Source organism: Meriones unguiculatus, chromosome 8 (genome assembly GCF_030254825.1).
Source record: "Meriones unguiculatus strain TT.TT164.6M chromosome 8, Bangor_MerUng_6.1, whole genome shotgun sequence".
NCBI lineage: Eukaryota > Metazoa > Chordata > Mammalia > Rodentia > Muridae > Meriones > Meriones unguiculatus.
Window position 1 is genome coordinate 108,410,365 of NC_083356.1, and position 72,089 is coordinate 108,482,453.

Consider the following 72,089-nt stretch of genomic DNA (forward strand, 5'->3'; position numbering starts at 1 on the left):
AGCGAAAATTACACAAGGTGATGTACTTAGTGTGGGTGGGTGGGAATAGAAGAATTCAATACAAGGTTACCGTTGTGTAGTGTCCTTTGTCCTCAGTATCAGGCTCTTCCTCAGCTGCCACTAGATCATGTAGTCAAATCTAACTGCTTAGCTCTTGACTGGAAAGCTTTGATCTTGGCCTTTTCCCCCAGAAAAAAAATCAACTCCTCAAATTTCAATGTTGTAAAATTAATTCACTAATATTCAAATTATTATTCAAAACTATGTATTTAAAGTTTTGAGAGATAGCTCAGTGTTGAGGTTATTATTATAGTGCAAGCATAACAGCTTGTGTTTGGATTCTCAGCACACACTAAAAGTGAGGTCCTATAGCACATGTGTGTAATCCCAGAGTGGTGGGGTTGACAAAAACATATTCCTGGCTCTTGCTAATCAGCCAGGCATGTTGAAATTTAGAGCCACGAACTCGCTAAGAGATTGACTTAAAAATTAAGATGGAGGCTGATAGAGGCAAACACCCAACTTTGATATCTATTTTCTACACACACTCAAGCACACATTATTACTTTTCTAGTTTTCCTTTCCATGAGACATGAGTTAAAAATATAATGTTGAATATAGTGACAGGTAAAGAAACTAATGAAGACAGTCTATTACAAATCAGTATTTAACAGTGTTTGAGAACCCCATTGTTGCTGTAGGTGACACATTTAGGACCAAAACTCTTATGCTTGGTAACAAATTGTTGTACGTTAGACATATTTCAGCAAGCAACAGTAGAGTCAGTCTTTGTGTATATACTAAATTCATTGTTTTGATTTGGCAGCTTAAAGAATCAATACTGAGGAACATCAAGCCAACTAAATATTGGATAGAATTAGTGTATATAAACAGAGTCAAAGATGACAGAAAAGAAAGAGTTACCAAACTAGAGAGAAGTTCAGCAAGTTTTCAAAGTCTGGTCTCCAAATCTCTAGATACAAGTGTAGCCATCACCCTCCACCAGAGAAGCTCCTTATCACAGCACATGGAGACTATTATAGAAATCCACAACTGATCAAAATGTAGGGAAACATTGACTGTAAGGTGCCCAACCTTCACTGATAAATCTACAACACAACCCTCACACCTAAGGTTCAGGGAGAGTGAAGAAAGAGTGAAAGGGCTGTAAGAGCCAGAGAAATGTCTTCTGTGATAGAGTGTCTTAGAGATTGCACGTAAAATTTCAATAGTAAAGTCCCTGAATAAGACTTGTTCAATAAGAACACCAGTTGATAGGCCAACTTGGATGTAAGAAATCACACAAGGCCCCATCCCTAGATGAAGAGCATTAAGCAATCAATGGATACTGAAACAGATAATCAGTTTCTGCAGAACAGAGGCCCCTGAAAGGTTATTCAATCCCATGAGGTCCTCTAAAACATGTGCATTTTGAGCTACACTAGACAGAATATATATTATAATATATTACATATTGTTATATGACATATATAACATAACATATATTCTACTACACATATATCTGAGTGAGCTGATGTTCTATCTATATAGTAATGTCGATATGGGTGTATGATAATGATTAAGCAAGAAGTCGTGAAGTCGACATGGAGTGAGGGTGCACAAAAGATGTTGAAGCAGGAGAGAAAGAAACAGTGTGAATATAGCGCTCATGTATGAAATTATCAGAAAACAACATTTAAATTAAAAAGTATACATCATAAAAACATCATTTGAAGAGAGGAGAGAGATGGCAAAGTGTAATCAAAAGAAGGAAATGTTGTAAAAGCTATCATTTCACAAGTTTCACAAAATGTTTATGTAGCAATGATAAATTTAAATGCATTCCTTTTTGAGCTTCTGTATATATTTACTCCTTATATTCATAAATGCAGAACACTTGTTTCCATGAGAAAGATTAGCTTGTGTCTTTATCAACTTTCCCATGAGTTTTTAACATTATAATACAGTATGTTTACAGCTCACCATCCCTTTTGACAAGATGTTCAGTGCCTTACGTAGTCAGCTTTGAAGTACTATCTATAAGGAACTGTGAAATTTAGCTGTTCTTTAAACATTTCAAATATTTTAAATGAATAATGATCTTATAAAGCTACATATAGTTTGAAATCATAAATGCACATGTCTTCATTCTGTAATGTGAAGAAAGATTGAGATACGTTAAACAACCATATTTTCCTACTTCAGTAATTCAAGTTTCCATAGTTCTAGGAAAAATTATTTTCTGGTATTAAAAGTATAAAGTTAAAACCTTAACATGGTATTCAACTCTGGGCATGTACCTCTATAACCAAACTAAAATAATATGGTTTTTATAAATTTTAGATAGAAAATAAAGTTAGATGTTAATGAATGAATTTACAGATGACATTCTCCTAACCATGGTTAGAATTTTGAAAATATAATACTTCTCAGAAATATTTTCATTGTAATTTCTGTCCTGAAATCTAAATTAAATGTTCTATAAAAGCAAAATCAAATCTCTCATTCAATTTTTAAAATGATTTTTGTTATTTTAAATAAATTTAATAATATGTCACTTTACATTTTATTTTATTTTACAGAATAGGATTAGTTTTTAATTTGTGTGTTTGTGTGTGTGTGTGTGTGTGTGTGTGTGTGTGTGTAAGCACCTGAGTGGAGGTAAGAATATGACTTGTGAAAGTGAGTTCCTTTTTTCTACCATGTGGGTTCCAAAGACCAAACTCAAGGTGTCAGGTTTGCACAAGTCCTTTTACAAATAAGCCATCTCACTAGCCACACTGTTGAATTAATGATATGTCTTATGGACTCAATCTTAGACACGATAGTTCTTTTTAATTTTTCCGATGAGCCATCCAAATATTAGTTGTTCTTTATTAGTTTGGCACCTCATCTTAGTCTACCAGGTAGGCACACACATGGAGGAGAAATGTAGAAAGCTGGAAGTGGATGGAGAGATAAATAAAAGCTGCTCATTTCTAAATAATATACTGTGCAGTTCATTTCTCTTTAAAGTGGACCTCTACAAGATAAGATACAAAGTCTTTATATTATTATTATTATTATTTATTCACTTTGTATCCCAGTCATAGCACCCCCCCATCTTTTCCCTATCCCACCCTCTCTCCCTCTTTCTCCCCATCCCTCTCCCCTAGTCCACTGATAAGGGAAGTCCTCCTCCCCTACTTTCTGACCCTAGCCTTTCAGGTACCATCAGGACTGCCTGGATCCTCTTCCTCTGTGGGCTGGCTAGGTCGCCCCACCAAGGCACAGTGATCAAGGAGCAGGCAATCTAGTTCATGTCAGAGACCATCTCTTCTCCCCTTACTAGTGCACCCACATGGAGACGGAGCTGTTCATGGCTACAACTGAGCAGGGGGTCTAGGTCCTCTCCATGCACGGTCTTTGGTTGATGCATCAGTCTCTGCAGTATCAGTCAGTAACAAATTAACAAAAAACATATTATTTTCTTTTTAGTTTATGAAATTGGAAGACTTCAGATTAGTGAAGCCTACTGAGGGGTTCCTCTTTATCACCTGTACTGTTTAAATGATTTCAATAATTACAATTTTCTTCTAAAACTTGAAACTCATAAAGAATCTAACGTCAGAGCTCAGACTCCCATGTAGGGAGCACTGCTCTACGCCAACTCTTCTCAGCCTGGCAGGACACTGACATCAGCAGCAGAACTGTAAACTTTTCTAAAAGCTAAATTTTATTTTCTAATGACTAACCAAACTCTCATTTTCTAACGACTAGCCAAGCCTCCGACTAGGCTTCTGGTTGGTTGCCTTGCCTGCATCCTCTCAGCAGATCTCACAATCAGCACTGTTGAGTAAAGAGGCGGCATGTATGAAAGTCCTACTTGATTTCTTCCAGTTGATGATTTTATAGGGACATTACCCATAAAAGAATATCAGGTTTTATAATAAATTCATCTTTATCTCATCTATCTCTATCTCCATTATTTCTATCTCCTTCTATCTCTACCGTGTCTAACTCTTCTCTGTTTCTATCTGTAGCTCTATCTTTCTGTCTCTGTCTCTATCTCTCTACCTTATCTCTATCTCTTTATCTCTATCATCTCTATCTCTCTTTTTATTTCTATCTGTTTCTAGCTCTCTCTTTGAGACACATAGCCCAGGCTGATCTAAACCTCCCAGTGTAGCTAAAGATGGCTTTGAACTTCTGCTCATGTTTCTCTTCTTTCTGAAGGCCAGGGAAATAAGAGTGCATCACCAGGCTGGGTTTGTGGGGTGTTGGGACGGAGCCATATCTTCATGCATTGTAGGAAGTACTTTACAAGTGTGCTACATCTTCATCCAAAATTACACTTCTCAATGAGAAAATGTTACCTAATTAAGTATGAAGTGTTTTCCCAGGAAGTTGTATTAGTCCCTTCCCATTGGCTCTGACAAATGTCTGACAAAAGCAGTTTGAGCAGGGAAGGCTGTGGGTTTGTTTCTGTTCTCTTTTGTTTTGCCTTCATTTTTGTTCTTCCCCTGCTCCTGGTTTTATGGTACAGTCTCTGACATCACTAAACCATCATCGCAGAAACCTGAGGCTTAATCTACAGAAACCAGAAAGAGGTGAATTTGTGTACTCAGTTTGGCTTCTCACCACCTCGTGTGAGTGCCTTTAAATTTCCATTTTGTATTTGGCAGAAATAACAAATATTTATTAACAAAAAGTGAGAAAAAACTACCAAGTGCAAGAATGTCACCAAGGGATAAATGTCTACAACCCCCATAATTACTGTATGAGCATTGTCCCACAAAGAGAAAGGAGGTTTCTCTTAGGCTATCTTAAGGTTTCCTGGATAGTGAAAATAAAATTGAAAAGGTAGAAAAACAAAACAAATATACTAATACTCAAGAATAGAAAAAGCAATTAAAGCAACAATAAACATTTTTATGCACTTTAGAAGTAGCAAAGGACAGAATAGGAAAGATATTTGCAGCTAAGCCAGCAGAACCTTTTTTAAAAATGTTTTTGCTGTGCTGACAGCACGACTGTAAGAATATTTGATGAGTCAGTGCTGAACTATGTGTCTCTAGGACGAGCATAATCAAGCTCTCTTGTCTGCCATAAGAATCTCCTTATCTATAATTAGTTCTATAATCAAAAGGTATGAATGTCAAAATCCATCAGTGAGGATTAAATATTTATGTGCAATGGAAGTTTATAAACCAATGAAAGTGCTGGCCTTTCCTGAGGGAATCAATGCACACAAACACACTCTAATTTTTCCGATGATGCCTCAGCCACCACAAATCCATTGTTAGTTTTTGAAAGGTTTCTCCAAGCTTGTCATCTTTCTAATGACACAACTAATGGAAACATGTCTGGGCCATTTTATTGTGGTTTCTATGCTGACGCTGCCATCTAGTGGCCAGATGCAGCAATATCTCTGGAGGAAACGGCTATTTCACAAGAAACATTGGTTCCACCTTTATTAAACACACCTTATATTTCTTAGCAGGGGATGACCAAATACCTACAGGGAGAAAGAGGGAAGTTCTCCATTGTCTGTGAAATGGATCATATCAGGAATGCCCTATTATCATCAGCGTCTGACCCTCATACCCCAAAACACAACTAGTGTCTAAAACTAAATTAGTTTAAATTTTTTTCAAGAAGTCATTTTGAAAGAATCTTTATTTAACCTAAAGTTCAAAGAACATCACAGATTGGGAAGCAAGAAGTTTGTAAGAGCCAGAATACCAGGTTGTCATGATCCAAAATGACCATGTACTGTCCAGCTGATAGTCTACACACCAGATAATCAAGATATATCATGGCTAGAAATATTAACCTCAAAAACCTGAGATTTCCCAGAAGCACTGGTATAACATTGGTTAGTGTTTGGTCACATGGCAAGAACCAATGAAGACTGGAAAACAGAACCATTCATCTTCCACTAAAAATGTATCACTGTTTAGTGTTGATTACATGGTAGCAGCCTAAACTTATAAGGAGACTGAAAAATGCAATCATGTATCTTGACTACATGTGCTCAGACTTAGAAATAAAACTGAGATTTTTAGTGAGAATTATAATAACAGAAGCAGAATTTGGGATTCTTGTGTAGACACTTATACCACACAGGTAAATCTAATACAAATAGCTTCTTTATTTTTCTTAGTCTTTGTCTGCAAACTTATTATAATGATGGTATTGCTACATCCCATAAGGGCAGTGGTCCCCACACCCAGACATTTAGAAACAAACAAAATCTAAAACTTGTTTCTTCTCTGTGTCTCTTATCTCCACAGACTCCCAAATATGCCAGGATCAAAGCGTCCTGTGACAGGACATCACTGGGCTCAGTCACAGCGAAGACGCAGAGTAACTGACTGGCCTCACTGCTGAAGGCACCAACCCCCAAATGTTCCCACAGGAGCACCATGCCACCCCAGTGACCTCAGTGAGCATCATTCCTAAGCTGAATCCCAATAACCAGGGTGAAATATAATCAGTCAAGTTAGCAAAGATGCTTTTGTTTTATTTCTTTTGTTTTGTTTGAGGATTTTATTTAAATAACATATAGTTACTCTTTTAAATCATATAATATATGCTTTAAATAATATGTAATATATAAAAAATATACCCAACATGTGAATAGAGAGCCCGATCAACCAGGCTGAATCTAAACCATTCTATTCTCAAGCCTAGTAAAGTTCGGTGCTTAGAATAATGAAAACTCATAGCAGGTGCACCTGCTTTCTAAAGAAGAAAGGACAGGAATGCTTTTCCATCGTTTCACCATTGATTTCCCATTACCGCCTCCTGACGAGGCACACAGACTCTCACTGTGAGACTTCAGGGCGGGACTTGAGATAAATCTACAACCTAGTTTTCCCTTGTAGTACTACATCGTGCTTCATCAGATTTTAATCTAATCAGTTAAAGATCTTATTAATCAGCACATACTGACATAAGTATGATTTTACAGCATGTCTAATTGGCATAATTTAAAATAAGCATAGATTCTATGTCAAAGACTCACTTTTGAGCATCATTTTCTTTGCAAAATAACCAATTTTTATTTTTTGAGAATTTCATACGTACATCTATGACATTTTGATAAATCTATCCCCTTTCCTGTTTTTAAACTTGTCAATGTTTTCAAGTTGGCAGAAGGTTGGTAAACTTGTCTAAACATTAATCAACTATTGCTTGTTTTGTTTTGATGTGGGGTCAAAAAAAACTAGTCTGAAAGCAGATTATACAGGAAGGAAAATAAATAAATTAGGAAACTGTTTAATTACAGTTACTTTCTTTTTTCCATATATATAGAATTTGTATATTTTTTCAGTTTTTTCATTTTTTTCTTTATTAATTACACTTTATTCACTTTATATCCCTCCCGTGGTTCCCTCCCTCCTTCCATCCCAATCCCTCCCTTCCTCCACCCTCTGCATGTATGCCCCTCCCCAAGTCCACTGATAGGGGAGGACTTCTTTTCCTTCCTTCTGATCCTAGTCAATTAGGTCTCATCAGGAGTGGCTGCCTGCATTGTCTTCTTCTGTGGCCTGATAACGCTGCTTCCCCCTCAGGGAGAGGTAATTAAAAAGCAGGCCAATCAGTTCATGTCAGAGACAGTCCCTGTTCCTATTACAATGGAACCCACTTGGATACTGAACTGCCATGGGCTACATCTGTGCAGGGGTCTCAGGTTATCTCCATGCATAGTCCTTGGTTGGAATAGCAGTCTCAGGAAAGACCCCTGTGCTCAGATTTTTTGGTTCTGTTGCTCTCCTTGTGGAGTTCCTGTCCTCTCCAGATCTTACTGTTTCCCACTTCTTTCCTAAGATTCCCTGCACTCTGCCCAAAGGTTGCCCATAAGTCTCAGCATCTGCATTAATAGTCTGCAGGGCAGAGCCTTTCAGAGGTCCTCTGTGTCAAGCTCCTGACATGTTCCCTCTTTTCTCCTTCTTCTGATTTCCATCCTCTTTGCCTTTCTGGATAGGAATTGAGCATTTTAGCAGGTGTCCGACTGGTGGATCAATGGAATCGAATAGAAGACCCTGACATAAATTCACAAACTTATGGACACCTGATTTTTGACAAAGACGCCAAATCCATTCAATGGAAAAAAGACAGCATCTTCAACAAATGGTGCTGGTCTAACTGGAAGTCTACATGTAGAAAAATGCAAATAGATCCATACTTATCACCCTGCACAAAACTAAAGTCCAAGTGGATCAAAGACCTCAACATAAAACCAGACACACTAAACCGCTTACAGTTACTTTCAAGCCAAGCAAAATGCTCTGCTTGTTGTTTTCAATTTTACATGCAGGAATAGTGAACATACCTACTACAATGCACCATTCACATCTGTTGGCCCTGTATTTACTGGTTTCTACCTTTCTTCCCATAATAAACATATATAAGGGGAGAATCCTGTGCTTTAAAGTAGGAAGCTGTAGCATCCACAGTTACATGATGAATAAAGCTAACAGCTGTATGTAGTGAAACAAAGCCACATGAAAGAATAAAACAGCGTCAGCTATAAATTCTGCAATCTGTTTATCATGCCAAGATGGCGTCCAAGTGGATACGATCATGTTTAGCAGCTTTGACTTGGGTCTGTTCTGTGTTCTTAATGACAACTTAATTCTTTAGGAAAAATTTGGCCTTGGCAACTGTCCTGCCCATGGCTGCCTTCACTTCTTTATTTCGCAGGCTGTAGATGAGTGGGTTGAGCATGGGAATCACCGCTGTGTAGAACACGGATACCACTTTATTGAGGTCCAGAGAAGAAATCGCACTTGGCCGCACATAGATAAAGAAGAGAGTCCCATACAAAATGGAGACTGCTGTGACGTGGGATGAGCAGGTAGAGAAGGCTTTCCTCCTCCCTTCAGCAGAGCGGATTCTCAAGATGGCAATGAGGATATGACAGTAGGAGATGATGATGGTGGTGCTGCTGACAACCAGAACAGCTCCCGCCACAATGAAAACCAAGAGTTTATTGATCCGTATGTCGGCACATATGAGGGAAAGGATAGGAGACATGTCACAGAAGAAATGATTGATAATGTTGGAGCCACAAAAGGGAAGTCTGAAAGCAGCTGTTGTGTGAGTCATGGTGTTGAAGAAACCCACAGCGTAGGGTCCGACCACCAGCTGTATGCAGAGTCTCTGGGACATAGCCACTGAATACAACAGTGGGTTACAGATGGCTACGTAGCGGTCATAGGCCATGGATGCCAAGAGAAGGCACTCAATGGCCACAAAGAATCCAAAAAACCATTGTTGCAAGGCACAGCCCAGGAAAGAGATGACTTTTCTATCTGCAAAGAAGCATCTTTGGGGCCACGACTGATGAGAAGCAGATGTCCACAAATGACAGGTGGCTGAGGAAAAAGTACATGGGAGTGTGAAGACGGGAATCTACACGGATGAGAAGGATCATACCCAAATTTCCTGTCATAGTAACCAGGTAGAAAAGCAGAAAGAGCAAGAACAGGAAGACCTGCAGCTTAGGCTGGTATCTCAAGCCAACGAAAATGAATTCTGTGATCCTTGTGTAGTTATCATCCATCAGGAAGGTTCATCTCTATGGCAAGAACAATGAAGAACTATATGATGGTTATGTCCTAAAACTCAGTAATAAGTGAGAGAAGAAATTACTAGCTAAAGGCGTGAACACTGGATTTAGAATTTAAAAATATATTAGTAAATTAAATATATATATTAATCTGAAGGGAAACATGAGTTTAAGTGTGATAAAGAGAAAAATAGGGTGTAATTATGAAATGGTTCAACATTACCTGTAAAATCGTCCACTGCCTTTACAGACTAAAGGGAAAAGCATTATTGCTATTTTCATGAAATATTGAAAAGATTTAATAAGAAGTATATTTTAAAAAACCTTTCTAAAGTGGAAAAAAAAGTAATCATTTGCACATGGGAGGTAGCTGAGGGAAAACAAAATAAAACTTCATACTTAGTAAATCCTAGGCTCTTAGATTTGATCATAATTGTAAATATAATTAATTAACCTAATAAAGGGAATCTTCCTAAAAATATGTTGCACAGATACTGACATAATTATGCCATATAAGGTTGCATATAACTTATGGACTGAATATGATCATAGAGATCACAGCATTCTAAAACCTATAAAGAAAACAAAATGTACGAATTACAGAGAAGCCTGGGGCTGCAGAGAAAGCTCAGTGGTTAAGAGTACACATGCACACACACACACACACACACACATTAAAATTAAGATAAATATTTTTTTCCAATGTTAATTTTTTCCTTTTTATTGAAAATGGATTTTTTTTCTCACATAATATAACCTGATTTTTTGGTTTTTCCACCTTGTAAACCTCCCAGTTCCTCACCACCTACCTCCCATCCAGATGCACTCCCTTTCTGTCTCTGATTGGAAAAATAAACTCAGGCTTCTAAGTGATAATAATAAAATAAAATATAATAAGAAAAAACAATAACTAAGACATCAAAATAAATCAAAACAACTGTTAAAAGACAACAACAGCATTGGGAAAGTATCTTCGACAACCCTTTATCTGACAGAGGGTTAATTTCCAGAATATATGAAGAACTTAAGAAGTTAAACAGCAATAAATCAAGCAATCCAATTAAAAAATGGGGTACGGAGCTAAACAGAGAATTCTCTGTAGAGGAATATAGAATGGCAGAGAAACACTTAAAGAGATGCTCAACGTCCTTAGCCATCAGAGAGATGCAAATCAAAATGACCCTGAGATTTCACCTTATACCCATCAAAATGCCTAAAATCAAAAACTCAAATGACATCACGTGCTGGAGAGGTTGTGGAGAAAGGGGAACCCTCCTCCATTGCTGGTGGGAATGTAAACTGGTACAACCACTTAGGAAATCAATCTGGCACTTTCTCAGACAATTAGGAATAGCGTTTCCTATAGGACCCAGCTATACCACTCCTAGATATATACCCAAAAGTTGCTCAAGTACACAACAAGGACATTTGCTCAACCATGTTTATAGCAGCTTTATTTGTAATAGCCAAAACCGGAGATTAGTCCTCTGTCAGATATAGGGTTGGTGAAGATCTTTTCCCAATCTGTAGGCAGTCATTTTGTTCTGACGACAGTGTCTTTTGCTTTACAGAAGCTTTTCAGTTTCATGAGGGAAAAAGTGGGCAGCCTTGCCTTGTTCCTGATTTCAGTGGGATTGATTTAAGTTTCTCTCCATTTAGTTTTCATGTTGGCTATAGGCTTGTTATATATTATTTCAACTGTGTTTAGGATGTGCCTTGTATCCCTGATCTCTCCAAGACTTTGAACATGAATTGATGCTGGATTTTGTCAAATGCCTTTTCAGTATCTAAGGAGATGATCCTGTGGTTTTTCTCCTTCAGTTTGTTTATATGGTCTATTACATTGATGAATTTCCATATATTGTACTACCCCTACATGCCTGGGATAAAACTTACTTTGTCATGTTAGATGATATATTTTATGTTTTTGGATTCAGTCTGTGAGTATTTTATTATTTTTGTGTCAATGTTCAAAAGAAGGGTTGTTTTTTAAAATAAAAAATTACAGAAAATATAAGTAGGCAAGTGTCACTATTTGGCAAAATGCCATATTAAAAACTTTGAAAACTCAAATCAGATAAAGGGGGATGTGATAGAGGGTGTGCTAAGAAAGTGTTGGTGACAGCCATCAAAATATAGTACATACACATATGAAATTATCAGACAACAAAATTAATCAATAAAAAAGAACAGAAAGCAGTAGACTATCAGTGTGAAAAAATGAAAAACAACTGCGTACAAATTTCATTAGGACTAAAAGCTCATATTATAGATATCAGTTGTTAAAACAACCTTCAATAAGTCCAGAAAGTGGCATTTAAGAGCTCTGTGAAGAGAGGCAGGTGGGTGGCTCAGTGGTCGAGAACATGTCAAGAATCCACAGGTTCTGGTCCCGCTCTCAGTGTGGCAAAAGGGTTAAAAGCTTTTAATTAAAAATATAAGCTATGGAGCTCTCAGTGAAGCAAAGAAATCACTAAATAAATGGAAAAGATAAATGTATGCATACAAATTTTAGTTGTAAAGGTACATTTTCTTCCGGGGGGAGTGGGGAAAAACTCACCCATTGGGAAAGCAAACTTTCTTGGGCTTTTCTCAAGCTGGGTGACAAACACAGGTAAACTCTCTGTGGAGTCAAACAGTGCTTTCTTGTCAGTGACTATATACAGGTAGAAAGATATAGATATAGATGCAGATCTAGATATATAGATCTAGTATATAACACATTACAAATTCTATAATATACACACACACACACACACACATAAAATGGAAAGTATGGTATTCTTCCTAGGATAAACAAGAATGTGATGGCAAAATAGAAGAACTGAGATGACCATAGCTGATAGAGGCACACATGACAAAGTAGCATGAATAAATAGAACAAGGGGTAAACGGTACAAAACAGTGTCACTCCAGACGAGCAGAAATGTCAAAGCTCAATAAACATGAATGAAACAGAAACAAAATGGCATATGGGTATTCACACACATGAACTTGCATATACACACAAACACAGACATACCAATACACATACCCAAACATGCACACTTACACAGAGGCATGCACACAAGTATTCCACAAAATTAGGCAGTTTCTTATCTATGAACATTTCTTAAAACATATTTAAAGAAGAAATTTATTAAATGATGGCTATAGTACAATATTAGAAGTATTTTAAACCATCAGAGGTTTTCTTTCATTATAACAACTTAAATTTTGCCTATATAAAATGAAGAGATCAAAAAGATAGACATCAAATCAAGAGGAACTTTCTCTGAGCACAAAGAACCAAGAAAATATATTTTGGTGAATAATCAAAAAAGACTCGCCCTTTAATTCAGCTCTACTTTCAAGTTTAAGATCTTAGTACAAGAAGAAAGTATATACATATGGCCCCTATCATTAAATATCATCTAAGATCAATTGCACCTGAATAATGATTTAAAACTCCATGAAGAATGTGAACAGCCAATCGAAAAAATAGTAACTCTCAGTCTGGGCAGGAGCAAGAACAGGAAAGAAACATGTGAATTGTAGGAGGAAGAAGCTGAGAAACTCTATAGAGTTACAAATTCAAAGCCCAAGATTTTCAAATTTCTGAGAAGCAAACTCTTACTAGTTTACCTTTTAGCAAGCTAGTTCTCTGGGAGCCGTAGTTAAATACTACAGAAATAATGTCGAGGTATAAAGTCACTTACACCCTGGATGGGAATGACTGGGAGGGACTAGTACATCCGAGGCTCCAATGAATGGGGATCAATGGATAAGAACTAAGCAGTGTTAACAGGCCTGACCTTCCCCAGGACTCTTTCGGGATCATGCATTTGATTCCACCCAAGCCTGCTTCATCACTATGATGCAGAGCAAACTCACGAAGCCTCAACTGTGGAAGGGTATCTGTCTAAAGCCCCAGGGCTGATGTTTACTAAAAGCAATAGGAGATTTAAATCTGACTGAACTCATGTATCTAGCCTTTCCATACTAAGACCTGTTCATCAGGGAGCCTGAAATCTCCCAATATTCCAACACAAGCCTACACTTCTTTTTAATACAAAATGCTCAATGCTTAAAAGCACATGTAATAGTGAAGTGGTTGTTAAATTTAAAGAAATCAGGGAGTTCCACAGAAATGGTGTTTGGGACTAAAGATTGGCTGCAAATTATGCTGCCCTTGCTATCTTCAGTATGAGACCATTCCCTAAGTACAAAGCATGTGGCCTAGAGAAACGGTACAAAAGCCACCACATCTACAAAGTCCAGGAACTTTCTTTACCCATTCTGTGTGACCTAAATGGGGTATCAATTTTGTATAATTGAAGATTGATTTAATTTAATCATAACTTCTTTGATTCTCTTCCAGTTCAGAGTAAGTTCTTGTTAAATTTTAACATACCTGGGATCTGATAATTTCTATACCTCTATGTCATATTATAAACTTTCTTGGTTTTGTGTGTGTGTGTTCTACAAATCCATTTCATTCACCTCAAACTTCTATAGAGAGAAACAGAGAAAGAGAGAGAGGGAAATAGATTTTGAAGGTGACCTAAACTTACATTTAAATGAGTTTCTTTCTTCTTTGGAGGTGACAAAAATAATTATAGTTAAAATAAATCATAACCTGGACTCCCTCTCAAAACGCAGTCATGCCCATTCCTGCATATTCCTCTGTACAAACAGAAGGCCAAAGTTTCCAAAGTTAATTCTTACTTATCCTTACTCTTCTTTCCAACAAAAACAAACACAACTTCTCTCTGGAACAAATTGTTCTCCACCTACATGAAATTCCCAGAAGCAGTCACATCATTTTCCAACTTGAGGGACTTTATGTCTCTAAAGTGTGCTACATCTTGGGAATTTTATTGTTGAATGAGGAGTAAATTAAATGTTCTTGCTATCACAAAATTCCATAAAGAAAAAAATCCAGTAAGGTCAATGTATTTGTTAATAATCTTGCTTTGTTGAACTAATTCTCTTTTTAATTTATTTTTATTTTTATTAATTACATTTTATTCATTTTATATCCCAGCTGTAGCCCCATCTCCCATCCCCTCCCAATCCCACCCTCCTCTCTTCTTCACCTATGCCCCTCCCCCAGTCCAATGATAGGATAGGTACTTCTCCCCTTCCATCCGATCTTAGCCTATCAAGTCTCATCAGGACTGGCTTCTTTGTCTTCCTCTGTGGCTTGGCAAGGCTGCTCACCCCTCAGATGGTGGTGATCAAGGAGCCAGCCAATGAGTTCATGTCAGAGACAGTCCCTCCCTGTTCCTATTATTGGGGAAACCTCTTCAACACTGAGCTGCCATGGGCTACTTCTGTGCAGGGGTTCTAAGTTATCTCTATGCATGGTCTCTGTTTGGAGTATCAGTCTCAGAAAAGACCCCTGTACCCATATTTTTTGGTTCTGTTGCTCTCCTTGTAGAGCTCCTGTCCTCTCCAGGTCTTTCTATCCCTCCCCCCTTCTTTCATAAGATTCCCTACACTCTGCAAAAAGTTTGGCTGTGAATCTCAGCATATGTTTTGCTACCTGCTGGGTAGTCTTTCAGAGGCCCTGTTCCCTGTTTTCTCCCTCTTCTGATGTCCATCTTATTTGCCTTTCTGATGAAGACTGAGCATCTTACCAGGGTCCTTCTTCTTGATTAGCTTCCTTAGGTGTACAGATTTTAGTATGATTATCCTATATTATATGTATAATATTCACTTAAGAAGTTAAACAGCAACAAATCAAGTAGCTCAATTAAAAAATGGGGTACAGAGCTAAACAGAGAATTCTCAATAGAGGAGCATTGAATGGCAGAGGAAACACTTAAAGAAATGCTCAACATCCTTAGTCATCAGGGAAATGCAAATCAACATGACCCTGAAATTTCACCTTACACCCATCAGAATGTCTAAAATCAAAAAGTAAAGTGACAACACATGTTGGAGAGGATGTGGAGGAAGGGGAACCCTCCTCCATTGTTGGTGGGAATGTAAACTTGTACAACCACTTTGGAAATCAATCTGGCATTTTCTCAGACAAGATCCAGCTATACCACTCCTAGGCATATATCCAAAAGATGCTCAAGTATACATCAAGGACACTTTCTCAACCATGTTCATAGCAGCTTAATATGTAATAGTCAGAAGCTGGAAACAACCCAGATGTCCCTCAGTTGAGGAATGGATACAGAAATTGAAGAATGGATACAAAAATGGATACACAATGGAATACTACTCAGCAATTAAAAACAAGGAAATCATAAAATTTGCAGGCAAATCGTGGGAACAGAAAAGATCATCCTCAGTGAGGTAGCCCAGAAGCAGAAAGACACATACAGTATATACTCACTTGTAAGTGGATATTAGATATATAATATAGAATAATCATACTAATTTTTTAAACTAGTTCACTTTACCTTCTGGTTGTAGCTCCTCCCTCATCTCCCAGTTTCACCTTCCCTCCATCTCTCTCCCTCACATCCCCTTCCCTTAGACCTCAGAAAAGGGAAGCTCTCTTCCTCTACTATCTAACCCTAGCCTATCAAGTCTCATCAGGACTGCCTGAATCCTCTTCCTCTGTGGCCTGGCAAGGCTGACCCACAGGAAAGGAGGAAGGGGGAGAAGTGATCAAAGAGCTGGCAACAGAGTCCATGTCAGAGATTGTCAATTCTCCCCTTACTAGGAGACCCACATGGAGTCTGAGCTGTCTATGGACTACATCTGAGCAGGGGATCTAGGTCTTCTCCATGAATGGTCCTGGGTTGATTCATCAGTCCCTACAGGACCTCCTGAGACCAAATTGTTTTTGGCTCTGTTGGTCTTCTTGTGGATATCCTGTCCCCTCCAGGTCTATCTCCCCCTTCTTCCATAAGATTCCCTGCACTCTGCCCAAAGTGTGGCTGTGAGTCTCAGCATTTGCTTCGATACCTTGCTGGGTGGAGTCTTTCAGAGGACATCTAGGTAGGCTCCCATCCTGTTCCCTCTCTTCAGCTTCTTCTAGTGTCTATTCTATTTGTCCTTCTGAATGAGACTTAAGCATCCTCCCTGTAGTGTTACTTTTTTTCTATAAGATTTTGAAAGGTTTTCAGGGTTTCTGAAAAAACACTATTTTGTAAAATCTGACACTCTGCTTTCACCTGGCATAAACATAGTATCAGCTACTTTTTTCTGTTTTCTGTTTGTTTTCCTTTATTAAAAATAGATTATTTTATATAATATATTTTGATTACAGTTTTCTTTCCCTGTACTCCTCCCAGTCCCTTCCTATCTCTCTGTCTCTCCAGATCCACTCCCTTTCTGTCTCTCATGTGAAAAAGACAGGCTTCTAAGTGATAAGCACCAAACATGATAAAGTGAAATATAATGAGATAAAGCAAAAACCATCACATCCAAGGCTGGACAAGGCACTCAACAGAAGAAAAAGAGTCCTGAGAACAGGGACAAGAAACAGAGGGCCACTCTTTCACACACTCAGGAGCTCCAAGAAATTAGTAAGCTGAAAGCTATAATATATACGCAGAGGACTTCTTGAAGACCCTTGTAGGCCATGCACTTGAATTTTCTCTTGAAAGTTCATATGATCCATCTCTCCAGTTCTCTAGTCTTGCTTTTTGATACAAGAAGTTGAAAATAGGAGATACAAAATGGTGGTGTTGACCTCACAGGATATCTGGACAACAACTCAGCAGTGAGAGCAGGGTGACTGGCAGGCCATACTGTGGACCCCCAAACCCCAACCTCTGTGTTTCTCAGGAGGCCTGTGGGGTATTGGAGCAGCCCCACAGAGATCTTTCTGCCTCCTTCCCAGCATCCTAGCCCACCTGAGATGGAAACAATGCTGCCAGCACAGCCAGTGAACCCAGAGGGCTACAGGCTCCAAGAATAATTAGTCAAGGCTACAAACAACCAGATGGCTAGAAGCCAGCACAAAAATATAGAGCAAAAACCAGGACATCATGGCTTCACCAAAATCTCCAAAAATCAACAGATATTCTATTGTAGATGAAATGATTGTAAATCTATAATTATGCAGTTATTCAAGGCACATGAAGAGGAAATGAACAAAAATATAGAGGCCATCATGGACAGACAGGAATCCACATTCAAATAAATGAAGGAAATGGTAGAAGATATGAAAGAATTAAAATCAATAAATAAAACACAAGCAGAGAAAACCCTAGAGTTGAAGAATTTAGAGAAGAGATCAGGAACCACAAAGGAAAGTATCACTGACAGAATACAAGAAATGGCAGAAAGAATCTCAGGTGCTGAAAATACAATTGCAGAAATTGATACCTCTCTCAAAGAAAACATAAAATCAGAAAAGTTACAAACATAAAAGATCCAAGAAATCAAGGACAATATGAAAAGATGAAACCTAAGAATAATAGGAATAAACAAAAAAGAAGATTCCAGGCTCCAAGGCCCAGAAAATATTTTCGAGAAGACCATAGGAAAAAAAAAATTCCCCAATCTTAAGAAAGAGAAGCTGGGGAAGGATCCAAGATGGCGGCGCCAGGAGGACACTGAGTCTGAGGAGAAGGACAGCAGTGATGGCACTGTGACCAAGAGACCAAATTCTGGGTCCTAAAACACCAGCAACTGTGTTTCCCAGGTGAAATGAAACCTCACAGTGTGGGAAACAATTGGGTTCAGGTCACCCAGCAAAAACCTAAAAGAGTTCCTTGGCCTAGGCAGTCACTCGGTCGCCAGCCTGTGTGTCCTGATCACCTTCCCAGGCTGAACTGTGGGCACCAAAACACCAGAGAGTCAAAAGAAAACCCCACAGTGAAGGAAGCAAATGGGACCAACCTCAGGTCACCCAGTCAATCCCTGGGAAAATGTCCTGGGAAACAGCAGGTACACAGCCACCAGCCCAGAGACTTGCTGTGAACCTGACTCACCATCCCAGACAGAACTGTGGGCCTCAGGGCACCAGAGACTGGGTTTCCCTGTCAAGAGAAAACCCGCGGTGAAGGAAAAATCAGGTCTGACTTCAGGGCACTCAGCCAACACACACACACACACCACACGGAAAAGTTCTCGGGAAAAGTTCCCGGGTTTCTGCAGGTGCCCAGTCTGTAGTTTGGTGCCACCACTCACCTGCACCTGTGTGCTCTACGCGCCACCCCAGATGGAACTATGGCCCCCAAAACACCACAGACAGGGTCTTCCTGTTAGAAGGAACCCCACAGTGGTGGGAAACATCAGGTCAGACCTCAGGACACCCAGCTCCGGAAAAGATTCTGAGTCCCTACAGGCTCCAGGCTCTAGGCTCCTGCTGCACGCATGAGAGCTGTGCTCACGTGACACTGATTATAGCTTGGGTACTGGGGCACAGAGCTCCAATCCTAGACCTATAGGAGCCTGGGATCCCCGAGATCAGCCCCCAGATACTGCTCCAAAGAGCAACCAGTTATCCCTAACTAAACTGACCAAACCATAGGGCTCCCAGAATCTTCAAGAGGACAGTGCCTAGAAAACAGTGTAAGAACAACAGCAGCAGCTCACTAAATTCAGAGCAAGAAACCCAGCATCAGGGCAGCTGTCTCCAGAACTTCTCTGGGTAAGAGGAGAGTCTCTGTGTCTAACAGAGACCACAATTACCTCTTAGGTCTATATGCCTGAGGTAAACTATGGCAATTCCTGAGAAGCACCAGCCATTCAGTGACCATACCCAAAAAAGCTGAGGAAGCCTCCTTCAGGAAAAATCATCTTCCTGCCAAGGGTATTCTCTTCCCCCAGGATTCCAGAGAATCCTGAAACTAACAGCAAACACCTAAGATAGCCCAAAGGGTAGAGGCCAGTGTAAAAGCTCAACCAACAAAAGACAGAGCAATATGGCATCTACAGAACCCAGTTATCCAAGGGAAGCAGCTCTGGACACCCCAGAATAAATGAAATTCAAGAAGATGACCTTACATCTATGTTTTTGAAGAGGATATTAGAGGAAACAAATAAAATGTGTAAAGAATTAAGGGAAGATAAAGTCAAACAGATTATGGCCATCCATAAAAAAATATTGGAAGATGAAGCCAAAAAGTTTGTGGCCTTGAGAGAGGAAATAATAAAATCACGGAAAGAAATAAAAGAAACAGAGGAATGTCCAAACAAACAGCTGAAGGAACTAAAGGAAAAATGGGAAAATACAGTCAGACAGGTGAAGGAAATAAAAAAAAAAAAAAACTGCTCAAGATCGGAAGATAGAATTGGAAAAAATAAAGAAAACACAAACAGAGGAAATCATGGAGAAGAACTTAAGGAAGAGAACAGGAACTACAGAGGAAGCATAAGCAATAGACTACAAGAGACAGAAGGAAGAATCTCAGGTGTGAAAGATACAATGGAAGAAATGGATCTATCAATCAAAGAAAATGTTCAATCTAAAAAATTCCTGACACAGAATTCTTGGACAAGAATTCCAAGACAACATGAAAAGACAAAAACCTAAGAATAATAGGAATAGAGGAAAAAGAAGGTTCCCTCCTCCAAGGCCCAGAAAATACTTTCAACAAAATGATAGAAGAAAATTTCCCTAACTTAAAGAAGAGGCCTATAAGAACAAGAGACCTATAGAACACCTAATAAATTAGACCAGAAAAGAAAATCTTCCTACCACATAATAATCAAAACAGTAAGTACACAGAACAAAGAAAAAAATACTAAAAGCTGCAAGGGAAAAAGGCCAAGTAACATGTGATGGCAAAGCCATTAGAATCACACCTGACTTCTCAACAGAGACTATGGAAGCCAGAAGGGTCTGGACAGACATCATGCAGACCCTAAGAGAACACAGATGTCAGCCCAGGTTACTATACCCAACAAAACTGTCAATCATCATAGATGGAGAAAACAAGATATTCAAAGACAAAAACAAATTTAAACAATACCTACCCACAAATCCAGCATTACAGAAGATACTAGAAGGAAAAATAAAACTGAAGAAAGATAACTACATTCAGGAAAACACAGGAAATAAATAACCTCACTACAGCAAAAATAAAAGTAGCCAAGCATGCAAACACATTACCACAACCAACAGCAAAATCAAAGCATCTAACATTGGTCATCAAACTCCCTCAACATGAATGGACTCAAATCTCCATTAAAGAGACACAAACAAACAGAATGGATACATAAACAAGATCCAACAACCTGTTGCATACAAGAAACATATGTAAGTCAAAAAGATAGACATTATCTGAGAGTAAAGGGCTGGAAGATGGTTTTCCAAACAAATGGACACAAGAATCAAGCATGAGTAGCCATTCTAATATCTAATAAAATAGATTTTCAACCAAAATTAATCAAAAGAGATGGGGAAGTTCATTTCATACCCAGCAAGGAAAAATTCCACTGAAAAGACATCACAATTCTAAACATCTATGCCCCAAATACAAGAGCACCCACATTTGTAAAATAAATAATAAGACTGAAACTATACATAGATACACACACACACTAATAGTGGGAGACTTCAACACCTCCTCTCAACAAAGGACAGGTCAACAAATCAGAAATTTAACAAAGAAACAATGACTCTGACAGAGATCATGAATCAAATGGACCTAACAGACATCTACAGAACATTTCACCCAAACACAAAAGAATTTACCTTTTTCTCAGCACCTCATGGAACCTTTTCCATAACAGACTATATAGCTGGTCATAAGACAAGCCTCAACAGATACAAGAAAATTGAAATAATCCCTTGTATCCTATCTGATCACCATGGACTAAAGCTGGACCTCAACAACAACAGAAATAACAAAAAGCCTATACACACATGGAAACTGAACAACTCAATACTCAATTACAGTCAGGTCAGGGGAAAAATAAAAGAAAGAAATCAAAGGCTTCCTAGAATTCAATGAAAATGAAGGCACAACATACCCAAACTTATGGGACACAATGAAAGCAGTCCTAAGAGGAAAATTCATAGCAATAAGTGCCTTCAAGAAGAAATTAGAAACATCTCATACGAGCAACTTAAAGGCTCATGTGAAAGTCCTAGAAAAAAAGAAGCAAACATGCCCAAGAGGAGTAGATGGGCTGGAAATAATCAAACTCAGAAATCAATAAATTCAAAACAATTCAAAGAACCAATGAAACCAAGAGCTGGTTCTTTGAGAAAATCAACAAGATAGACAAACCCTTAGCCAAACTAACTAAAAGGCAGAGAAACACCATCCAAATCAACAAAATCAGAAATGAAAAGGGGGACATAACAACAAACACTGAAGAAATCTGTACAATCATTAAATTTGAAAATCTAAATGAAATGAACAATTATTTTTTTTTTATCTATTCCACTTGACAAAGCTGAACCAAGAACAGGTAAATCAATTAAATAGTCCTATATCCCCTAAAGAAATAGAAATTGTCATCAAAATTCTCCCATCCAAAATAGACCAGAGCCAAATGGTTTCAGCACAGAATTCTACCAGACCTCCAAAGAAGAGCTAACACCAATACTCTTCAAACTATTCCACAAAATAGAAATAGAAGGAACATTACCAAACTTATACAGTCACCATGATACCTAAATGTCACAAAGACCCAACAAAGAAAGAGAATTTCAGGCCAATCTCTTTTATGAACACTGGTGCAAAAATACTCAATAAAATACTTGCAAACCGAATCCAAGAACACATCAAAGATATCATCTACTATGACCAAGTAGACTTCATCCCAGGTATGCAGGGGTGGTTCAGTGTGTAGAAATCCATTAATGTAATCCACCATATAAAAAAAACTGAAAGAAGAAGACCACATGATAATCTCCTTAGATGCTGAAAAAGCATTTGATAAAATCCAACATCCATTTATGTTTAAAGTTCTGGAGAGATCAGGGATACAAGGCTCATACCTAAACATAGCAAATGCAATATACAGCAAGCCTATAGCCAACATCAAACTAAATGGACAGAAACTTAAAGCAATTCCACCGTAATCAGGGACAAGGCAAGGCTGCCCACTCTCTCTATACCTCTTTAACATTGAAATCCTTGCTAGAGCAATAAGACAATTAAAAGATATCAAAGTGATTCAATTCTTAAAGGAAGAAGTCAAAGTATCACTATTCGCAGATGATATGATACTATACCTGAGTGACCTCAAAAGTTCTACCAGGGAACTCCTACAACTGATAAATACTTTCAGCCAAGTGGCTAGATACAAAACCAACTTAAAAAAAATCAGTAACCCTCCTGTATACAAAAGACAAATAGGCTGATAAAGAAACTAGGGAAACAACCTTCACAATAGCCACATAGGACATACTTTGCTGTAACTCTAACCAAACAAGTCAAAGACTTATATGAATAAAAAAATTCAGTCTCTGAAGAAATAAATAGGAGAAGATATGGAAGATGGAAAGATCTTCCATGCTCATGGCTTGGCAGAATTAACATAGTAAAAGTGGCCATCTTACCAAAAGTAATCTACAGATTCAATGCAATTCCCATCAAATTACCAACACAATTCTTAACAGTCCTTGAAAGAAAAATTTTCACCTTTATATAGAATAACAAGAAACCCAGAATCACTAAAATAACCCTCTACAATAAAATATCTTCTGTAGGTATCTCCATCCCTGATATCAAGCTGTACTATAAAGCAACAGTAATAAAAACTGCATAGTACTGGCATAGAAACAGAATGGTGGATCAATAGAATCAGATAGAAAACCCAGAAATAAACCCACACACTTATGGACACCTGATTTTGACAAATATGCCAAAACCACACAATGGTAAAAAGATAGCAACTTCAACAAATGGTGCTGGTCTTACTGAATGTCTACATGTAGACAAATGCAAGTAGATCCATACTTATCACCCTGCACAAAACTAAAGTCCAAGTGGATCAAAGACCTCAATATAAACCAGACACATTAAACCTGTTAGAAGAAAAAGTGGGGAAGAGCCTTGAAGTCATTGGCACAGGAGGCAACTTACTGAACAGAACACCAACAGCACAGGCTTTAAGAGCAATAATCATTAAATTTAACCTCATGAAACTGAAAAGCTTCTGTAAATCAAAGGACACTGTCTTCAGAACAAAATGACTGCCTACAGATTGGCAAAGTATCTTCAACAACCCTTTATCTGACAGAGGGTTAATTTCCAGAATATATGAAGAACTTAAGAAGTTAAACAGCAATAAATCAAGCAACCCAATTTAAAAATGGGGTACGGGGCTAAACAGAGAAGTATCAATAGATGAACATTGAATGGCAGAGAAACACTTAAAGAAATGCTCAACGTCCTTAGTCATCAGGGAAATGCAAATCAAAATGACTCTGAGATTTCACCATACTCCCATCAAAATGACTAAGATCAAAAATTCAAGTGACAACACATGCTGGAGAGGTTGTGGAGAAAGGGGAACCCTCCTCCATTGTTGGTGGCAATGTAAACTTGTACAACCACTTTGGAAATCAATCTGGCACTTTCTCAGACAATTAGGAGTACTGCTACCTCAATATCCAGCTACACCACTCCTAGGCATATATCCAAAAGATGCTCAAGTATACAACAAGGTCATTTGCTCAACCATGTTCATAGCAGCTTTATTTGTAATAGCCAGAACTTGTAAACAACCCAGATGACCCTCAATTGAGGAATGGATGCAGAAATTATGGTACCCTGGGTAAGATGATCAATCCTCACTCAGAAAGTCATACAGGACAGAGATTGGATGAGGGAGAAAACAGAGAACAGGACAGGAGCCTACTACAGAGGGCCTCTGAAAGACTCTACCCAGCATTGTACAAAAGCAGATGTTGAGGATCATAACCAAACTTTGGGCAGTGTGCAGGGAATCTTATGAAAGAAGGGGGAAACAGAGAGACTTGGAGCAGACAGGAACTCCACAAGAAGAGCAACAGAACCAAAAAATCTGGGCACAGGATTTTTTTCTGAGACTGATACTCCATCCAAGGACCATACATGGAGATAACCTAGAACCCCTGCTCAGATGTAGCCCATGGCAGCCTAGTATCCAAGTGGATGTCCTAGTTAGGGTAATAGGGACTGTCTCTGACATGAACTCAGTGGCTGACTCTTTGATCACCTCCGCCTGAGGGAGGAGCAGCCTTACCAAGCCACAGAGGAAGATGATGCAGCCAGTCCTGATGAGACCTGATAGGCTAGGATTGGATGGAGGGGGAGAAAGACTTCCCATATCTGTGGACTTGGAGAGGAGCATGGGTGAGATGAGGAAGGGAGGGTGGGGTTGGGAAAGAATGAGGGAGGGGTTACAGCTGGGATACAAAGTGAATAAACTGTAGTTAATATAAAAATTAAAATTAAAAAACAAAAAAATTAATAAATTACTCCAGACCAAAACAGTAAACACTAGGCAGATTAACAAATATTTATTTTCTCAGAGCCCTGAAGGCTAAAAGTCCAAGTTCAAGATCTTGAAAGACCTGTTTCTTCTGAAGTCTTCCTGCCTACCTTGAAGATGATGCCTCTATTCTATGTTCACACGTGACATCTCTTTTTACTCATGTCTCTGGTTCTTTTTGTTTAACAAATCTTTAAATGAGAGTCCACTCACTACCTCCTTTAATATCAACCACAACCCTAACGGCCTTATCTCATAATAAGCTCTATTAGAAGGTGCTGGAAGTCATGACCTCACCATATTAAGTGGAGAAGACATGAGTCAGTTTCTAAGACTACAGAGGAATGGTAGTCTGTTCAAAAAAGGATGGCAATTAAAACATCTAGAACATTGTATTTTATAAATTCTGGGTACCATAATTTGGGAAAGTTCTATCATCAGACATTTTATGCTTAGATTGTGACTTAGTTGTATATACTCAGTTTTTAATAGAGCACCATTTCTTTGATTATACCCTAAATGACACATTATCCCCAAACCCTAAGCGAACTCTAATTGTGTCTTTGGAGAATGAAGTATATATTTCTGGTTGCTATGTGGAAATCTCAATGGACAATTGAGCAAATCATATATATCGAGTCAAACAAAGACACCAAAACATCAAAAGGAAATTGAGTCACTTCTAAGAATTGGCTTTGCAGACGAAGGGTAAGTAGGTTGAATGAGAGAATTCTAAGCAGTTTTCTATCACTGGAACCTCAGCTATAATAAGGAGGAGAATATTGTATAGAGTCTGGCCTGGCAACCTAAAGGTCACTGCTATGCTAAACACGAATATATGCACACATGAACACACACAGAAGGATATGAAAGCATGTTCATTTCACTTAATATTCTATATTATTTGCTCTTATTGTACAATTTAAATACGTGTTTGTTATTGTGTACTGAAATATCATGTATTTAATTACACAGAGAGGATTGGTGAGAGTGATACAGCCTGCTTACAGAACCTCAAGGGTAGGATTAAAATGCTTGTTCCTTATATGCTTATGAAAACAATGAACAGTATAGCAGTAGTGAGAGAAGCAGACGGGCTTTATACCTTCAAGCTGCACCGACCACAATGAATCAGGTAAATTCTCTGTTTAATAATAAAAAAAGAAGTGAGTCATTACTGAGGTCATTACTGTACAATTCTTAACCCTAGGGTCTTCACAAGTACTCCGCAGCATGTGGGCAATTTGGTCTAGGCGTGGAGGCAGAACTCCTCAGTGTTTCAGAAATCCTGTAGCAGTACTAGAGAGCAAATCATGATCAAAAGTTGAATGCAGTTGGTTCCTAAACCCAAATGGAAGCAGGGGCCTTTTATAACTTAAATCTATGGGCTCAGTGGAGCATTCAAATTAACTAACGTTAATTCAGCTCCAGCTCAGGTCAGTTTTGATGTCATCATGGAGGTCAGCCCTTGATGAGGGAATCAGTATTTTCTATTTCATTCTCTACAGTTTGTTCACACACAAAGTCTGACATAGGGCATGAAACCACAAGGAGGGATGTGAAGCCCTGGCCAGTGAACACCAATCCAAGCATGAACAGAATCTGGGAAGAGCAAAGTTTTTACATTATTAACATCAAGATTAGAGGAAAGAATCTAATACATCAGGAGAAAACTTTAAAGTGTTTATAGCAGACACAAACTATTTGGCATGGCAAAAATCAGGAGATGTACTTTGGGGTATAAATGGACATGACAGAAAAGACATAATGGAAGTGGAAATCCACTGAGAGTGAACTTATCCCAACTAAAGTACAAAGGCAGGGGGAAAAAAGAAAAAGATAATAGCACAAAAAATTCATTGAATATTCCAGCACATGTGAACCTGCAGTTAGGACACAGAGAGATGACGGTGCTGAAAGCATTTGATGAGATTAATAGATAAAATTGATTAAAGACATCAGTCTACAAAAAGAAGTTCAGAAAACTCCATACAGGAAGTGTAGAAACAATACCTATGAGTCTCGGATTCAGCAATGAAAATTGAGATAAAGACAGAAGCTTTAAAATAATGAATCCTTGCTGTTATCTGAGAAGTCCATTTGGGACAGCCCAAGGGCTATTCTCATTGTTATCTCTATTTTCTAATGACAAAATCCTCAATTAAACACATATAATATTAAAATATTATATACCATGTAGAAACAAAAAGAAGTGGTTTGCCTCTTAAGTATGAAAAGGACAGATAAAACCAAAGGTCTTGAGTGGACACTTCTAATGACAATACTGACTGGTTTGCTTAAGAGTGAGTGTTTTGATAATTGAAATCCATCAGCAACCTCTGTCAGTTTTTGAATTGTCACGCTGCATTAACAGCTAGAGATAAAGTCAACTCTTTATTGTGGTTCTGACTGCGCTTGTTTTAGAGAATTCTTACCATTTTTGTGATAGCAGTTCTCTAACTTGATGGTTCATAGTTCCTCAATGTCTTAGAAACAAAACAAAAGTTCTTCCTAGTGTTTAGTATCTACTACATAAGAAAATCCTAACAGATGCTATGTATCTGACATCAACTCAAATAAAGTAAACAGTGCATAGTTTTAGTTTATAAAATAATTATGGCTTTATATTATCTACAGGAACATGGGTGAAATATGTAATCAATATAACACAATGAGAATCTTTAAGAATATGACTTTATTCCCTCCTTCCTTCTTCCTGGCTCATTTTTATCCTCTCTTTCCTTCCTTCCTTCCTTCCTTCCTTCCTTCCTTCCTTCCTTCCTTCCTTCCTTCCTTCCTTTCTTCCTTCCTGCCTTCTTGCCATCTTGCCATCCTTCCAATCATGGCTCCTAGCTTGTGAGTCTTCCTGTCTTCTTCTCTTTCTTCCTTTCCTCACTATTTCAAATCTAAATTACTTTTTACAGACACCCCAAAAACTTATTAAAAACTGTGCAAGTTTATGTAGTACTATCTGATATTTAGATACAGTGTGGAATATTATAATTGGATTAAATATAACAATGTCCTCAAGCATTCATGTTTTCTTTATTTTTAATTTTATTTAGATTTTATTACTGTGTGTGTGTGTGTGTGTGTGTGTGTGTGTGTGTGTGTGTGTGTGTAGTGTGGAGATTAAAGGACCACTTGGAAAAGAAAAGAATCAAGTTTCTGCTATCATATGGGTCCTGAGGCTTAAACTCAGCCTGTCAGTCTTGGCTGCAAGAGCCTTCATTTGAGTCATCTCACTAATCCCATTAATTCCTTTGATGGGAGAATGTTCAAAATATTTTCTAGCATCTTAACAGACATTGGAGTTGTCTGAAGTTTATGTCACATGCTGGAATTTTTTATATTCCTAAGTCTCAGATAGATCCTCAGCACACACTCCTGGGTAAGCTGATTCTGGGCATAAATATCCATTTTGCTGATGACCTGACTGTGTAACTCATTATTTACATTCTAAAAATGGGTTTCATCAGTTACATCATGAAGTATGCAATGCCACTGGAGCTATGCAAATATGATGAGACTTCTGTAAATTAATCACAGAGTTCAATATAGAACCCGCTATATGGTCCATAATATGTGTTGTCTTTCAGTTTGTCACACTAGCAGAAGGAATAGTGTATATGAATGTTTAATTCTTGACACAAGAAATTCTCAGTTAATTATGGAAGGATTCTTTGTATGTGTAAGTGTGTGTGTGAATTTTCTGTTGATATTATATAAAAGCTTAAAATGAACTTGAATTTAGGATCCTCTTGTCCCAGTCTCCTGTGTATACTATCATGTGACACCGTGTTCAGCTCACAGGACTTCAGTTTTGTGAGTGGTGACCAATCCTTGTTCTGAGCATTTTTGTGTATTTATCCTTTACATAATCAGAAAGGATGCCAGCTGTTTATTGAATAATTATATGTCTAATATACATATTATATAAGTCTTAGTAAGTCTTATATATAATTATATAAGACTTCTATAATTATATAAGTCAAATATATATCATATATTATATTGTATATATTTGTAACACCCAGCATTAAGTGTACTATATGAATTTCCTAATTTTAAAGTCATTTATACTACAATTGTAATGATCTTTCAAAATCACATACTAATATTTTATAATTCAAAATAATAAATGAAATCTCATAGACTTCCTAGTACTTTCTGAACTGCCTGATAGGTCTGCTATCATGATTTAATGTTTATTGATGACCAGGTTCTCCTCTGTGGAGATGGAGGTGGACAATCGCACCATCCTGACTGAATTCATCCTGTTAGGCTTCTCAGCAAACCGGCGCTGGCAGCTGATTCTATTTGGAATATTTCTGGCCATCTACTTGTTGACACTGTCGGGGAACATGACGCTGGTTGTCTTAATTCGGATTGACTCTAGACTGCATACACCTATGTACTTTTTCATCAGCAGTCTGTCATTTTTGGATTTCTGGTATACTTCTGTATATACCCCCAAAATATTGGCCACTTGTGTCTCAGAAGACAAGCGTATTTCCTTGGCTGGCTGTGGGGCTCAGCTGTTCTTCTCCTGTGTTGTAGCCTACACAGAGTGCTACCTGCTGGCCGCCATGGCTTATGACCGACACGCTGCAATTTGTAGCCCATTGCTTTATTCAAGTGTCATGTCCACTTCTCTCTGTACTGGGCTGGTGGCTGGCTGTTACATAGGAGGGTTTTTAAATGCCATAGCTCATACTGCCAACACATTCCGGCTAACTTTCTGTGGTAAAAACGTTATTGATCACTTTTTCTGTGATGCACCACCATTGGTTAAAATGTCCTGTACAGACACCCGTGTCTATGAAAAAGTTCTTCTTGGTGTGGTGGGTTTCACTGTGCTCTCCAGCATTCTTGCCATCCTGGTTTCCTATTTCAACATCCTCCTGGCTATCTTGAGGATCCAATCAGCCTCAGGAAGACGGAAGGCTTTCTCCACCTGTGCCTCTCACCTGATCTCTGTCATGCTCTTTTATGGCTCCTTGCTCTTCATGTACTCAAGGCCTAGCTCAACCTACTCTCTAGAAAAGGATAAAGTGGCCGCCCTCTTCTACACTGTCGTCAACCCATTACTCAACCCTCTCATCTATAGCCTGAGAAACAAAGATGTCAAAAATGCCTTCAGGAAAGCAACACAGGCCATACGGCCACACACGGGAAGGTGATTCCTTTTGGCTAAGTGCTGGTAATTTAGCCTCCCAATAACTCAGTTTTGCATATGCTCACACATTTATGCATTTCATTTAAATTCAACAAGTGATCATCTGAACAAATGACTTTCACTTACTGTTATTTTCATATTGTGTTGGTAATATGATTCATTTAATACCTACCTATAGTTTATGTGCTTGAGCTCTTCCATGTTACGTGTCTTAATTTTTCATGAAATTCACCTTGTTGATTAATTCTCATGGGATTTGAGTGAAAAGTTTTGAAGGACATAATTTTATTTTAAGCTTGTAAAACCATTGTTGCTCCTTGGGAAGATTTGGACTGCTGAGATTCTTGGGCCTGCGGGCAAGACTGTGGGATTTTACTTCAGTACAGTTCTCCCTCCAATAAATTTCTTAATAAAAAAATTAATGTGGTATGAAGAATTACTCTTTGTAAATCACATCTCTTATATCAATTTACTATTAGACAAAGAATTTAAGAATTAAGATTAGGTCCTCTCCATGCATGGTCCTTGGTTGGAGTATCAGTCTCTGCAGGACCCCCTGGGCCCATGTTTTTTTTTTGGCTCTGTTGTTCTCCTTGTGGAGTTCCTATCCCCTCCAGGTCTTTCTATTTCCTTCTTCTCCTCAAAGTTTGGCTATGAGTCTCAGCATCTCCTTTGATAGCCTGAAGATAGAAAGGGAGGAGGCCCTCCCCTGTAGGGAACTAGGGAAGGGGCATAGGGACAGACAACTGGAAGGAGACAAGGAAGGGGCTACAGTGAGAATACAATGTGAATAAATTGAAATAAATAAATAAATAAATGTAATTTTCAGAATGTAAAAAAGGAATTAAGATTAGGAGATGCAGCTAAAAATAGCAATGAAACTCTGTAAATCTATGAGAAAAAAAAGAAACGTAAGTGTCCTTCGGGTTGTTTATCACCCTAACTATTATACAGTCTAGAGAGAGTAAGTATTTTGCAGGACCTTCTCACAGGTTGCATATTAAAATGGCTCAACTGGAGGGAAAAACAACTTTAAGATAAAAGAAATAATCAGGATCCTTCGGCGTGTATCTGTCCAGATCCAGCAGCTGCCCGTTAAACTCTTAGGCCTGGCCACAGCTGGGGAATTTCCAATCCTAACAAACTGTTTCTGCTGCCTCAGGAAACCGTGGCGGATCAAATAGATGATACCTGACTTCGAGCCAACTTCCTCACACCTTCACATGAACGCAGTGCCTTACCCCTCCAGTGGGTAGCATCATGAACGAAACCTCTGCCTCTTATCCTTTAAGGACCTGCTGTAATCCCCTTCATTTCTAAGTTTCACTAAGAAGTGCACTGGCTCAATCCACATGTTACTTAGGGATTTGTTTTCTTGGAGTCCCAGGAAATGGTGTTTGGGGACAGGGTAGGCAATACATGGAGGCAAAGCCTCTGATACCTCTTCAGGGAATTCCACCGACATTTCAGCTCAATAAAATAATGCTTTAGACTGAACACTAGTATTATCCTTACAAGCAATTTGGGAAAAACTGTACTTCAATATTTAGTACATGGTAGATTTAGTTATTAATTAAATTTCTAGATCAGAGATTAAAAGGTGGTTTGAGATCAGATATTAGATTTTATTATTACAACTGATAAAATGAGCACATTTACAAACTATGTAAAATTTAAATATGACCAACAGTAACAGACATTGCAACTTAGTTATGTTTTTTAATATTCTAACCTCTATTTTTATTTTTGCCACTGAGAAATAATTAAGCAAGCATCTTTAACTTTAACACTGCATTCATTCAGTGTTAACATGAAACAGCCCCCTCAATCTTATTTATTTATTACAATTTATTCACTTTGTATTCGTGCTGCAGCCTCCCTCCCTCATCTCCTCCCAGTTCCACCCACCCTCCCTCTTCTCCCCCTATGCCCATTCCCTAGTCTCTTGATAGGGAGGTCCTCCTCCCCTTCTATCTGACCCTAGCCTATCAGATCTCATCAAGGCTGGCTGCATCATTTTCCTCTGTGGCCTGGCAAGGCTGCACCCCACTGGGGGCTAAGTTTTTTTATCTTTCCTTTTATGTAAAGTTGTTCTATCATACGTAATTATCATATTCCTTTCCTTAAACCATTTTTGACAATACATATTTTTGTTTAATGAGGAATGCCTTCGTTACCTATCTATTAGCAATTATAGGTTGTTATACATATATTGATAACTCATAATGTGTTTCTGTCATATATCCACAATACCTGTTATGTAAGAACAAGAACTGAGTCAATATTATGAGACAAAATAAATTAAACATCAGTTTATTAAGAAAATACTATAGGCTTTTCCACTTCTCATGCAATTAAAAAGTTTCATGGTTCAAACTATATCAATGTAAATTGATTTATATATATATATAGTGAATTATAGACTACAGTTCAATTACTCAACAACTAATACAAAGTGAATGATAGAAAAGTACTTTATGCACATATTTGATGAAAAAAACCATAAAATCTATAACGTATTACATTAAAAAAACAAAACTTTTACATTACTAAAAAAACATGTACACTAATGAAAAATTTTCTGTTGACTTTTAAGTAATGACAGTTTTATTCATAAATTCTCAGTTTCTTTACCTTGACATAAAGTGGCTTTCTAAGTGTGTGTCAATTTAGACTTCAGAATGGGATAACTTGAAGAGTTTTCTCAGAGCTTCCTTCACATCTTTATTCCTCAGACTGTAGATCATGGGGTTCAACATGGGGAATAACACAGTATAAAAGGTAGACACCATTTTGTCCCTCTCCAGGGAGTAGCTGGAACTTGGGCGAGAGTAGATGTAGAGGATGGAGCCATAGTACAAGGTCACAGAGATGAGGTGCAAGGAACAGGTGGAGAAGGCCTTGAGGCGGCCCTGGGTGGATGGATCCTCAGGATGGCAGCAATGATGAAGAGATAGGAGGCCAGGATGAGCAGGGTGGGAGTAATGACATTGGAGGCCAGGAGGAAGTACAACACAGATTGGTAACTCTCCCTGACCTCACATGCCAACTTCACCAGAGGTGGAACATCACAGAAAAAGTCATCGATGACATTGTCACCACAAAAATCCAACGTGAATGTGTTGCTGGTTAATATTGTTGCATTGACAAAGCCTCCTGTATAGGAATATAGAACTAAGCAGATGCACAACCTCTTCGACATAGCTTGAGCATAAAGCAGGGGTTAGAGATGGCTACATAGTGATCATAAGCCATGGCAGCCAGTAGGTAGCACTCACTATAGGCCAATCCAGCAGAGAAGAAGAACTGAGATAGGCATCCAGCAAAGGAGATGCTGTTTTGGCTTGGATGAGGCCTGAGGACTGTGGAGGGTCAAGGTGGCCTGGAGTCTCGAGAGCTCGCCAGAATGAACAGATTCATGTTTTATTCTGATAATAAGACCTAAACATTTTGAGTAAGAACATTTATGATCTAACTTCTGATATAAAACCACTTTGGATATGAAGAAGAAAGCACACGTCAGAAAGCAAACACCAGGCCATGGTGTCAGTTAGACGGAGAGGTGATGGTTCCTTTCTTTCCAGTTTCCCTGAAGAGGTCACGAGTATTCTCACTCTCTGAACATGAAAATGTGCTTCCTCCATGGTGTAACTCACACAACCACACACAAAACAGCATCTTTATTTCTCTTCCAAGAATCTCTCAGTTGACTTCCCACATTCAACTGCATTAGTGATTCTAACATATTCTAATCCACTTGTTTACAGGTGCTTGATTTCTCTCAGTGAAAAAAGCCTGCGCACTCTGAGGAACTACGGAAAAGTATACAAACCTTAAATGCACTGATTGATAAGTTACTACAAAGCTAAAGAAAATTAGAACATATTGTTTGTATTTGTCTGTGTTCAAATAGCCATCCTCCCACATCTGACTGTCCTCTAAGCCCTCCTGTCTCTAGAAATTGTTGCTATACATTTAAATTAACTATTTTTTCCATATAGTCTTTATTTTAGAATTATATCTATAGAAAACAAGGAAAAGTGTGTGTCTTACATGTTGGAGTTAAAAGTTTTACTTTAGAAACTTGTTTGGGCTCCAATATTGTTTTCACAAATATTTTCTACATTCTATACATCAGTGTTATTCTAGTTAACAATAGTATTTTATAAGAATCCCTGTCGCTGGGCCAACCAGCCTCTGGTTTCTGGTCCTCTAGACAGTATCAGGGGTGGGCTCCCTCTCCTGGCATGAGTCTCAATATGGACCAGTCAGTTTTTGGCCACTCACACAGTTTCTATGCCACCTTTACCTCAGCACATCATGCTGACAGGACAAATTGCAGGCTGAAGGTTTTGTGATGGGGTTAGTGCAATCCCTCCATTGAATGTCCAGCCTGGTTATAGAAGATGTCTGATTCAGGCCCTGTGTGTGCCATTACTGGCTAAGGCTAGGGCCACCCTAATAGATTCCTGAGAGTTTCCATTGCACTAGTTTTCTACCTTCCCCAGAATTGCCTCCCAATTCCAGTTGACGATTCTGGAGGAATTTTTAATTCAGCAACATGGTTGCTCAACATTTATAGTCTCTCCCATACTCTCTTCCTCCATCCTTTCCCTCACCTGATCTCTCCTGTTTCAGTAACCACTTGCCCCCAATCCACCCACACCAAAAACTACTGGCAAAAAGATAAAAGTCAAGGAAATGATGCCTAATGATACTCTGCTAGACTCAATTGTCCTCAGGGAGGCTTCAACCAGCAACTGATGGAAACAGATGCAGAGACCCACAGCCAAACTACTAGGTGAATTTCAGGGACTGCTGCTAAAGAGGGGGAGGAAGGATTGTAAAAGACAGAAGGAAACCCACAGAATCAACAAACCTAGACTCAGGAGCTCACTGAGACTGACTGATAATCAGGGAGCCTGCATTGGGTCTAACCTAGGCCCTCTGTAAGTATTATTGTTGTGTATGTTGGCGATTTTGAGGAACTCCTAACAGAGGGAACAGGGTTTTTTTTCTAATGATTTTGCCTACTTTGGGGACTCTTGTCCACCTGCTAGGTGGCCTTGTCCAGTCTTAATATGAGGGGAGAAGGCAACTTGACATGCCACATTTGGCTATTATCCCTTGGAGGCCTGCTCTTTTCTGAAGGGAAATGTAGGAGTGGATGTGGGAGAACTGGGGAGATGGAGGAGGTGGAAGGCAGAGGAAAGAAAGGAACCTATACTTAGGATGTAATATACAGGAGAATAAATTAATTTTAAAAAGTAAAAATTAGAAACCCAGCCTTGAAAAAACAAAAAATTCTCTTTCTTTGTTGAGTCTTTGTGAGGTTTAGGTACCAAGGTGACTGTGGCTTCATAGAATGAATTTGGTAATATTCCTTCTGTTTCTATTTTGTGGAATAGTTTGAAGAGAATTGGTGTTAGCTCTTCTTTGAAGGTCTGGTAGAATTCTGCGCTGAAGCCATCTGGTCCTGGGCTTATTTTGGATGGGAGACCTTTGATGACCGCTTCTATTTCTTTGGGGGATATAGGACTATTTAGTTGATTTACCTGGTCCTGATTCAGCTTTGGTAAGTCACATCGATCAAGAAAATTGTCCATTTCATTTAGATTTTCAAATTTTGTGGCATATAGACTTTTGAAGTAAGTCCTAATGATTGTTTGGATTTCCTCAGTGTCTGTAGTTATATCCCCCTTTTCATTTCTGATTTTGTTGATTTGGGTGGTGTCTCTCTGCCTTTTAGTTAGCCCGGCTAAGGGTTTGTTGATCTTGTTGATTTTCTCAAAGAACCAGCTCTTGGTTTCATTGATTCTTTGAATTGTTTTATTTGTTTCCAATTGATTGATTTCAGCCCTGAGTTTGATTATTTCCAGCCGTCTACTCCTTCTTGGAGTGTCTGCTTCTTCTTTTTCTAGGGTTTTTAAGTGAGCCATTAGGGTGCTTGAATGAGCTGTCTCGAATTTCTTCTTGAAGGCACTTAGTGCTATGAACTTTCCTCTTAGCACTGATTTCTTTGTGTCCCACAAGTTTGGGTATGTTGTGTCTTCATTTTCATTGATTTCTAGAAAGACTTTAATTTCTTTCTTTATTTCTGGCCAATCTCCCTTATGAACATTGATGCAAAAATACTTAATAAAATACTTGCAAACCGAATCCAAGAACACATCAAAGATATTATCCACTATGACCAAGTAGGCTTCATCCCAGGTATGCAGGGGTGGTTCAATATACGGAAATCCATCAATGTGATCCACCATATTAACAAACTGAAAGAAAAAAACCACATGATAATCTCCCTAGATGCTGAAAAAGCCTTTGACAAAATCCAACATCCATTCATGTTCAAAGTATTGGAGAGATCAGGGATACAAGGCACATATCTAAACATAGTAAAGGCGATATACAGCAAGCCTATAGCCAACATCAAACTGAACGGAGAGAAACTTAAAACAATCCCACTGAAATCAGGGACAAGACAAGGCTGCCCACTCTCTCCATATCTCTTCAACATAGTGCTGGAATTCCTTGCTAGAGCAATAAGACAGTTGAAGGAGATCAAGGGGATACAAATTGGAAAGGAAGAAGTCAAATTATCACTATTTGCAGATGATATGATAGTATACGTGAGTGACCCCAAAAACTCTACCAGGGAACTTCTACAGCTGATAAACACCTTCAGCAAAGTGGCTGGATACAAAATTAACTCAAAAAAATCAGTAGCCCTCCTGTATACAAAAGACAAAAGGGCTGAGAAAGAAATTAGGGAAACAACACCCTTCACAATAGCCACAAATGACATAAGGTACCTCGGAGTAACCCTAACCAAGGAAGTCAAAGACTTGTATGAAAAAAATTTCAAATCTCCGAAGAAAGAATTAGAAGAAGATATGAGAAGATGGAAAGATCTCCCATGCTCATGGCTTGGCAAGATTAACATAGTAAAAATGGCCATCTTACCAAAAGCAATCTACAGATTCAATGCAATGCCCATCAAATTACCAACACAATTCTTTACAGACCTGGAAAGAAAAATTCTCAACTTCATATGGAATAACAAGAAACCCAGAATTGCTAAAACAATCCTCTACAATAAAAGATCTTCTGGAGGTATCTCCATCCCTGATCTTAAGTTGTACTATAGAGCAACAGTTTTAAAAACTGCATGGTACTGGCATAGAAACAGAATGGTGGATCAATGGAACCGAACAGAGGACCCAGAAATAAACCCACACACTTATGGACACCTGATCTTTGACAAAGACGCCAAAACCATACAATGGAAAAAAGATAGCATCTTCAACAAATGGTGCTGGTCTAACTGGATGTCTACATGTAGAAAAATAAAAATAGATCCATACTTGTCACCCTGCACAAAACTGAAGTCCAAGTGGATCAAAGACCTCAACATAAAACCAGACACATTAAATCGGCTTGAAAAAAATGTGGGAAATACCCTAGAACTCATTGGTACAGGGGAAAACTTCCTGAACAGAACACCAACAGCACAGGCTCTAAGAGCAACAATCAATAAATGGGACCTCATGAAACTGAAAAGCTTCTGTAAAGCAAAGGACACTGTCATCAAAACAAAGCGACCACCTACAGATTGGGAAAGAATCTTCACCAACTCTTTATCTGACAGAGGACTCATATCCAGTATATATAAAGAACTAAAGAAGCTGAAAAGCAGCAAACCAAGTAATCCACTTAAAAAATGGGGAACAGAGCTAAACAGAGAATTCTCTGTAGAGGAATACCGAATGGCAGAGAAGCACTTAAAGAAATGCTCAACCTCACTAGCCATTAGGGAAATGCAAATCAAAACAACCCTGAGATTTCACCTTACACCCATGAGAATGGCCAAGATGAAAAACTCAAGCGACAACACATGCTGGAGAGGTTGTGGAGAAAAGGGAACCCTTCTGCACTGCTGGTGGGAATGTAAACTGGTACAACCACTCTGGAAATCAATCTGGCGCTTTCTCAGACAACTAGGAATAGCGCTTCCTCAAGATCCAGCCATACCACTCCTGGGCATATATCCAAAAGAGGCTCAAGTACACAAAAAGGACATCTGCTCAACCATGTTTGTAGCAGCTTTATTTGTAATAGCCAGAAGCTGGAAACAACCCAGATGCCCCTCAACTGAAGAATGGATGCAGAAATTGTGGTACATCTACACAATGGAATATTACTCAGCAATGAAAAACAAAGAAATCATGAAATTTGCAGGTAAATGGTGGGATCTGGAAAGGATCATCCTGAGTGAGTTGTCCCAGAAGCAAAAAGACACACATGGTATATACTCACTCATATAGACATACAACATAGGACAAACCCACTAAAACCTGTGCTTCTAAAGAAACTAAGCAAGAGAAAGGACCCTAACAAAAATGTCCAATCCCCATCCGGAAAGGCAAAGAGGATAGACATCAGAAGAAGAAGAAAACAGGAAACAACCTAGGAACCTACCACAGAGGACCTCTGAAAGCCTCTGCCCTTCAGGCTATCAAAGCAGATGCTGAGCCTGATGGGCAACTGTTGGGCAGAGTGAATGGAATTTTAGGTAAGAACTGGGAAATAGTAAGAGCTGGAGAGGACAGGGTCTCCACAAGGAGAGCAACAGAACCAGAAAATTTGAACACAGGGAACTTTCCAGAGACTCATACTCCAACCAAGGACTATTCATGGAGATAACCCAGAACCCCTGCACAGATGTAGCCCAGGGCAGTTCAGAGTCCAATTGGGTTACATAGTAATGTGAAGAGGGACTGCCTCTGACATAATCTGATTGGCCTGCTCTTTGATCACCTCCCCCTGGGGAGGAGCAGCCTTACCAGGACATAGTAGAGGACCATGCAGCCACTTTTGATGTGAACTGATAGACTAAGATCAGAAAGGAGAGGAGAACCTCCCCTATCAGTGGACTTGGGGAGTGGCATGCAAGCAGAGGGAGGAGGGAGGGTGGGATTGGGAGGGGAGGAGGGAGGGGCTTATGGGGGGATGCAGAATGAATAAAGTGTAATTGATGAAAAATTTTTAAAAAAAAGGGAAAAAAATAATTTAAGAACCTTAAATTACTTTCAAAAGTGGAGGAAAACATGGAGTTGGTCAATTTGGCATGGAGCACGTCTCGCCCCTGGGGGCAATGGTCTCCTGAACCTACTCAGACCTCGGACACCACCACTGCTAGTTCTAGAACTGATGCAAGATGTTCCAACGAGAGGGTTAAGGCTTCTCATAATATTTCCTATAAGCCCACACCTGTTTGTTTATATCCCCCATTTTTATTCATTATTAGCCAGATAGAGCCAAGTAATTGTGGTAATGATACTTGCTTTTTTGCCCAATGCTGGAATGCTAGTAAATTTAGGTATGCCCTGCTTACTTGCATGCCTCGCTGGGTGCCTGTGCCTTTTGATGCCCCTCATGCTATGACTCTCTTCAGACAGAAAAGGGATCTTGGAACTACAGCCACCATTGTTACTGCCATTTCATTGGCGGCTGTTGGAGCTACCACCGGGGCATTAGCCATGAGTCATACTGGACAGACTGCTCAGACCCTGAATAATCATTTAGCCAATGTAGCTCATGCCTTAGTTGAACAAAAAGGAATTAATGCTCAACTAAAAGGAAGCTTGATGGTGTTCAATCAGAGGATTGACCTCGTGCAGGAGCAAATTGATACCCTATGGCAAATCGCTCAACTTGGCTGTCAATGAAAGTATGTTGGACTTTGAGTCACTAGCATACAACATGAGAATTTTTCCTGTGCTGCAAATCTGTCTAAGCAATTATCGAGCTATATTTTAGGTAATTGGACTGAAGAATTCGATACAACGATGGAGCAGCTGAGAGTGGCCATTGTCACAGTAAATTCTACCAGAGTGGACGCAGGACTAGCCACAGGATTATCATCATGGATTGCTGCAGCCATGAATCATCTGAAGGAATGGGCAGGCATGGGAGCGTTAGCAGGCCTTCTGGTGTTGGTCTCCTTGGTTTGCCTGTGGTATATATGCAAGATTAGAGTCTCACAACACCATAATGCAGCCATGACCATTCAGGCCTTTACAGCCATTGAAGCAGGACAGTCTCCCCAAGCATGGTTGGCTACCATAAGAAGCCAAAATGTTATGCTCAGGATGCGAGGCTAAGCACTGCACTCAGGGTCAGCCACTTTGGACCCAGAGAAGAGCATGTCTGATTGCATGCGGGTTGATGCCCCAGGTCCCGCCTCTGAGAAAAAGGTATCGGACGGGTCTGATGCTCTTTGGGTGGATGACACCTAAATGAACATCGGTACAAAGTCCCAATTTATTTCTAATATCAGAGATCAGACCTCTACTCTTGCCTGATGCGTCTAAAACAAAAAGGGGGAACTGTAGAAAGCTGCGGAATGCTATGCCTTAAAGATGGAGCTGGTTTCCACCTTCCACCTTCCTGATGGTGAGTGCTCTCTGTCACGAACAATTCCACATTTGGCTAAGGCTGAGGATCTGGCTTGCTTGCATGTATGTGGACCTATCTGCATTGCCCACAAGGCATGCTGGGGTTGGCTACCCAGAGGCTATTTAAGCTGTGGGCTGGCTTTCCCCAGGGTCAGATGATTGTTCAAGGTTCCTGAATAAACTGCATTGAAAAATAAATAAATAAATAAATAAATAAAACAAGGAAATCATGAAATTTGCAGGCAAATGGTGGGATCTAGAAAAAAATCATCCTGAGTGAGGTATCCCAGAAGTAGAAAGACACACACAGTATATACTCACTTATAAGTGGATACTAGACATATAATATAGGACAACCTACACAAATCTGTACACTTAAAGAAGCCAAGCAAGAAGGAGAATTCTGGGTAAGACGATCAATCCTCACTCAGAAAAAAAAAAAAAAAAAACAGGATGGACATTGGAAACATGAGAAAACAGGATAGGAGCCTACCACAGAGGACCTCTGAAAGACTCTACCCAGCAGTGTATCAAAGCAGATGCTGAGACTCATAACCAAATCTTAGGCAGAGTGCAGAGAATCTTCCTGCTCTTTAATTACCACCCCCGAAGGGGGAAGCAGCATCACCAGGCCACAGAAGTAGACAATGCAGCCACTCCTGATGAGACCTAATTGACTAGGATCAGAAGGAAGGAAAGAAGACCTCCCCTATCAGTGCACTTGGGGAGGGGCATGCCTGCAGAGTGGGGAGGAAGGGAGGGATCTGGAAGAGAGGAGGGAGGGAAACACAGGGGGATACAAAGTGAATAAAGTAATTAATAAAGAATTTAAAAAAAGAAGGGGGAGACAGTAAGACCTGAAGAGGACAGAAGCTCCACAAGGAAAGCAACAGAACCAAAAAATCTGGGCACAGATTTCTGAGACTGATACTCCAACCAAGGACCATTCATGGATATTACTTATTACCTGTACTCAGATGTAGCCCATGGCAGCTCAATGTCCAAGTAGGTTCCCTAGAAATGGGAACAGGGGCTGTCTCTGACATGAACTCAGTGGCTGGCTCTTTGATCACCTCCAGGCCACAGAGGAGGACATTGCAGCCAGTCTGATGAGACCTGATAAGCTAGGGTCAGATGAAAGGGGAGGAGGACCTCTCCTATAACTGGACTTGGAGAGGGTTATGGGAGGAGATGAGGGAGGAAGGGTGGAATTGTGAGGGAATGAGGAAGGGAGCTACAGTTGGGATACAAAGTGAATAAACTGTAATTAATATAAAAAATAAATTAAAAACAAAAAATATATAATAAAAAATCAACGTCCTAGCCATATTTGAGCTTGTGGGAATTTGTTAAAGTTTTTAACTTCATCCAACCTCTTCCCTTGGGCATGTGTGCCTGAGTGGTCATTGCTTACTTTCTCTCCTCTTTTCCTTTTCCTATTGATTCACAAATAAGTGAGTAGATTCAGGACCTAACAAGATGAGCAAGCCTTACAAAATGAGCAAACCAAGTTTACTTAGCCAGTGGAGACCTCCACAGCAACCTTCTCCTGCTCAGAAGCTAATCTCAGATAAACAGCCCCCTTTTACAATCCCTTGCAGTTTTGGCTAGAAGTTGCTTTTTAAAACAGCTCCAGCCAGAGGGAAAAAAAAGTGATCAATTTAGGTTTTCTTTTTTTTTTAACTTTTTTTTTTTTTTTTTTTTCTTAGCAGCAGTGCAGCCTGTCCTTATTCCTACAGAAGGAATTCTGGGCTCTGTCCCCTATTCCTTTTTCTTTCAATCATAAATCACGAGCAATTTCCTGAGCCATCATTCTGGAGACCCAAGAGATAAGTGAACAGGAATTTCACATCCTATCCCAAATCTCACCCTGAATCCTGGAACCTTGTCAAAGCAAAAAGAGACATTGGCATGCAGACTTTAACATTCAGTTTCATGAGGTTCCATTAATTAATTGTGTCTTAGTGCCTGTGCTATCAGTGTTCTATTCAAAACGTCATCTCCTGTGCCAATGAGTTCAAGGTTATTCTCTGCTTTCTCTTCTATGAAGTTCAGTGTCTCTGTTTTTTTTTTAACTTTTATTAATTACACTTTATTCATTTTGTATCCCCCCATAAGCCCCTCCCTCTTCCCCTCCCGGTCCCACCCTCCCCCCCCTTTTCTGCTTGCCTGCCCCTCCCCAAGTCCACTGATAGGGGAGGTCCTCCTCTCCTTCTTTCTGATCTTAATCTATCAGTTCTCATCAGAAGTGGCTGCATTGTCAGGGTTCTAGGTTATCTCCATGAATAGTCCCTGGTTGGAGTATGAGTCTCTGTGTTCAAACTTTCTTGTTCTGTTGCTCTCCTTGTGGAGTTCCTGTCCTCTCCAGCTCTTACTATTTCCCACATTTTACATAAAATTCCATTCACTCTGCCCATCAGTTGGCCATCAGGCTCAGCATCTGCTTTCACAGTCTGCATGGCAGAGGCTTTCAGAGGCCCTCTGTGGCAGGTTCTGAGGTTGTTTCCTGTTTTCTTCTTCCGGCTTTCAGAGGCTCTCTGTAGCAGGTTCCTGGGTTGTTTCCTGTTTTCTTCTTCTTCTTATGTCCATCCTCTTTGCCTTTCAGGATGGGGATTGAACATTTTAGTAAGGGTCTTCTCTTTTGCTTAGTATGTTTAGATGTACAGATTTTAGTGGGTTTATTCTGTTGTATGTTTATATGAGTGAGTATATACCATGTGTGTCTTTTTGCTTCTGGGACAACTCACTCAGGATGATCCTTTCCAGATCCCACCATTTACCTGCAAATTTCATGATTTCCTTATTTTTCATTGCTGAGTAATACTCCATTGTATAGATGTACCACAATTTCTGCATCCATTCTTCAGTTGAGGGGCATCTGGGCTGTTTCCAGCTTCTGGCTATTACAAATAAAGCTGCTACAAACATGGTTGAGCAGATGTCCTTTTTGTGTACTTGAGCCTCTTTTGGGTATATGCCTAGGAGTGGTATGGCTGGATCTTGAGGAAGCACTATTCCTAGTTGTCTGAGAAAGTGCCAGATTGCATTCCAGAGTGGTTGTAAAAGTTTACATTCCCACCAGCAGTGGAGAAGGGTTCCCCTTTCTCCACAACCTCTCCAGCATGTGTTGTCACTTGAGTTTTTGATCTTGGCCATTCTGATGGGTGTAAGGTGAAATCTCAGGGTAGTGTCTCTGGTTTTATAGTAAGGTCTTTTATCCACATGGACTTGCATTTTGTGTAGGATTATACATATAGATCTACTTGTATTCTTCTAAATGCCAACATCCAACTTGACCAGCACCATTTATTAAAGGTGATGTCTTCTTTTCAAATGTGAATTTCTGCTTCTTTATTAAAAATTGGGTGGCCATAGTTGGTTATATTTATTTGTGGGCCTTTGATTCAAATCTATTAACCAACCTATCTGTTTTTATGTCAATACCATGCATATTTTTTAAATTAATTTATCTCTGCGGTGCTTGAAATCTAGAAAAATGAGACTTCCAGCAATTCTTTTGTTGTTTGGGATTGTTTTAGCTATTCTGTTTTGGTTTTTGTTTTGTTTTGTTTTGTTTTTGTCATATGAAGCCAAGAATTATCCTTTCAAGATTTGTAAAAAAAAAAAAAAAAAACATGTGTTGGAATTTTGATGGTGATTGCATGAAATCTACAGATTGCTGCTGATAGGATGCCTATTTTTACTATGTTAGTCCTACAGATCCATGAGCATGGGAGATTTTTTTCCATATTATGATATCTTCTTCAATTTATTTATTCAAAGGCTTGAAGTTTTTATCATACAAGTTCTTCACTTGGTTGGTTAGAGTTACACCAAAGACAAATTTTGTTATTGGAGGCTTTCATGAAAGGTTCTGTTTAAATGCTTTCTTTCTCAGAATATTTGTCATTTGTATAAAGGAGGACTACTAATTTTTGTGAATTAATTTTGTATACAGCTACAGACTTTATCAGCTGTGGGAGTTCCCTGGTGGAATTTTTAGGGTCACTATGTTTTCTATCATATCATCTGCTAAAGAGGATACTTTGACTTCTTCCTATTCAATTTATATCTCTTTCAGTTGTATTATTTCTTCAGCTAGAACTCCAAGTACTACATAGATTAGATATGGAGAGAGTGGATGACCTTGTCTTATTCCTGATTTTGGTGAAATTGCTTTGAACTTTTTTTCTATATTGAGGTATGACCATTTTATCCCAGGACTTTTATCATGTAGGGGTGTTGGAATTTGCCAAAGGACTTTTCTGCATCTAATGAGATGATAACAGGGTTTGTTCAGTTTGTTCATGTAGTAGATTATATTTACTTATTTTTATATGTTGAACCACCCTAAATCTCTGGGTTTAAGCCTAACTGATCATGGTGGATTATTGCTGTTAACTTAATGGTATGGTCTAATAATGTTTATTGTTAGCCTGTAATTATCATGGCAGTATATCTAACCCACTATCACAATCAATAAAAGACACAGACACCTAATAGATTTTATAATAGTCTTATATCACCTGAGACAGAGCAGATATTAGCTTTATAAGCTGCCTTTATCTCCCATCCATAGTTCTATAAATACTTGCCTATTCATCTGGGCCACTTCCTTCATTTATGCCTACCATGTGTTTCTTTATACTTACTTATGGTGACTCTCTGCTTCCTTTCTCCTCCTGTTCTTGTTTCTGTTTCCTTCCCAAGAACCTCCTCTCCTCCCAGCTCTCAAACTCTAGCCATGCCTACCTCCTTTTGTCCTGCCCAGGTATAGATCTTTTAATCAATCAATCAGGGATAATTTCTTAGGCAAGGTTATGAAAGTCATTTTGAGGTATGTGAGTGTCTGTTCATCTGGGAACCAACCAGATTTTTTTTTTCAATGCAGTTTATTCAGGAACCTTGAACAATCATCTGACCCTGGGGAAAGCTAGCCCACAGCTTAAATAGCCTCTGGCTAGCCAAGCCCAGCGTGCCTTGTGGGCAATGCAGATAGGTCCACATACATGGAAGCAAGCCAGATCCTCAGCCTTAGCCAAATGTGGAATTGTTCGTGACAGAGAGCACTCACCATCAGGAAGGTGGAAGGTGGAAACCAGCTCCATCTTTAAGGCATAGCATTCCGCAACTTTCTACAGTTCCCCCTTTTTGTTTTAGACGCATCAGGCAAGAGTAGAGGTCTGATCTCTGATATTAGAAATAAATTGGGACTTTGTACCGATGTTCATTTAGGTGTCATCCACCCAAAGAGCATCAGACCCGTCCGATACCTTTTTCTCAGAGGCGGGACCTGATCTTGAGGGCCAATAATCAGCATCAGAATACACAGCACAAGACCACTCCTTAACAGTGGACGATCTTTTTTATATGTTCTTAGGTTGGGTTTGTGAATATTTTGTTAATTTTTTTCTATTTATATTCATGAGGGAGATTGGTATATAATTCTGTTTCTTTGTTGAGTCTTTGTGTGGTTTGGGTATCAGGATGACTGTAGCCTTATAAAATGATTTGGGAAGAGTTTCTTCTGTTACTATGTTGTGGAATAATTTTATGAGTGTTGGCATTGACTCTTCTTTGAAAGTTTGGTAGAATTCTGCACTAAAACCATCTGGCAATAAGCTGTTTTTGGTTAGGAGACTTTCAATTACTGCTTATATTTTACTAGGGGTAACAGGTCTGTTTAAATTGCTTATTTGATCTTGATTTAACTCTTTGAAGGTGGTATGCATTGAGAAAATTATACTTTTGTTTTAGATTTTCCAACTTGATGGAGTAAAATATAAATATAAAATTTGATGGAGTTTTTTAAATAGATGCACATTGTCTGTATTTCCTTGATATCTATCATTACCTTCCCTTTTTCATTTATGATTTTGTTAATTTGGATATTCTTTCTTTGCCTTCAGTTAATTTTTCAAAGAATCAACCATCTTTCATTAATTCCTTGTATTTTTCTCTTCTATTCTAATTTGTTGAGTTCATCCCTGAGTTTGATGATTTCCTGCCATCTACTTATTTTCAGAGTGGTTTCTTCTTTTTTTTCTGGAACTTTCTGTTTATGAGGTTGTCTCCTGTGCCAATGAGTTCAAGGCTCTTACCCACTTTCTCCTCTAGCTGATTTAGTGTATCTGGTTTTATGTTGAGGTCTTTGATCCATTTGGACTTGAGTTTTATGCAGGGTGACAAATATGTTTGCATTTTCCTCTATGTAGACATCCAGTTAGCATTATTTGTTGAAAATACTGTCTTTTTACATTGTATGGTTTTGGCTTGTCAAAAATCGGGTATGTATAGGTATGTGGGTTTATTTCTGGGTCTTGTATTTGATTCCACTGATTCACCAGCCCAAACTTTCAGGTGTGCTATTAAGTTGATAGTAGGAGATCTCTCTAGTTTTTATGTAGGCACTAAGTGTGCAGAACAACGAAAGAGTATTAAAAGCAGTAAATGGAAAAGGTCAAATAGCACATAAAGGCAGAACTATCAGAATTACATGCAACTTCTCAAGACAGACTCCAAGAGCCAGAGGGGCCTGGGCAGGAATATTGTAGGCTCTAAGAAACCACAGATGTGAGCCCAGACTACTATAACCAGCAAAACTTTTAATTACCATAAATAGAGAAAACAAGATATTCCATAACAAAACTAAATTAAAACAACATCTGTCCACAAATCCAGCCCTACAGAAGATACTAGAAGGAAAATCCTAACCCAAGGAAGTTAACTAAACACAAGAAAACATGGGAAATAAATAACCCCACAAAAATAAAACCAAACAAGGGGAGTGCATACATTCATACATACACACACACACACACAACCACCACCAACATCAAAATAACAGAAAGTAACAACTACTGCTCATTAATATCTTTCAATATCAATGGCTTCAACTCCCCAATAAAAAGACACAGGTTAGCAGACGGATGCTTAAACATGATCCATCATTCTATTGCATACAAAAAACACACTTCAGCAAAAAAGATAGACATAACCTAAGAGTAAAGGGTTGGAAAAAGTTTTTCAAGCAAAGAAACCTGAAAAGGAAGCCGGAATGACATTCTAATATCTGATAAATAGAATTTCAACCAAAATTAAATAAAGATGGAGGAAGGATATTTCATACAATTTTTTTTCATAAAAAAAAAATCCACCAAGAGAGCTCAGTCTTGAATAGCTATGTCTCAAATATGAGGACATCCAGATTTTTATAAGAAACATTAATAAAAGTTAAATCATACATTGAAACTCACACATTAATAGTGATAGATTTCCATACCCTACTCTCACCAATGGACAGAAACTAAACAGAGAAATAGTAAAAATAACAGATGTTATGAATCAGAAGTTTTGACCCAAACACAAAAGAATATATCATCTTTTCAGCACCTCATAAGACTTCTCCAAAATTGACTATATAGCCAGTCACAAAGCAAGCCTGGACAGATACAAGAAAACTGAAATAACCCCTAGCTTCTTGTTAGATCACTATGTGTTAAAGCTGAAATTCAACAACAGAAACAACAGAAAGCCTGTAAACTCATGGAAATTTGAACAACTCTCTACTCAATGGTCAGGGAAAAAAGAAAGAAAGAAATGAAAAACTGTCTAGAATTCAAAGAAAATGAAGGCACAACATACCCAAACTTACAGGGTGCAACGAAAGCAGTGCTGAGGAAAGTTCATAGCACTAAATGCCTTCATAAAGTGATCAGAAATATCTCATACTACCAATTTAAAAGCACACCTAGAAGCCCTCGGGGGATTGGTGGGGAGAGAAGCAAACAATCCAAGAGGAATAGATAGCAGAAAATAATCAAACCCAAGGGCTGAAATCAATAAATTAGAAGCAAAGGGAAAAAAAGCAAAGAATCAACTAAACCAAGAGATGGTTCTTTGAAAAAAAACAAGATAGACAAACCCTTAACCAAACCAATTAAAAGGCAGAGACACAGTATCCAAATAAACAGAACCAGAAATTAAAATGGGCACATAACAAACACTGACGAAATCCAAAGACTCATTAGGTATTACTTCAAAAACCTGTACTACACAAAACTGGAAAATATAAATGAAGTGAATTGTTTTCTTAATAGATACCACTTACCAGCTTTAAATCAAGAGCAGGTAAACAATTGAAATAGAACTATAATTTCTAAGGAAATAGAAGCAGTCATTAAAAACATTTCAAACAAAAAAATTCATGGGCTAGATGATTTTAGTGCAGAATTCTACCAGACTTTCAAAGAAGAGCAAATACTAATACTCCTCAAACTATTCCACAAAACAGAAACAGAAGGAACATTTCCAAACTCATTCAATGAGGTCATAGTCACCCTGATACCTGAACAACACAAAGACCCAACAAAGTAAGAGAACTTCATACCAATCTCTCTTATGAACATTGATGCAAAAAAAAAAAAACTCAATAAAATGTGTAAATGGAATCCAAGAACACATTAAAAATACCATCCACTATGATCAAGTAGGCTTCATCTGAGGGATGCAGGGATGGTTCAACATACAAAAATCCATCAATGTAATCCAACATATTAAAAAAAAAAAACTAAAGGAAAAAAAAAAAAACATGATCATCTCATTATACGCTGAAAAGGCCTTTGACAAAATCCAACACCTCTTCACGTTAAAGATCAGGGTTTCAAGGTACATATCTAGACACAATAAAGGCAATGCACAGCTGACAGCCAGCCACAAATTAAATGGAAAGAAATTTAAAGCAATTTCACTAAAATCAGTGACAAGACAAGGAGGCACATTCTCTTTGTATCTAACAATATAGTACTTGAAGTTCTAGCTAGAGCAATAAGACAACTAAAGGAGATCAAGCAGATACAAGTTGGAAAGGAAGAAGTCAAAGTATCACTATTCACAGATGATAGTATATGTATGTGACCCTGTGGCAGCCTTTTTGGAGTTAAATGGCAAATTTGGAGTTAATGGGATCTGAGCAGTGGAATTCGGCCTCTTGGCTCTGGCTATTATCCAAAGTCCAGTCTCTCATAGACTGACAGTGACAGTCCTTCAGCAGAAGGCTTTGACCCTGAGAACTAGATAGTAAATTCTTTGCTACCTTGGTAACCAGACAGCAGGTTCTGTGCAACCTTGAGTGAGCCCTCTTGTGTTTTGGCTAAGTAAAATTGCCTGCATGAGAAACTGCTTGTACTTTTCTGTCTACTTAAGTGTTAACCTGACGTCCATTAAACTGACACCTGGATCAGAGCCTAGACTTGGTGTCCTCTGTGTCTCTTTCTCCCAGCCCTCCCTGAGGTGGTGTTCAGGTGTTGCTGTGAGGCAGCTACATGACCCAAAAATTCTACCTTGAACTCCTACAGCTGATAAACTCCTTCAAAAAAGTGTCTAGATACAAAATTAACTCAAAAAGAAATCAGTAGCCCTTCCTTATACAAATGACAAATGAACCGAGAAAGAAATTAGGGAACCAATGCCCTTCAAAATCGCCACAAATAATATAAAATATCTTGGTGTAACTCTAACCAAGCAAGTAAAAGACATGTATGACAGAACGTCAATCTTTGAAGAAAGAAACTAAACAAGATATCAGAAGATGGAAAGATCTCCCATGCTCATGGATGGTTAAGAAAAAGAAAAAAGTAATAAATACATAAATAAATAGGCATCTTATAAAAATCAATCTACAAAGTAAATGCAATTCCCATCAAAATTCCAACACAATTCTTTAAAGATCTTGAAAGAGCAATTCCCCATCATTGGTAATTAATAGTGCTCAACATCAGTGGTCTCAATTCCCCAATAAAAAGATACAGGTTAGCAGAGTGGGTATAAATAGAGTCCATCACTCTGCTGCATACAAGACATACATCTCAGCAACAAAGATAGTAGAAGTAGAAGGCTGGAAAGTTGTTTTCCAAGCAAGCAAACCCAAGAAACAAGCAGGAGTGGCTATTTTAATATCTAATAAAATAGACTTGTAAGCAAAAATTATCAAAAAAGATGGGAAAGGGCACTACTACATTCTCATCAAAGAAATAATCCAACAAGATGACATCTCCATTCTGAGCATCTATGCCCCAAATGCAAAGGTATTTGTAAAAGAAACATTACTAAAATTTAAATCACACATTAAACCCCACACATTAATAGTGGGAGACTTCAACACCCCTCTCTCACCAATGGACAGGTCAATGAAACAGAAACTAAACATAGAAATAATGAAACTAACTGATGTCATGAATTCAATGGACCAAACAGATATCTACAGAACAGTTCACCCAAACACAAAAGAGCATGCCTTTTCAGCACCACACGGAACCTTCTCTAACACTGATCATATACTCGGTCACAAAGCAAGCCTCAAAAGATCAAGATTGAACTAATCCCTTGTCTTATCAGACCACCACGAACAAAAGCTGGAACTCAACAACAGAAACAACAGAAAACCTACAAACTCATGGAAACTCAACAACACTGTACTCAATGACCACTGGGTCAGGAATAAAATAAAGAAAAAATTAAAGACTTCCAGAATTCAATGAAAATGAAAGCATAGCTTACCCAAACTTGGGGGACACAATGAAAGCAGTGCTAAGAGTGCTAAGAGTGCATAGCCCTAAGCACCTTCATAGAGAAATTGGAGAAATAACATACTATCAACTTAACAGCTCATCTGAAAGATCCAGGACAAACACACACACACACACACACACACACACACACAAGAGGAGTAGCTGGCAGGAAACAATCAAACTCAAGACTGAAATCAATAATTTAGAAACAAAGAGAACAATACCAAGAATCAACAAAACTGAAAGCTGGTTCTTTGAGAAAATCAACAAAATAGACAAACTCTTAGCCACACTAACTAAAAGGCAAAGATATAATATCCAAGTTAACAAAATCAGAAAAAAAGGGGGGGGACCTAACAACAGACACAGAAGAAATCCAAAGGGTCATTAGGTCCTACCTCAAAAGCCTATTCTCCACAAAACTGAGAAATCTAAATAAATGGACAATTTTATTGATAGATTCCATTTACCAAAGTTAAATCAAGATCAGGTAAACAATCTGAATAGTCCTAATAACCTCTAAGGAAATAGAAACAGTCTCCCACCCCAAACAATTAAAAAGCTCCGAGCCAGAAGGTTGCAGTGCAGAATTCTATTAGACTTTCAAGGAAAAGCTAATACCAATACTCAAATTATTTCACAAAATAGAAACTGAAGGAACTGACTTCATTCTATGAGGACATGGTCACCTTGATACCTAAACCACACAAAAACTCCACCATGAAAGAGAATTTCAGGGCAACTTCTCTCATGACACTGATGCAAAAATACTCACAAACCAAATCCAAGAACACATCAAAAACATCATCCACCATGACCAAGTAGATTTCATCCGAGGGATGCAGGAATGGTTCAACATTTAAAAAAAAAAATCCATCATTGTAATCCACCATGTAAACAAACTGAAAGAAAAAAAAAACATGATTATCTCAGTAGATGCTGAAAAGGCCTTTGAAGATATCTAACACCCCTTTATAATGAAAGTCTTAGAGACATCAAGGCTACAAGGCACATACCTAAATATAATAAAAGCAACATACAGTAAGCCAATAGCAGAAATCAAATTAAATGTAGAGAAACTTAGAGCAATTCCACTAGAATCAGGGACTAAGGGACCACCTGGGAATGAGAAAAAAACAACTGTGATTCTTTGAATTGAAGCCAGGTGCAGATAGCTCTTGAAGGGCGAGGTGAACTGTTCTGAGAAACAACCAGCTGTGAACTATCTACAACCAGCTGTAGACTATAGAGCAAAGTGATCTGATTCTCAGGTATGAAAACCCTGTGCTTTGCATGTTCAGGATCGTCTCCTGCTTTTGGAGGGGCGACCCTGTCATGATAGCAATAAAACCTCTTGCTTTTGCATGGAGCTGTGGTCTGTGAGAGTTCCTGGGAAGGGCGTAATCCTGAACAGTGAGACTCCAGGTCTTACATTTTTGGTGCATTTGGCCGGGAAACAGTGTGCCCCTTCCCAACCCTCATCAGACTGGGCTCGGAGGTCGAGCTCAGAACTAGTCTGATTTCTGGTATACCACTTTGTATCTGGGAACTGGAGGACGCTCCAGATCCCATCTGGGGAGGCTAGGTCCGTGATGGTCTTCCTCCCATCTGTAGGAGTCAGCTGCCGGGAGGCAGCCTCTCCATCTGGGGAGGCTAGGTCCATGATGGTCCTCCTCCCATCTGGAGATGGCTGCCATGAGGCAGCCTCTCAATCAGAATTCTGTGGCACCACCCGTAAGGGCGTCCTTATCTGAATTGCCTGTCATGTTCTCTTTGTCTACCATTGTTGCTTCTTTGACTTTCTTGATGGACACTTTATTATGGGACAGATTGTAACTTCTTTTTGGCCTTCCCCCCACTAACCCCCAGCAGGTCTGCACTTGCGTGCCGCCAGTCCCTCGGCAGTCGCCACCAGATTCCGAAAGTGAAAGTGATGAATACCGCCTGTTTGAAAAGGTGGTAAGTCTGGAAAAAGACATTGACTGGTGGCTAGAAAGACATCCCAGGGCATGGGCTGAAACAGCTGGCCTAGGAAAAGCAGAGAGACAGCCCCCAGTTCAGAAAGAGCTGAAGCCTCAGGCTACCCCGAAGGTGGTGCGGAAATATCTGATGTCTAAGGAAGCCCATGACGGGATCCGCCCTCACATACAAGGGCTCCTTGACCTAGGGATTCTCAGAAGGTGCCAATCCGCCTGGAATACTCCATTGCTGCCAGTTTGGAAGCCTGGGAGCAACGACTATCGACCTGTACAGGACTTGAGCGAAGTTAACAAACAGGTCACAGACTTACATCCTACCATGCCCAACCCGTATAACCTGTTGAGTTCCCTTCCCCCTGACAGGGTTTGGTATACAGTCCTGGACCTTAAGGATTCTTTTGTCTTCAACTTAGCCCTACCAGCTAAGACATTTTTGCTTTCAAATGGAAAGACCTGAACTCAGGGGTCTCGGGCCAGCTTACATGGACCATATTTGATGAAGCCACCGGCTGTTGCAAGAGCTGCATGAGCTCTGCTACAGAGCATTGGCGAAAAAGGCCCAGCTCTGCAGGAAACAGGTTCTAGCAGAGGAACAGGGATGGCGAAAGAACTTGAGATTCTGGCTTTGCTCAATGCCTTGTTGCTGCCCGCCAAGGTAAGCATTATTCATTGCCCGGGACATCAGAAGGGAACTTTCAGGGCAGCAAAGGGGAGTAACATGGCTGCTCAGGAGGCTAAAGCAGTCGCTAGAAGAAACTGTCCTAGTGGTACTGACTGCTGAGCTGCCCAGAGAAGAACGACTAAACTACTCAAAGTGACTTAAAGATAATACGGCAAAAACAGGGGATATTTGACACCGATGTGGGGGCATGGATTGACACCAAAGGTAAGATCATTCTACCACAGGAAGACGCTGAGAAATTAATAACTCAGATGCATAAGTGGACTCACTTGGGGCCAAAGAAATTGGCTGAAATTGCCCACCAATCCCAGTACCGAATACTAAACCTCACTGCTCTGACTGAGAGAGTGACTCAAGAGTGTGAACCCTGTCAGGAGGACGAGTGGAAGCTTTTCCCACAAAGAAACCGCTCTGGTCGTAGCCAAAAAGATTCTGGAAGACATTTTTCCTCAGTTCGGTATTCCAAAGGTAATTGGGTTAGACAATGGGCCAGCCTTCATTGCTCAGGTAAGTCAGGAAGTGGCCAGATTTCTGGGGCTTGGTTGGAAATTACACTGCTTATAGATCCCAAAGTTCAGGACAGGTAGAAAGAAAGAATAGAACTAAAAGAGACTCTCACCAAATTGACCATGGAGACTGGCAGTGACTGGGTGGTGCTCCGTCCCTTGGCCCTTTTTAGAGTCAGAAATACTCCCTCCTTACTGGGCCTGACTCCCTTTGAACTACTATATGGGGTTCCTGCTCCCCTGACTCTTCCTGGGGACCCTTTGACATAACTCGTGGTAACTCTGACTTGTTGTCCAGGCTGAAAGGACTGCAGCTTATTCAGAAAGAAATTTGGAGCAAGGTTGGCAGTGCATGTGCACCTGGGTCCTTGGAGGCCCATCAGTTCCAGGTTGGTGATCTGGTATGTGCAACAACACCACAGCCAGAATCTGGAACCCCATGGTAGGGTCCTTATTACGTCCTGCTCACCACTATACCAACTGCTGTCAAAGTTGAGGGCATCGAAGCTTGGATCCACATGTCACACGTCACGCCTGCTCTTCATCAACCTGCAGACACCTGGAAAGTCCAAGCCTCCAGCAACCCGCTAAAACTGAAACTCATCAGGGACAATAAACTCTCCGACCAGTACTCGCCTTTGTCAGGCAACGTGTAAATGCAGTTCAGGTCCTGATGCTCCAGAGATAGTGTCAACCTCTCCCTGAGGTTAGTCCACAATTTTAGGGTTAAAATTGAGGCAAAAAGAAAAGGAGGGAATGAGGGACCACCTGGGAATGAGAAAAAAACACTGATTATTTGACTTGAAGCCAGGTGCAGATAGCTCTTGAAGGGTGGGGTGAACTGTTCTGAGAAACAACCAGCTGTGAACTATCTACAACCAGCTGTAGACTATAGAGCAAAGTGATCTGATTTTCAGGTATAAAAACCCTGTGCTTTGCATGTTCAGGATCGTCTCCTGCTTTTGGAGGGGCGATCCTGTCATGATAGCAATAAAACCTCTTGCTTTTGCATGGAGCTGTGGTCTGTGAGAGTTCCTGGGAAGGGCGCGATCCTGAACAGTGAGACTCCAGGTCTTACAGGACAAAACAAGGATGTTTACTCTCTCCATATCTATTAAACATAGTACTTGAAGTCCAAACTAAAGCAATAAGACAATTAAAGATCAAGGAAATACAAGTTGGAAATAAAGAAGTCAAAGTATAATTTTTCACAGATGATATGATAGTATATTTAAGTGACCCCAAAAATTCTACCATAGGACTCCTACTACTTATAAACACTTTCAGCAAAGTGGCTGCATATAAAATCAACTCAAAAAATCAGTAACTCTTCTTTACACACATGATAAATGGGATGAGAAAGAAGTTAGGAAACCAACGCCCTTCACAGCCACAAACAATATAAAGTATCTTGGTGTAACTCTGTCGCTGCCCAGCAGCAACACCTCAATACCACCTAAGAGAGGGCAACACAGAGAAGGACACCAAGTCTAGGCTCTGATCCAGGTGACAGTTTAATCAATGTCAGGTTAACACTTAAGTAGGCAGAAAAGCACAAGCAGTTTCTCATGCAGGAGCTTTACTTGGCCAAAACATAGGAGAGCTCACTCAAGGTTACCCAGAGTCAGCTGTCTGGTTACCATGGTAGCAAGAAAATTACTTTCGGGGAGGAGGGAGGTGCTTATGGGGGGATACAAAATGAATAAAGTGTAATTAATAAAAAATTTTAAAAAAAGAATGAAAAAAAAGAAATTTACTTTCTAGTTCTCAGGGTCAAGGCCCACTGATAAAGAATTGCTAGGGTCAATCTCTTAGCCTCCAAGCTTTAGATAGTAACCAGGGCCAAGTGGCCAAGTTCCACTGCTCAGATTCGCATTCCAAATTGCCATTAACTCCAAATAGGCTGCCACATAACTCTAACTAAGCAAATGGAAGACCTGTATGACAAGAACTTCAAGTCTCTGAAGAAAGAAATTGGAGAAGATATCAGAAGATGAAAAAATCTTCCATGCTCATGATTTGGTAGGATTAACATAGTAAAAATGGCCATTTTACCAAAAGTATTCTACACGATCAATGCAATTCCCATCACAATTCCAACACAATTCTTTACAGACCTTGAAAGAGCAATTCTCAACTTCATATGAAAAAATAAATAACCCAGGATAGTGAAAACAATCCTGTAAAATAAAAGATCTTCTGGAGGTATCACCATCCAGAGCACTAGGTATCACCATCCAGAGCACTAGTAATGAAAACTGCATGGTATTGGCAATAAGAACAAACAGGTCAATCAATGGAATTGAGTCAGAGACTCAGAAATAAACCCACACACCTACACATACTTGATTTTCAACAAAGAAACTGAAACCATACAATGAAAAAAGAGCATCTTCAACAAATAGTGCAGGACTAATTGAATGTCTACAAGCAGAAGAATGTAAATAAACTCTTATTCTCACCCTGCACAAACTTTAAGTCCAAGTGGACCAAAGTCTTCAACATTAAACCAGATACAGTAAATCTAATAAAAGAGAAAGTGGGGAAGAGCCTTGAACTCATTGGCACAGGAGACAACTTCCTGAACAGCACACTCAGATATTAATATCAATGATTAATAAATGGGACCTCAAGAAACTGAATAGCTTCTGTAAGGCAAATGACACTGTCAATAGAACAAAACAACAGACTACAGATTGGGAAAACATCTTCACCAACCCTACATTTGACAAAGGGTTATGATCAAAAATATTTAAGAAGTCAAGAAATTAAACACCAATAAACCAAATAATCCAATTAAAAATGGGATACAGAGCCAAACAGGTAATTCTCAATAGAGGAGTATTAGATGGCTGAGAAGCACTTAAAGAAATGTTCAATGTCCTTAGTCATCAGGAAAACGCAAATCAAAACAACTCTGAGATTCCATTTTACACCCATCAGAATGGCCAAGATCAAAAACTCAAGTGACAGCACATGCTGGTGAAAAGTGGAAGAAGAGGAACACTCCTTCATTGCTGATGAGAGTGCAAACTTGTACAAACACTGTGGAAATCAATCATGAGGTTTCGCAGAAAATTGGAAACAGTTCTACCTCAAGACCCAGCTATACCACACCTGGGCATATACCCAAAAGATACTCCACCGTACCACAAGACAGTTGCTCATCTATGTTCATAGCAGATTTATTTGTAATTTCCAGAAACTGGAAACTGCCTAAATGTTCTGGAACCATAGAGTGGATAAAGAAAATGTGGTACCTTTACACAATGGAATACTACTCCACTATTAAAAACAAGAACATCATGCAACTTTCAGGCAAATGGATGGAACTAGAAAATATCATCCTGGGTGAGGTAAGAAAGACATGGGAGGCATGTACTCACTTATAAGTAGATATCAGCCATAAAATGCAGAATAACCATAGACCCAATGAAGCTGAGTAACAAGGAAGGCCCAAGGGAGGATGCTTGAATCTCACTCAGAAAGGCAACTGAAATAGACAAATGAAGTAGATTGAGGGAGGGAGCTGGGTGGAAGAGGGGGTGGAAAGGAAAACTGAGGTGGGAATCAGGTGTAAGAAGGGGATAAAGGGGAAACTGGGAGAGAGAACAGAAATCAATGGGGGCCATCTCTAGGGTGGGGAGGCTCCATGGAGTCTACAGGGGTGACTCTGGCTGAGAGGCCTAGCAGAGGAAGATATAGAATCTTCTGTCACCACCTCATGTAGCCAGGAGGGACTTCCAGAGGAGGGAGGGGAACAGCAACCCACCCACGAAACCTTTGACCCAGAATTTTAAGGATAAAGATGAAGCAGAGATTGAGAGATGGGCCAAACAATGACTGACCCAACTTGAGACCCACCCCATGGGAGAGAGCCAACCCCTGACACTATTACTGATACTCTGCTATACTTGCAGACTTGAGCAAAGTATAACTGTCTTCTAAGAGGCTTCATCCAGCAGCTGATGGAAACAGATGCAAATACCCACAGCCAACAGCAGGCTGAGCTCAGGGAATCTGTGGCAGAGTGGAGGAAAAGATGGAGGGAGCCAGAGGGGACAAGATCACCACAAGAAGACCTACAGAGTAAACTAACCTGGGCCCATGGGGGCTCACAGAGACTGAACCACCAACCAAAAAAAAGTTCATGGGCTGGACCGAGACCCCGACACAAATATAGCAGATGTGCAGTTTGTTCTTCATGTGGGTCCCCTAACAATTGGGGGGGGGCTGTCTCTGACTCTGTTGCCTGCCTTTGGGTCCCTTTCTCCTAACTGGGCTGCCTTGTGTGGCCTCAGTGAGAGAGGATGTGCTTATTCCTCCTGCGACTTGAGGTGCCAGGGTGGGTTGGCACCCCTTGGGGGCCTCCCCTTCTCTGAGGAGGAGCGGAGTGGGCAGAGGGAGGATTTTTGTAATATTCTTGTATTTTATTTCAAAATCTCTCCTGACCAAAGTGAGTGATTCTTTTGTTTGCTATGGGATTTAGTTTGTTGGTATTTTGTTGGGATTTTTGCCAGGAATATTAATTAACATTTGAAATTTAAAATTTTAATTTTTTTGGAGGATTCTGAGTGGCTTCGGTGCCAGGCTGACCTCATCAAATGGGGTTGAAATTAATCTTTCTTTTTGTTTCCCCTTCTTCTCAGTTCTTAACAGGTGTGGGGTAAAAGTAATGTTTTATGTTCATTTGAAAATGATGTCACAGGATTATCATCATGGATTGCTGCAGCCATGAATCATCTGAAGGAATGGGCGGGTATTGGGAGCGTTAGCAGGCCTTCTGGTGTTGGTCTCCTTGGTTTGCCTGTAGTATATATGCAAGATTAGAGTCTCACAACAGTGTGATGCAGCCATGATCATTCAGGCCTTTACAGCCATTGAAGCAGGACATTTGCCCCAAGCATGGTTGGATACCATAAAAAGCTAAAATGATACGCTCAGGATGCGAGGCTAAGCACTGCACTCAGGGTCAGCCGCTTTGGACCCAGAGAAGAGCATGTCTGATTGCATGCGGGTTGATACCCCAGGTCCCGCCTCTGAGAAAAAGGTATTGGACGGGTCTGATGCTCTTTGGGTGGATGACACCTAAATGAACATCGGTACAAAGTCCCAATTTATTTCTAATATCAGAGATCAGACCTCTACTCTTGCCTGATGCGTCTAAAACAAAAAGGGGGAACTGTAGAGAGCTGCGGAATGTTGTGCCTTAAAGATGAAGCTGGTTTCCGCCTTCCACCTTCCTGATGGTGAGTGCTGTCACGAACAATTCCACATTTGGCTAAGGTTGAGGATCTGGCTTGCTTCCATGTATGTGGACCTATCTGCATTGCCCACGTGGCACGCCTGGGTTGGCTACCCAGAGGCTATTTAAGCTGTGGGCTGGCTTTCCCCAGGGTCAGATGATTCAAGGTTCCTGAATAAACTGCATAGAAAAAAAAAAGAAAAAAGAAAATGATGTCAGCCCAAGTTTATTATCTTGAACTGAGCTTCATTATGTGATCATTCTATAAGAACTCATCATGCTGGTGGATGAGAAAGTGGCCTTTGCTAAAAATCTAACCAGACTTCTGAGGCATTATAAATGTCCTTAATGTTTGGCCAAGTACCAAATTGAAGAAGCAATTATGAAAGATCAGATAGAAAGAAATCTGCATGTGGAGCATGGGACCCAAGCCATAGGTGTGCTGTCTTTCTGTCTCAGATCAGTGCCAATCCACATCAGTCTTAGCAGAAATCACCAAGCAGGTTGGCAGGATGGGCTTACCCAGGTGATGGCGACTGATTCAGTCACCTCAGCGGTAGCACGATGAACATATTCTCCAAGCAACCATAGTTTCAGGATGAGACTATAAACAGCAGATGCTCATTCTCACCAAGGCCAATCAAACAATTTTACTGAGACTGCTGATACTAAATATTTATCTTGTCAATAAGAGAATTATCCTGTCACACTGATAAGGTCTTATCCTCTGAGAAAATTAGCCATGCACATAGTGCCACATGCTGCCTTACACAATGGGGGAAACAACAGTTTAATTTTATCAGCATTAATTCAAATGTCAGGCCGGGTTCATGCTCTCCCAGCCCACAAAGCCTTCAACTGACGTTAAATCTGAAATCTCACAAATTATCTAAAGTACCATCATAGTATTCCAACATGTCAGACTAAAGATGAGAAATGAGCAGCAGGGGATTAGGGTAAGCAGCCTAGAGAGTAAAATGCCTACAGCACAAACATAAAGACCTGAGTTTGGATCCCAGACCCTGGGCGGAAAGTCAGCCAGAGTGGCGTGCTCTGGTGACCCCAGCTCTGCGGAGGAGAAGGCACGTTTGTCCCTGCAGCTTGCTGGCCGCTGGCCGGCCAGTTTAGCTTTGGCAGTAGTGAAAGACTTTGTCTCAGAACACAGTGAAGAAGACTGAGGATGACGTCCAGTGTGTGTGCTCATGTGCATACACACAAATGTACACATGCACACTGTGAGCACACACACACGTGCTCACACACAGAGACAGACACTCCAAAAGCAACAGACACATGATCATGAGCTTAATACACTATGTATCAGGTCACATACACAGAAGCCACTGGCAAACTGAATGTTGAAATGGCTCGTGACTAGCCTTAGGGTACTTGTTTAGGATAACAGAATGATTAGGACAGTTTTTCAAGATGAAACTGTCATTATTTGGGGCTGAAACTCAAAGAAACAGAAACAGAAGTAACCTGCCTCACAATACTTGAAATGTTGGGGGATGGCGCCGGTCACTTCACATGTATGCGGATGAACCTTGCATTCTCTGCTTGACAGTCATCACTAGCACCTCTGGGCAGTCCTAGGGTGTCCCGTAATTATCAACCTTCACGTGCTTTCACAGTGTGTGACTGGTGAGAACTAATGTATGCTCCAGCCCTCTTGTTTCTCAAGGAGGTTTGTTCTCAGATAAATGTTTCAAACTGTCAACAGATGTTAAATTTCAGTCACCTGATAGCAGTTACCTTTTATTTATCGCTTTCTCCATTTGTCATTTCCCCATTTCTGTACCTCCATTTACTCACTAAACGAGTTATTCAAACTGGAATCCTGTCAGGCTGTGCCTCTGTGAAAAGCAAATCCCATCTTTGCAACAGCTTTGAAACCTGACTCATGTAATTACAAAGAGTGACCAGCAGATGACACCATATCCACACACAGAGATCGTACCCAGGCTTCCACTCAGCAGAAACCAAGAATCTCAATCAGCAGTATTACGATCATGCCACAGATCTTCTTTTCCCATGTAATTCTAATCATTCTGATTATAAATTTTGTTACAGGTTATCTCTAAATAGTTGACACCCTGAAACAGAAATATTGTTAGTTGGTTTGCAGAACTCTAAACCACCTTTTAAGACCTTCAGCAGTATTACCACATGTAGGATTTACTTATAAAATTATTTGAGCATTTATCAAGCCAAAATTTCATGTTTACTGAAAAGTTACAGGGGTTTCAACATGATGGTTCATCTCTACCACCACGGCCCCCACTTCAAAAAATAGTCTTTGAAAAGAAAATGACATTAGGATTGTACAGGTAGTAAAAGCAAAACAATGATTGAGAACAAAGTTACTCTTGAAAGAGCTGTTCTGTTACACCAGGCAGCAATGAGACCAAACTGTTGTCTTATCTGACTGAGTAGATCCACTAGAGGTGGAATTTGTGGAATCGAACCATAAAAATACACGTAAAAGTGAAATTAAAACTCTAAATCCCAGATTAAGGAGTGAGAGTGAGGAGACGGCAGAGTACGGGGCAAAGTCTTGGTGTAGTCGTATTGTTCTGCAAGTACAAAGTGTGTTCACGGGACATCAAGAGCATCAGAACCGACGTCTGCGTCAGCAAGAGTCCTCAGGTCTGCCGCACCCTGGTAGGGCTTCGCTCCAGTGACCCAGGGAGAACCAGGCTAGCGTGAGTCTTCCTCTCGGGGGATACAATACTCTTTATGACACCTGTCACTCTACCTTTGTGAATTACTCCCTTCTTAAGCTTTGTTGTTGTTGTTGTTGTTGTTTGTTTTTTGTTTTGTTTTTTGTTTTTTGTTTTTTGGTTTTTTTGGTGGTGGCACAGGCTTGAGACATCATTATCTCATTTGCACAGCTCAGCACCCGTAAATCCGATTACCCAAAAGATGAGGGATTCTGTATTTCAAACTCTAATTAGGACCTGGACTAAAGTTCTCCAAACTAATTTTTTTTTTTCAAACTAAATGTTTTTGTGAGATCTTTTAACATCAGCTTAACTTCCTTTTATGTTACCTACAGGTCATGAGACTTGCCTTTGAACATCAAGCTACGCCTTGGTAGCTTATTTGCTTATTTGCAACTTATTTGCAGGTATTACCTCATTTATTTCCTCTACAGGAATGGAAATACAAAATTACCCACCTACTTCACAGACTTCATAAAGGCTATTAACTGGACATCTTCTTCAGAAGGCCAGTCAGACAGCTGGACACTATGAGAATGAATATTAAGGTCAACTTGAAGTACAGTCAGAAAGGAAGCAGATGTGGTCTAATATTGTTCCATGCCAAATAAAATGCAAGCTAAAAATGTCACACATGTTTCCCAATCAAACATGATTTGTTAATCCTTCATGCCACATCTCTTTCTTTCCATTTGGCAAGACTATGAAAAGTGATTAATCGTAACACGTTTACAGAAATTCTGCTCCTTCTTAAGTATCTTTTGGAGAGTCAACTTATCCGTGGTTACAGAAGACATGTCGTAGGAGAGCACTCCTGTTAATAGAAGCCAACTTCTCACTTTCACAAATAAGGAAGTGACATTGTCATACACTTATCCTGACTCAGGGTCACACAGCTGGTTGGTGGCAAAGTTCCCGGTTGTCACCGGTAAAGTGTTATCAATACCCTAAATAGGAATAATAGTAAGATTTCATTGCTCACAACGTGGGTCTCAACTTATATTAGGTAAGCGTGTGCCAGTTTTACCAGGTTCTGAAGTCAGTTAATTGTCACAATTATCCACATTTACTGTTTAAAGTTTGTCAACGTATCCAGGCCTCCTATTTCAGAATCCTGTGAACATCAGATCCTTGTGACCTCCAGTCTGGCAGCTTCTGACACCGAGTTTAAAATAGCATTGCTTACCTTAGGGTTTCATCCACCTGTTACATTTGGAATGCAAATATGTCTGTGAAATATTTTACCTGTCACTCAATTTTGACATAACTCTCCAAGGAAAAAGTACATTTTATGTCAAGATATTTGTACTCAGTTTTCTGATGTCTTTTATGACGTGTTTAATGAATGTCTGCTCTTGGTAGAGATGTTGTGGAGGCTGGCCCAGCTGTTTCTATGTATCTATCATAGATACATAGTATCTATGTGACAATCATAGTAGATTTCTAAAAATGTGTTGGTAGGATACATGATTCAGTGGCTAAAAAGTAAGGACTGAATTCAGAGCCCAGTACCCATGCAGAAAACCATGTGCCTGCAATCCTAGCTTTGAGAAGTCAAAGTCAGGATGATCTCAAAAGTCACTAGTTAGCCAGTCTAGACAACACAGTGAGATCCAGGCTCAGTGAAAGACACTGTAGAAAAAAGACAGTAGAAAGTGTAGGATACTCAGCTGTGCTCTCAGGCCTCTATATATACTGCACATGTGGGCACCTCTATCCCACACACATGTAAGTAAACCAACACCAACACGCCATGCACCTGTACACAGGCGTGTCCATGTGCTTTTTCTATAGGGAAGTGAAAATTAACTTGTTCTAACGGAGATGGCTATGGGTGACTTGAGTGTTTAAAAGTTCTCTATGGAAGGCAATAATGTGATATTTTAGGGAAATCATGATGTTATTCTTCACCTAAGGCCTGGAGAGAGGGAGGTGTTTCAGGTACACAAAAACAACCTACATCCAGAAAGGCCACAGCCTTTTTCTGTTGTGGATATGAACATGTTTTGTTTTGGTCCCAGGTGTGGGGTGTGAGGCTGATTCAGATGGTCACAGCAGCAGACTATTTGCCTCATGTGGGCTCTGAGAAGAGCTCTTTGCCAGCTGCAGATCGTTTAAATCTGAGGACTCTGGAGAGAGAATAAATGCCAGAGCTCAGAAAGGAGAGGGAAAAAAGAAGCAGGCTGTTCCTGTTTTCTGCCTGCTGCTGTGAGACAAGAAGTTGAAGATATGCTAAAAGGAGGACTGGACTGGCTCCAAGGAACCCGATGACCCTGACCAACAGGAAGCAGCTAAGAAAACTGCACCCCCTCTCCCACTAACCCTCTCTTTCTCCTGCCTGGTGCTGAGGTGATGAAAGGGACTGGGGTGGAGTAGGGAGAAAAAGATAAAAGAAACAGAAATAAAAGAGTTTTTAAAAACTAATGCCAACATTTTTCCAAAGAGGGGTGATGTACCTCTCTCCTCATGTAACTACCTGCAAGCCGAGGCTGCATGACCAAGCATGGTAGAGTAGAGCAAGAGAACAAAGCTGAAACCAGGCACAAGCCACAACTCTTTTTATAAACAAATCTGATGAGCTGCTCTGTCTCGCTCCCTAGCATAGCTATCACTGAGTTAGTTCATTTCACTTTGGTTGAGAATCTATAGGGGAAAGAGTGTAGGCATGGTGGTACCTACACATATCTATACAGGATAGGGCCCTGAAGCTGGAAGAAGTGGACACACGCTCCCACCCCTAACCCAGAAGCAACCTCCGATTCATATCCACTTGCAAATGAAAATTTAGTGTTTCCCATGGGCAAAGAAACTACTCCTAAGGTCAGGCTGAGTGCCCAGCAGTAGACAGCCAACAGAAAACAAACCCAAGGTCACGATTAGAGGTTCCTTGTCTCCACAAGGTCATGGCAAGGAGGTTGTCTTTTTTATATATATTTTTTATTTTATTTTTTTCTTTTTCCATAAGGTCCCTTGTGTATATATCGAGACTCTCAGATCAGTGTTTTCATGGGATTCCAGAATGTGCAAATAAGTCTTTGCAGTTGTATCTGTTTCACATGCCCCATTCTTGGGCTTTCTTCCTTCTATTTGTTTGTTTTGTCCGATTTGGAATGTCAGGTTTTGTTTTATATTGTTACATTGTATTTAATTATTATCCCTTGGAATCCTGTTTGTTTTCTAATAAGAGACAGAAAATTATATCCGGGCATGGTGGGGCACACCTGTGATTCCAGCACTCAGGGAGGCATAGGCAGGAGGATCTCTGAGTTCGAGGCCAGTCTGGTCAACAAGTGAGTCCAGGACAGCCAAGGCTACACAGCAAAGCCCTGTCTCAAAACAAAACAAAACAAAACAAAAGAATAGAAAAAGAAAAAAGTATGGGAAGGAGGGAGATGGGAAAGAATACAGAGAAGTAATGGGAGGGGAAACGATAATCAGAATATATTACATGAGAAAGGGGGCTGTTTTCACCAAAAGAAAAGAGAATAAACTTGCTGAGAGTGTGTGTGTATTTATACATTTAGCTATTCCCTTCTCAAACAGAAGAGGGCAATTGAAGAGTAAGTAGTTAAGAGGATAATGGATAAACTGTATTTATCCCCTACCTTTCCCTACTCCTGTGCTGCTCCCTTAGCTCTTTGGAAGGATCAGAGGGTGTCTGAATTCTTCTCAGCTACCTCTGTCTACAGCTGATGTTAATACCACTCTGACCATGAGGGCAGGACTTAAGTGTGATAGCCACTGGCACATCACACTCAAGCTGACCACTCTTGTCTCTGCCTCCCGCCCTGATAGATTCTCTCTCCCACTTCCATGTTTTTACTGCTCTCATGCACAAGGAGGAGAATCACTGTCTCCCTGCCCATCGTCGATAGCACATTATGATTCCCTGCCATGGTTAAGGCTGGGTACTCCGGCCCTTGGCAGCTAGGGTAGTCTGGAAAGCTTTCAGGACCCTGCTATAATTTATTTCCTATTCAGATTTTAGATAGTCACATGGCGAACCCTCCGCTGGAGTACAGATGTGTCTCTGTCTGTATCGTCCTTGCAAGGCCTGCCCCTGAAGACTCTTGGTAGACACTTGCCCATTAAAAATCACTGTTTCTTTAGCTTCTTTAGGGCTATAGATTTTAGTATGTTTATCCTATATTATATGGCTAATATCCACTTATAAGTGAGTATATATCATTTGTGTCTTTCTAGGGAAGATGCTTAATTCTCATTCAGAAGGGCAAACAGTATAGATATAGGAAGTAGGAGAAGACAAAGTACAGGACAGGAACCTTCCACAGAGGACCTCTGAAAGACTCTACCCACCAGGATATCAAGGGGGATACTGAGATTCATAGCCAAACTTTGGACAGAGTGCTGGAATCCTTATGGAAGAAGGAGATAGAAAGACCTGGAAGGGACAGGAACTCCACAAGGAGAACAACAGAGCCAAAAGATCTGGGCCCAAGGGGGCCTGCAGAGACTGATACTCCAACTAAGGACCATGCATGGAGAGGACCTAGACCCCCTGTTCAAAGGAAGCCCATTGGCTGCTCAGTTTCCAAGTGGTTTCCCTAGTAAAGGGTACAGGGGCTGTCTCTTTGATCACTTTCCCCCTGAGGGGGTGCAGCCAGAGAAAGATGACGCAGCCAGTCCTGATGAGACCTAATAGGCTAGGGCCAGAGAGAAGGGGAGGACGTCCTCCCCTATCAGGGTACTAGGGGATGGAAATAGAGGGGAGAAGAGGGAGAGTGGGTGGGACTGGGAGGAGATAAGGGAAGGGCTGCAACGGGGATGCAAAGTGAATAAATTGTAATAAATAAATATATAAATAAAAATAAATTTAAAAATTACTTTCTCTGAAATACTAAGTCATTCATCTGGGGACAAGCTTAACCAGAGAGAACTAAAGCGACATTTTGTATGACAAATTAACAACTCAAGTCCCAACTTGAAAAGCCACTGTAACATGCCATTCTCCAACCACAAAAGACTAGCACTCAGAGGCTCATAAGCAAGCAATGTGAGATGGAAGTTGAGCAACCTATGCCCCACACTTATTACGCAGTGTTGAAATTACCCCATATCAAAGAGTCAGTTGCTAATTGCAGATAAACACGGCTTTGGAACACACACAGGATGCAGAACTGAGGGATGACACTCAACAAAGGCTACTGCATGTGAAGGTAAATAAATGGCCTTCCCCGCCCCACGGCCAGGCTGAGCAGACGTTAGAGGCTGCACGTCCTGGCTCTCCCAGAACAGCATAGACAGCCATGAAGGAAATGAAAGAGTCACCCAGCAACACGAACTCGCCCTATGACTAACTGGGAAGCCCGGGGGGGGGGGGGGGGCATGCTCTACATCCCTGTACTGGGAAATGAAAATCTATTGGCTACATTCACTGTTAGTCTCACAAAAAAAAAAAAAAAGAGAGAGATTGCATTCTAGTCTTAATTACTAAAATTCTGAAAAATTCAAACTCAAGTTTAAGACTGTTTGTTTGTTTGTTTGTTTAGACAGGGATTCTCTGTGTAGCCCTGGCTGTCCTGGACTCACTTTGTAGGCTGGCCTTGAAATCACAGAGATCCACCTCTGCCTCCCGGAGTGCTGGGATTACACGTGTGCACCACTGTGCCTGGCCTTAAGGCTTTCTTGTAGAACGTAGTGCATCCAACCAGGTTATGCCCAGCTGCAATTCTAGAATCATGGGGGTAGGGATGCTTCAATCAAGTGCTACACAAACTGGTTATGAATGCTCCTCCACAACACTGCCTGATTGTAACCCTGAGAGTAACATAGAAAAAGAAAGCAGCTATGACTGGATTTGCAGCCTTCTTTCTTCAGTCCCCAGTTCAGGCAAAGCACTTAGTTGTTGTCAGTGTAAAACCATGTTCTTTGTTTCTCTCCAAAGAGAATGGTCAGGAATGATACAAACAGACTCTTACAAGGAAAGTAGTTTCAGGAAAGCCTGAAACTCACTGTCTACTCCAGGGAGACAGAGCAGACAGTGTATGAGACATCTCAACCGTTCGTTATGTAAAGACAAAACTGAAAGGGACCAGGAAAGGAAATCAATAAAGACTGGGGATGGGGTGCCGACACTAGGAGGGGAATCCTCAAAAGGGATGTGAAGATCTTCTGTTAGTCATAGGCACTAACAATAACAGAGAAGTGGTGGAGAATAAACACTTCCACTTTAAATTTAATAAGCATTTGGCAAAAGGTGAATGATTTCTGCAGTCTAAAGAGAAACCAGAGCATATATTCAAATGAGTCTGTATCTTGCACAAAGAAACTTGCATATCCATGTGTGTTACGCTATCAATAACAGCAGGAAAATGAAATCAGCCTAGATATCCATCAACAGATGACTGATTAAGAAAATATGGCACACATACACAGTGGAATTTTATTCAGCATTGTAAAAAAAAAATGAGATTGTGAAATGTGCAGGAAAATGGATGGATCTGAATTGTATCTTAGGATTTTTCTAAATCATTATATCTAAAAGCCAACTGCACCTCACACATCTCTATTTATGGACTAAAGGTTAGATTCTAAAGCAGATTTCTTACTTTACTTTCACTATCTGTTCAGCCCATTTACCAGTATTATCCAGTTATCGCAAACATAGACAGAGAGAAAGAGAGAAGTGAGGAAGAGAAAGGGAGAACGAGAGAAGTGGGGGAAAGAGAAATAGGGGGAAGAGAAAGAATCTGGCCAAAGCCACTAACAGCTCTCACCTAAAACATTACTACTCACCACGTGTACAGTAACTGTTTTATCTGGATTTTCTGAATCAACCTCTTCCTCTAAGTAAAAGGTTCTCAGTGTGTCTATTAAACTAATAATCCTTTAGCTATCATGCTGGGCTACTATTGTACTCAAGACCCTAATGCAAAGAGGAAGGGTAGCTAGGGAGACGATGGTACAGAATGAGGGCAAAAATTAACAGGGGAAAGGACTAACAGAGAAAAATGGGTTTAAAGAAGCCATAGGAAGGTGTCTGAAATCAAGCTGTGTAAGAACAGCTTCACCTCGGGGGAATAACCAAATGCTCTGTGTTTGAATTTAAGATCCATTCCATGGTAGGCTCCTGTCCTATTCCCTTTTTTCTCCCTTCTATGTCCATCCACTTTGCCTTTCTGTATGAGGATTGAGCATCTTACCCAGGGTCCTCCTTCCTGATTAGCTTCCTTAGGTGTACAGATTTTAGTATGTTATCCTATATTATATGTCTAGTGTCCACTTATGAGTGAGTATATACCCTGTGTGTCTTTCTGCTTCTAGGATACCTCACTCAGGACGATCTTTTCCAGTTCCCACCATTTACCTGCAAATTTCATGATTTCCTTGTTTGTTTGTTTGTTTGTTTGTTTGTTTGTTTATTGCTGAGTAATATTCCATTGTGTAGATGTACCACAATTTCTGCAACCATTCCTCAACTGAGAGGTGTCTGGGCTATTTCCAGCTTCTGGCTATTACAAATAAAGCTGCTACAAACATGGTTGAGCTGATGTCCTTGTAGAGGGCCTTTGAAAGGCTCTACCCTGCAGGGTATCAAGGCAGATGTTGAGACTCATAGCTAAACTTTGGGCACAGTACAGGGAATCTTATGAAAGAGGTGGGAGATAGTAAGACCTGGAGAGGACAGGAGCTCCACAAGGACAGCCACAGATCCTAAAAGTCTGGGCACAGGGGTCTTTTCTTAAACTGATACTCCAGCCAAGGACCACTCATGGAGATGGCCTGGAACCCCTGCACAGAGGTAGCCTATGGCAGTTCAGTATCCAAGTGGCCTCTATAGTAATGGGGCCAGGAACTGTCTCTGACATGAACTGATTGGCCTGCTCTTTGATCACCTCCCCCTGAGGGGGGAGCAGCCTTACCAGGCCACAGAAGAAGACAATGCAGCCACTCCTGATGAGACCTGATAGACTAGGGTCAGAGGGAAAGGGAGAAGGACCTCCCTTTTCAGTGGACTGGGAGAGGGACATGGGTGGGGAAGAGGGAAGTGGGTTTGGGAGGAGAGGAGGGAGGGAGGTACAGGAAGGATACAAAGTGAATAAACTGTAATTAATAGATTTAAAAATAATTTTAAAAAAGATCCATTCCATGGTAGGAGATGGGCACCAATGCCTGGTTAACAGCTCTCACCTGGAAGGGTAGTAGACCCAGGCAGGAAGGGTGTTTCAAATAGTGAACTGCCTTCTAAATGCCTGTGTTTATATCACAGACAAAAGCAGCTCCTAGCTTTAATCTGAGAAGCCTTCTTACAATAGCAATGGGGAACGCAGAGACTGATGGCTGCCTAAGATACAGAAAATAAATGACAGATGAGAAATTAGCCATAAACAAGTCACTCACACCACCCCTCTAAAGCTTAGGGAACATTTCAGAAGAGGGGACAGAAAGTATGTAAAATCCAGAAGACAGAAAGAAGGGCAAAATGTCATTCTCTAGACTTCATACCATGACTCAGGACACTTACACTTACCTGCACTGAGCCCTAGTGATAAGCAGTCAAGGATAACGGAAGGGTTCATGTGACCCTTTCCTTTGACACTTAACTGTTGGTTATTGGTAGATTTTGAGAGAAAGGAAAATCATGAGCTCAACATGCTCCAACAGATAACTCCAATGGTCACACATATGGCCCCTCATTAATCACAATGGGACACAGAACAAAACCAATGGACACGAATGTGAGAAAAAATTGTGGGGAGGGTAGAAAGTAGACAGAAGTGGTGAAGGGAAGGTGGGTGGTCAGAATGTAATGCATACATGCACAAAATTATTAAATAGATGCAAACTGAAATTACAAGAAGACAGTATTGAATAAAACCTTAAAAATAAAAACAATACCTTCTGGTGTTGGTCTCCTTGGTTTGCCTGCGGTATATATGCAAGATTAGAGTCTCACAACAGTGTGATGCAGCCATGATCATTCAGGCCTTTACAGCCATTGAAGCAGGACATTCTCCCCAAGCATGGTTGGATACCATAAAAAGCTAAAATGATACGCTCAGGATGCGAGGCTAAGCACTGCACTCAGGGTCAGCCGCTTTGGACCCAGAGAAGAGCATGTCTGATTGCATGCGGGTTGATGCCCCAGGTCCCGCCTCTGAGAAAAAGGTATTGGACGGGTCTGATGCTCTTTGGGTGGATGACACCTAAATGAACATCTGTACAAAGTCCCAATTTATTTCTAATATCAGAGATCAGACCTCTACTCTTGCCTGATGCGTCTAAAACAAAAAGGGGGAACTGTAGAGAGCTGCGGAATGCTATGCCTTAAAGATGGAGCTGGTTTCCGCCTTCCACCTTCCCGATGGTGAGTGCTCTCTGTCACGAACAACTCCACATTTGGCTAAGGCCGAGGATCTGGCTTGCTTCCATGTATGTGGACCTATCTGCATTGCCCCCGTGGCACGCCTGGGTTGGCTACCCAGAGGCTATTTAAGCTGTGGGCTGGCTTTCCCTGGGGTCCGAGGATTGTTCAATGTTCCTGAATAAACTGCATTGAAAAAAAAAAACAAAAAACAATACCTTCTTCAAAGATGTTCATAATAAGAGAAGTGTAAATTGAATTGGCAATAAGATGTATTTTTAAGAGAAATTTTAGAATAAGAAAGAATGAAATTGTATTAACATTATTTAGGATGAGTCAAACATTTATGAGAAAACAAAGCAATAAATAATGCTGATACTTAAAATATGGTTTAAAAACATTATTGTTAATTTTGTAAGTATGGCACCCTACATATGAACATGAAACCAGCCATCATTCAGAGTTTATATCTAGATTATATAACTGAAGCTATCTCCAGTTGGTCTCCACTTGCAAAGGAAAATTATTTTTCT

General features: G+C 39.9%; 2 protein-coding genes and 1 pseudogene across 2 annotated transcripts; 1 reads left to right on the plus strand and 2 right to left on the minus strand.

Annotated features, from left to right (window-relative positions):
- Positions 1 to 8,619: 8,619 nt before the first annotated feature.
- LOC110541567 (olfactory receptor 5G9) lies at positions 8,620 to 9,553 on the minus strand. Its single transcript, XM_021628290.2, is given in 2 exon segments — positions 8,620 to 9,313; positions 9,315 to 9,553. Coding segments are annotated over 2 exon segments (933 nt in total).
- A 16,015-nt stretch (positions 9,554 to 25,568) lies between these two features.
- Positions 25,569 to 30,075, plus strand: LOC110541565 (olfactory receptor 9G4). Its single transcript, XM_021628289.2, has 2 exons — positions 25,569 to 25,600; positions 29,115 to 30,075. The coding sequence occupies exon 2, from the start codon at positions 29,131 to 29,133 to the stop codon at positions 30,073 to 30,075; it is 945 nt and encodes a 314-aa protein (XP_021483964.1). The 5' UTR covers positions 25,569 to 25,600; positions 29,115 to 29,130.
- Positions 30,076 to 32,740: 2,665 nt separating this feature from the next.
- Positions 32,741 to 53,621, minus strand: LOC110543243 (olfactory receptor 9G19-like; annotated as a pseudogene).
- Positions 53,622 to 72,089: the final 18,468 nt, after the last annotated feature.

Coding starts and splice junctions, on each gene's coding strand:
- LOC110541565 (XM_021628289.2), top strand. CDS start 29,131: ATGGAGGTGGACAATCGCACCATCCTGACTGAATTCATCCTGTTAGGC.